At 37.7% G+C, this 61,497-nt stretch overlaps 2 protein-coding genes across 6 annotated transcripts; one reads left to right on the top strand and one right to left on the bottom strand.

Moving 5' to 3' along the window:
* Positions 1-2,728: 2,728 nt before the first annotated feature.
* LOC121324697 (dihydropyrimidinase-related protein 1-like) lies at positions 2,729-21,728 on the top strand. 5 transcript variants are annotated; one of them, XM_041266828.1, is made up of 16 exons: positions 2,729-2,944; positions 6,648-6,736; positions 7,277-7,461; positions 8,855-9,019; positions 9,958-10,019; positions 11,001-11,081; positions 11,750-11,818; positions 12,351-12,471; positions 12,990-13,146; positions 15,842-15,983; positions 16,426-16,596; positions 17,653-17,832; positions 18,863-19,013; positions 19,542-19,568; positions 19,947-20,015; positions 20,798-21,728. In XM_041266828.1, exons 1-16 carry the CDS (start codon positions 2,897-2,899, stop codon positions 20,887-20,889), a joined length of 1,809 nt encoding a protein of 602 aa, XP_041122762.1. In that variant the 5' UTR covers positions 2,729-2,896; the 3' UTR covers positions 20,890-21,728. The 5 variants fall into 5 exon arrangements, with proteins under 5 accessions (XP_041122762.1, XP_041122755.1, XP_041122771.1 ...); XM_041266821.1 differs by having other exon boundaries at positions 18,860-19,013; XM_041266837.1 differs by lacking the exon at positions 19,947-20,015 and having other exon boundaries at positions 18,860-19,013.
* A 1,245-nt stretch (positions 21,729-22,973) lies between these two features.
* On the bottom strand, positions 22,974-41,500 carry LOC121324688 (ellis-van Creveld syndrome protein-like). The gene is made up of 20 exons (XM_041266809.1): positions 40,964-41,500; positions 39,978-40,097; positions 39,652-39,735; positions 38,697-38,923; positions 36,881-36,965; positions 36,690-36,788; positions 36,016-36,153; positions 35,634-35,792; positions 35,297-35,513; positions 34,955-35,103; positions 34,229-34,327; positions 33,662-33,874; positions 28,516-28,625; positions 27,840-28,053; positions 27,528-27,734; positions 26,598-26,742; positions 25,639-25,744; positions 25,101-25,227; positions 24,742-24,832; positions 22,974-23,571 (listed from the first exon to the last, which is right to left on the bottom strand). Exons 1-20 carry the CDS (start codon positions 41,141-41,143, stop codon positions 23,453-23,455), a joined length of 2,889 nt encoding a protein of 962 aa, XP_041122743.1. The 5' UTR covers positions 41,144-41,500; the 3' UTR covers positions 22,974-23,452.
* Positions 41,501-61,497: the final 19,997 nt, after the last annotated feature.

Genomic DNA, 61,497 nt, shown 5'->3' with positions numbered 1-61,497 from the left:
TATATTGTTTGACATTCATGTTTTTTGTTAATGGGACATTTGTATGCGGAATACATTTTTGTTCGACGTTAATGCTTATTTTTTAATTGACATGCAGGAATACATACATTATTCGATGATATACCTGCATTTACCAATACGCTTCGGTAAATCATAAGTTTAATCGGTAAATCATCATAATTACAAACATTTACTAACTTATTTGGTAAATGTTGACATTTACCAGTAAAACGTAAGATTGACCCGATTCTGACTTTAACCGTAACACACACAGAGGCTATGTTTGTAATAGGTTTACAATAAATATATATATACAGTGTGTGTGTGTTATATATATATATATATATTATATTCTATAATGGTTTATTATATATATCATATATATATATTATATATATATTATATCAATCAGTCAGAAAATGGTTAGCAATTATTAATACACAGATAGTAAACAGCTCTTTCTTATGGAAGTGTGACGGGGAACTGCCCCGTCTATATGAATGTGTTTAGAACTGGCAGGGAGGGGGGGGTAAATTTCTCCCTGCCAGGAAAACATGCGAGAATGTGGCTGGAGCTCTAATTGAATGATTATTGATTAATTGGGCTCCAGCCACAGGGGATAAAAGCCAGGGGAGAGGCCGTGGCTGGAGGTGTGTTTTCTGTTTGGGCGTTTGCTTTGTGTTGGAGAATTTTGTGTTTGTGAAGAAAGAAGGCCTTTTTGTTTGTTTTATTGTTTGGTGTTGAAAGACCTGGAACTTGACCATTTATTTTGTAAGTTCACTTTGATTATTTATTTTGGAATCTCTTTTTGTTGGCCCTTGTGCCTGTTTATTTGATTATTTTATTTAATAGAGAACTTTATTTTTGAGTTTACATTGTCTCTGAGCCTCAGCCCTCTGTCATCCTGTCACAGGAAGGTTGTTTTTTTTTATTATTACTTGTGTAAGGCTATGCCTGTTTTTTTTTTTTGTTTTTTTTGGTGGCCAAGAGGCAGGCACTGTCTTTTAAGACAACCTAAAAATTATATTATAATCCAGACCTGTCAATGGAATGTGAAACAAGCAATGTGATTTGTCAAGCAAGGTTCCAGCTGTTCGTATAGTGGATGGTTATGGACAACTGGAGCCTTGTTACAAATTCAAAGTCACAGAATTTAAAGTACTGGTAGCCAGCTTGTTTACAGTTAAAGGTATACAGTAACTATACAACTGAGTGACCAATTATCAGCAATATATATACAGTGCTTTGCAAAAGTATTCAGACCCCTGACCAATTCTCTCATATTACTGAATTACAAATGGTACATTGAAATTTTGTTCTGTTCAATATTTTCTTTTAAAACACTTAAACTCAAAATCAATTATTGTAAGGTGACATTGGTTTTATGTTGGGAAATATTTTTAGGAAAAATAAAAAACTGAAATCTCTTGCTTGCATAAGTATTCAACCCCCACAAATTAATATTTGGTAGAGCCACCTTTCGCTGCAATAACAGCTTTTAGTCTTTTGGGGTAAGTATGTACCAGCTTTGCATACAGTGTCGGAGTGATTTTGGCCCATTCTTCTTGGCAGATTTGCTTCAGGTTGGTTGGACGATGCTTGTGGACCACAATTTTCAAATAGTGCCACAGATACTCAGTGGGATTGAGATCAGGACTTTGACTGGACCACTGTAGGACATTCACCTTTTTGTTCTTGAGCCACTCCAATGTTGCTTTGGCCTTGTTCTTGAGATCATTGTCCTGCTGAAAGGTAAATTTCCTCCCAAGCTTCAGTTTTTTAGCAGACTGAAGCAGATTCTCTTGCAGTATTTTCCTGTATTTTGCTCCATCCATTCTTCCTTCAATTGTAACAAGATGCCCAGTCCCTGCTGATGAGAAGCATCCCCACAGCATGATGCTGCCACCACCATACTGCACTGTAGGGATGGTGTGTCTTGAGGCATGGGCAGTGTTTGGTTTGCACCACACGTAGCGCTTTGAGTTTTGGCCAAAAAGCTCTATCTTGGTCTCATCTGACCACAAAACCTTTTCCCACATCGCAGCTGGGTATTGCAGTGTTATGCAGAGTCTTGATATGGTTGACTGGTGCACCATTACTCCACTCCCAGCCATTGAACTCTGTAGCTCCTTCAAAGTGATTGTTGGCCTTCAGCACCATGGATAGCAACTGTAAACCCGCTGACAATTTACAGAGGTTACTTACGAAGTTTAGATCCTGTTTTGGATCCTGTTCCAGTTTGGGATGCTGTTGGTTAGTTCTTATGTGACATTAATACATAACATGTTTTAGTGAGTTTTTTTTTTTTTTTTTTTTCTAATGCTGCTTTGGTGGTGCATTATTGGGTGCAGCATAGTGTCAAGCGCTGATACTGAAGGCATGCTGCAATAATTGCTGAGAGAAATGGGGCGATATAAAAGTACACCTGGAGCCTGAGATTACATGCTTAACACTGTTTATATTACTGTTAATAAAGGGTACCACACACAACATGCTGCGTCCATGTTGCCTCACAATGAAGCTAATAAATACATACTCAAATAAATACACATATAAGCAAATACATCAATAATGTTAATGACAAATATAGATTCCAGTAGTTTGTTCTCACTCTCACTGGGTGCCGTAGAAATGCTGCAAAAATCGTAGACAGGACTACTATGTAGAAAGCTAGCACAGCTGTTCGTGAATTGATGTGAAATGTTTGTTTGAACTATTCTTAGTGAAGAGGGCGCTGTAGCCTCTAGTATATAATTCTCTGTAGGGGAGTCACGTTCTACTTATTATTTGCAACATAAGGTGGCAGATTTATTGATCGCGTATTTGAGAGGTCGCTGACAAAATAATAAAAATACGTTTTAACTGATTTTGGGACTTTATTTGAACATTGGACATAATGTCAACGTCTGGTTATCAAGGCAAGAAGAGCTTCCCTCACATAACGGTAAGATACATTTTGATGTATACGTTCCTGTGGTTGTGTCTCTTACTTGGGTTAAATGTTTGTGCTGGCCTTAGTGGAAGCTTTCTGGTCAATAAACAATTACAGTAATACTTGTGTAAAATCTGAGATTAGATTCATAGTCAGAAAAGGAAGCAACTATGGGGGTAATGCACGCCAAGAGAGCTTATTGTGACGACGGCTGTTGATTGCATTTAAGAGAAAGCTGACATGTGTCAAAAGGAAATCGATTAATGTGTTCCAGGTTTCGAAAAAGACGCTATTATTTCTAAATGGTGTTAACGAAAACCGCGTTTCTGAAAGGTAACACTGGTTCACAATGCCTGCTTATATCTATATAAGCTGTTAAGGGTTCTTCTATTCTCGCTGTTATATATATAAATCACAGGCAATAACAAAATAACACACCCCAAAACATATTGTTGTTTCTGAGGTTCAAAATGCAATGACATACAAAATAAAATTGCAGTAACTAGAAACGTAAATAACTTAGATTTTCCTATTGAATTCAACATGAGGGTTTGAGTTGATAAAATACAGTGGACAAAAGATGGAGGGGGAAATACCCATAAGCAAATCTTATTCAATACCCTCGTATTTGTTCTTGAATATATATATATATATATATAGCACACAAGAAGGAGAAAGTGTAATTTAAAACAAATGAAAATATGCCAATGTTTTAGGCATCAATAAAAGAGTACTACAATATTTGAGCAATATGCACTACAATGGACAGAAATCGGTATAGCAAAGGCAACACCCAGCTCTTCTATAGAACAATGGTTCGTGCACAACACAATGCTTCGCTACACTGATAAATGAATCATGCACATTTCTTCAACCAGAAATAGATGTTTTCACGAGGACTGTCTTCAAGATAAGATTGTAACCTTGGTTAATGTTGAATCACTCATGCACTGTTGGAATGTGATCATACACGGCAACCCCTTTATTTACGGTTGGTCGCTCGATTTGGGATTATGGTTGTTGGAAGAAATGTTTATCAGTTTGTGAATGGGTATAAAGATAATTCATTAGCGGTTGAACCACGCCGCTCTATCCCACCCTTTGTTTAACGTTGTTCATTTGATTTGCATAGTATACGAATACATAGTATGAATAATTTATCTTGGCCCTGTTGTAACACTGTCAGTATTCTGTAGTGATAATATGGGATTGTTTCAACTAAATAAGGTTGCTATTCGAATATAAAAACCAAGTCACACCCTGTTGACTGTCTGCACAACATACTGTATCAACATGATTTGGATTTGCTTAAAGACATTTCACACCTAAAAGGCATAGAGACCACCAATATTCTATGAGTCGTGTTAGTGAATAGGAAATACCTTCAGACAGTTTCACTTAATGCAGGGTATTTGTGTGTGTGTGTGTGTTTTAAATGTAATTGTCTATTTTTTTTGTTTTCCTCTTACACCTGCATGGATATTGAAGTGATATAAGTTGTGCATATTTAGGTAACCATCAACCTGCACTTAACAGACTTATTGAAGTGTCTGTACATCTATCAACTAATACAAGTATATATTACAATGTTCTACAATGGATCAATGAAGATGTATGTATTTTTCTCCCAGACATTACTGTGTAAAACAACTATACTTACAGTGCACTGTTTTCATTAACCTGTCTTGATAAATTCTCTGAAACACCCTTTAAACAGTGATGGTGGTCCTCTATCACACACTAGGTGCAGAAACAGGAAAGCGCCATCCAAAGGCTTGACCTGTTGGGGCTATATAAGAACTTTTCTAAAACTGAATCACTGACAGATGCTTGCGGGCGTGACTGTAACCTTTTGTCTTAATTCTGTTCTTGTCAAAACCTTGAAATTTGCAGGCAGCATTCCTTCATGCTGAAAGCAAATTGTGAATTAGACTAGCGCAACATCCACATATTACAGTTGAGTAACTGACCTTGTTTGTTTTGTTTGATTATTGGATCTCTTTTCTACCTTTAGTTACAGCTTCATACAATATATCTGATAATACATGTTGAATTTCAATTTAATTTCATATTAACAGTGTTGATGCAACATGGACACAGCGTTTTTAATTTTACAAAATACAGAAAACAGGTGACAAAAGGATGGTTTTCCCTTCAACCAGGGTCAAAGAATGTGAAGGGTTAATATTAAAGGGCTGCTACATTTAGATCACTGGATTTAATCAATAGACCTTCATGAAAGCCAATCCAAATAAGTGGCTAATCTCACAGATTTTGATTAGAACTAATCGCGGACTACCTTGCCTACAATTGAAATTGCAGTAGAATGTATCCCAGATATTAACAAAGCGTACACAGCCTGAATTATAAACATGTGTACAAATATGAAACATGAAAATATTAATGATATTCAGAAGTAAATAAGAACAGAGGTTTTCCTAATACAACGTATCCATGTGAAATTGGATCAGCAAGCAGCCATGTTTATTCATCCAGGTCTCAAAGCCTGTGGAGCAGGTTGAGCCATGCAACCATCAGGAATAAATTGCAGCCTTTTAAGGACTGTGTGAATAAGAGCTGTAATTAAAAAAGCATCAGGAGTGACAGGAAGTAGTAGAACATAATCTGGGTGAAAAGAACTAGGTCACCAGCTGGATAATGATAGCATAATTCCTGAAGTAATTGAGATTCCGGAACATCCCACAAAAGATTCCAGGAACTTAATGCATTCTAGTCATATTGTATCCTGCCATTGCTCGGGTTTATTTTGCTGGTATACGGTACTACTAGTGCCTGTCTCATAACATCATGAACTTCGTTTTCTTTGGAACGCCTTGCCGTGGGCACAGTTTGCGTGATTGTGGTCATGATACCCATAGCATGGTTACACTAGCACCTTCATTCTCAACTGTGGCCCCTGATTATAAAGGGGGAGCACAGTATCTTCTAGATTTAATACTTCTTTATCCAGAACTTAGCTACTGTACCATGGCCTCTGTATTTTTACTTAGTTTTTTGCTACTTTTATAAACACAGCAAATGAATTGGTGTAATCAATACACTGTGTTTACACTATCAAATTGACTGTATGGTCTGGGTTGTACTTGTTGGATCTAATAGGTGAAAAGACAGAAACTGATTTTTTTGTGCAACGTCACTGAGGCGGTCAATGTGGGCTACTGGTAGCCATGGAGACAGCATTACCAGAATAAGGATGAGCAAAGTACTTTCTCTGGTTATAAGAAAAAAAACAAAACATTTCAACAATCATGCAGAACTACAGGCAAAAAACAATAAGGCAAAGTAAAAAGAAAACTGTCAAAAAGTAATTTAAAGGTACTTGCTACTTTTTTTTATTTTTAGAAAATAAATAATTTAGATAAACTTTAATTACAGTAGAAGGCAAATTGGCTGAAACAGTCAAAATCTGAAGTCTGCTTTACTGAACACAATATTTAATTTGCCAGTAGCAGGTCACTTCATTCATCAGGTGCTTTATAAGCTAATATACGTTGATTTCTCCACATATCTTGAAGTAATAGCTACACATAACAGAAGTACAGCATTTTCTATTAGTCAGGTATACAGTAGATCATATATATTTACTGGTGTAATTCCTTCAGAGACAGGACTAACCCAAGCACTAGTAATAGAGTGTTTAATTCATGGGCCTCTGGTTAGATAACTGCCTACCACATTTCTTTTTGCTTTCCAGAGTGACCGATTGCTTATCAAAGGAGGTAAAATAATCAATGATGATCGATCCTTCTATGCAGATATCTATTTGGAAGATGGGTTGATAAAGTAAGTTCTCAGCTATTTGTAGCTCAGTGATTTGATGATGATGATACAGGATATGCATCTTGTAAGCGCCATGTCTGGAAGACATTTACTATTTAATCTGTTTAAAAGTTGAACATGTTGTAAAATGAATTGCTTGCATAATGTAGATACAGTTTAGGGGTGAAGAAAAAAAATGCGTATTTCAACATTTTAATTATAAGTTTATAAATCACTCTTAGGCTGGGACCAAATCAAAACTTTGACAACCCGCTAATCGCACTTAACAAAACTGTATTTAATAGCGTTTCCTTTTTTTGTAAGTATTTTGTTTCTTCTACTCATAAAAAGAAAACACTATTAAATACAGTTTTGTTATGTGCGATTAGTGGATTCTCAAAGTTTTGATTTGGTCCCAGTCTTAATTTTAAACCTTCCGAGAATGCTGAAAAAAAAAATCCAGTGTTGAAATATTCAATATAAAAATCACAGACAGCATCTATTAAATTAGAAGTTGAAACTGGACAAAGTAATGCTAACTGCTATATCATATTTCCCCTCCAGGCAAATAGGGGAGAACCTGATTGTCCCAGGTGGAGTGAAGACCATAGAGGCCAATGGGCGGATGGTGATCCCAGGTGGGATCGATGTGAACACTTACTTGCAGAAGCCATACCATGGAACAACAACTGTGGACGACTTTTATCAAGGGACCATGGCAGCACTGGCAGGAGGAACCACCATGATCAGTAAGATTAGAACAGTGTGCCTGATTCACAAATAATACAATTTAAAAGAAATGGCCCAGGGGGGAATATATATAAATCACATGCTTGCATATTGACATAAACAACATAACTCGACTGAGCAAAACAGAACAGTAAAAAGTTGAAATGCAAACGCAAAGCAGATTTTTACTTACAAAATTGATAAAAGCGAGTTTTGAAAATCAGATCTTCAGACAAATTTCAACACCTCTCAATGTATTGGCTTCCTCTAATCTCTGTTATTATTACATTAGACTCATTTGTTTTATATTAAAATTATCAAGGCAAATATTTATTATATAATTTCCATTAAATGTGTATGAAGTGTCTGAGAGACAGTTGGACACCTGAATTCCTTAGTAACCAGCTGGACCCTAGCAACAGGACACCATGAAGGATTTTACAGTTTCAAACAGCAAAGCTTTTTTCTTTTTTTTTTTTTTTATTGCTTTACAGTGCCTCTGTTATTTGGCTATTTGTTTGATTGTAAATAGCATTGTTATTTCATTATTACAGTGTTTAGGAAAAACTAAGGTTTTACAGTATATTGTGTGACTCAATATCAGAGGCATTTTAGGATTAATATGTTGTTTTGGGTGACTGACTACATCTTTGCAAAAACAGTGTTTTTAATCACTTTTTAAGAAAGGTATTGATGTGTTGTTCCATCCTGTGTAGTCAGACAAAATGAATTGTGACACTTTGAGGCCACTGCCCCCATATACAGAATACCTGCCACTAGTATCTAATGGGTTCTCAATGTAGAGACTCTTTACATTTCTTGAATAACTTCTCATAATGTGTAGTGTTTGAGAGAGACTGGTTTCTGCTGTTAATTCAAAAACAATTTCTGTGTATTATTATTTTAACTATTAATTACACTACTAAATCTGAGTAGTTTATACAGAAGAACAGTATAGCAGTCATTGCACATTGAATTTGTCACTTTCTCTGAATTTAACCTATAATGATATAATAATAATAATATTGTGGCTAAACTTTTTTCTTCTTGTCTCTTGCACATCAAGTACGTAATAGCTGTGCAAGAGTGATGCTCTGATTTACTTTGTGCTTTCATGTACAGTAAATTAGTTGAATGAGCGATTGAGTCCAATGAGCAAAGGCCTAATTAATTTATGTAGCATAATTTAAAACTAATTTTGTACAGTGGTTAATTTTGTACAGATGCTCACTTGGGTTTTAGATTTTAGGTTCTGTCTCCCTCAGCTGATGTCAAATAAGTACACAAATGCTTGGCCCAGGTAATCCCTTATCTTAAAAACGGTGCTGTTTGAAAAGCCTTGTGAAGTTGGGGGGATACAGTGGTTGTTACATCATTACAGGCTAACACAGACTTTGTTGTTGTTATTTTTAGTTGATCATGTTGTCCCAGAGCCTGGAGGGAGTCTGCTGGCTGCCTTTGAGAAGTGGCACGAAGCCGCAGACAAGAAATCGTGCTGTGACTACTCCCTCCACGTGGACATCACCCAGTGGCATGAGGGGGTCAAGGAGGAGCTGGAGATCCTTGTGCAAGATAAAGGTTAGTACACTGGGAAGCTTATGGCATCAAGTCATGTGAAATGAGACATTCAGTGAGTTTAAATGCAAGAAGTGTTCTGGAAACAAGAGTATTTGGAATACAGATATTTAGGATGCATATTATTAACCCCTGGGAATTAAGCATGCCAAAGAGTACGATATACCTCACCTCACCTCTGCTTCTTCAACAGCACAAATCACATAAACCAACTGAGAAATCCATTTGATGTAACACCTTGTGGAAAATGTACCTGTGACATATTGGGGTCAAGTGATATTTCTGCTGATTCTCCTACTGTGACTCTGCTGTTATGAACCTTAGAAAAATTCAATTTCATATACCGTATTGATAATACTTCAAAACCCTAATAATTTGAAAGAAGAGCATAATGCTCTACACTATCTTGAAATATCTACAAATATAAATTCCAGTATAATGTAGTTTTAAATGCTCAAATAAATGTTTTTGAACAGTTAAATACTTGTTGTTAGGTAGGAGCAGTTTGCAGACAATGTAAATAAAAAACAAACCACAAATACCAAATGCAAGGAAGCCCTGTTATCCCGTTACATCCATCAATCTTCATTATGATATAAATGACTGAAATGATATGATGGCCTTGACAAGTCAATAAGACAACTTTATAATACATCGGTTGACAGCTAGCGTACGAGTCTGTGTTGTCTATAATCGTGAAGAGGTTCAGAGAGTTACCTGGCTGAGCCATTGCTTTGTTTCTGTGATGTCATTTACATTGGTTGATTTTTACCATTTCCATTAATAGTAATGAAAAAAAAATAGTTAATTGGCAATCAGCATTGTTCTACAAAGGTCCCAACACCAGATTAAACTGTACATGAATATTTGTACATTTGAGTTGAGAATTAAAAGACAAATGTTGATTAAGTGTTCAGACAGTTTTGTTTTCCTTTGAACAGGTGTCACCTCCTTCCAGGTTTATATGGCATATAAAGATGTGTTTCAGATGACAGACAGTCAGGTAAGGAGTAATGTTTAAGAAACATATCTTTAAACATGTGAGCCTTTTACATTCAATGAAGAGGCTTCTTGAATTTTCGCTTGTGGCAACACTCCAGTTGAACGCATTGTGTTTAAATAAGGTAACCCTCAGGCTGTATACATACAGTATGTATAAGTGGTTTACCGGTGTACTTCTCAATTATTGCAGGACATTGTTTAGTTTAAGTGGTGACCCCAATAGGTCAAATGTGAGCTCTCTCCTCCTGGGTTCTATATCTTTATCTCAGTCTTTCAATCTTTATTACGTATATAGTGCCTTTCGCGATAAATTGCCTCAAAGTGCTTTACAGATAAACGTAACAAAAATGAATAACATACAAAGCAAGTAAAATATGTTCACTGCTTAAATGCAATTGGCTGGAAGGCAGGATTGGGGATCATCCACTAATGCTTAGTTGTCCTGTGCTAGTGGGTTTGACATTTCGAATTGGAGAGATAAAAGGAGCCTGATTGGACATCCATTTGAGACAACAGAGCTTCAAAATCTTCTCCCAAGATCTAACTTAAAAAATAAATAAATAAATAAATAAGTCTCATTGCTTAATAGTCTGAACGAGAATCCAGATGGATTAAACAAGAAAAGCAAAGAGGGAGAATTCTGGGTATGTGGAACAGCAGAGTCCAGGCCTCGGAGGAACCAATGGAATGATGTGCAGTTGCTTGTAGCTCAGGTGGTATGGAAGTTGGTGATTGGTGTTTAGAAGCAGAACGGAGAGCTGCAGAGTAGTGTTAATAGTGGACAGTAGCCGAGTAAGAAGGTCTAGCAGCCAAGATAACTCTAGGAAGCTGCACGCTATATTATTCATTGGCTAAACTACTACAAATTCACACACCTGTGAGGCTCAACTGTTCTATTCAGTAACACTAACAACACATCATAAAGGCTTTGTTACATGATAGAGTACGCTGCAGTTTATAGTGCTTGTTTTTTCTTTGCTAGCTTTATGAAGCTTTCACTTTCCTGAAGGGCCTTGGTGCTGTGGTGCAGGTGCATGCTGAGAATGGAGACTTGATTGCTCAGGTAAGGAAATGAATGAAACTGTGCATCACTCTTAATTGAGTCACCCCGGGAGTACAATGGAGAACAGTTTTATGGTTAAGTACCACTGTGCTTATGCAGTTCATTCAATCCGGTAGTATTTATATATACACCTAATCACAGTTCCTTAAAGCACCTTCCTAAAGTTTGAAATGGCCAATTGGGTGCATCCTGCACGCCACGCAGAGTGGCTTTACCGGGTGCGCCACTCGGGAGCCCCCTTTCTGTTCTATTTTAAAACCAAACCAAAAAAAAACAACTTAAACCTATTTGTGCCTCATACTCTTACTGCTGCTGATGGAACAAACGTATAGAGGAGCAACAATAAAATACAAATGAATAGATACTAAGAAAGAAGGCACTGCTGTATATTGTTCAGCAGAATTTTTGTTGCACCATTGCTTGATATACTGTGAAAAATAGTATTTTCCATGTCCCTGCAACCATTGTCTTTCCCAACATGTCAGTAGTTCTGGACCTTTATTTCCTATTCCTGCTATTTAGCTCCTTTTAGATAATACCTTAAAATAACACAAACATCCAAAACAAGCTAATCACAGTTATTTTGAAAGAGTTTTTTTTTTTTTCGTACCTGTGTTCAGTGATAATCTGCTGTCAATTTTACAAAGGTGAATTCTTACCTCCCGTAGGAACAAAATAAGATACTCAGCATGGGAATAACAGGACCTGAAGGACATGCTCTGAGCAGACCTGAAGAGGTAAGGGATTTGGAAATAGCAAAAGCGGCACATTCGCTACAATCCAAGACTCTGGTAATCTCTCTATATAAGAAGCAACAGGGTTGAAGTAAAATCAGAATAAAGTTGTATGTCTGTCACTGATTTTCCTTAAAAGTAGCAATTAAAAAAACCTAAGATATAATGCATTTATTTTGTAATGTATATGGTAATAAACTTTATACCACCATTTAAAATTGATGAAAAGAGGTAAAGCATTCAGAGCTATGTACCACGAATATTTACTCAATTTTCTCTTAAGAGTAATCTTGCGCTTTGCATGCTGAAGTGGCTATTTCTGTGCGCCTGAAGTAGCTCCATTATTGGTAATTAGCAGTTTAGACTAATTTGTTTGAACAGAGTTGAAGGATCCTTTTAAATTTGAAAAGCCAGTTTAGCAGTAAAAAGGAGCAGACAGAACAGGTCTCCACGTCTCTTTGGTGTACTAACATGGTAATGGCGGCAAGATGAGACACATTCAGGGAAAGTGCAATTGCATGTCTTTGTCTTGCAGTTGGAGTCTGAGGCAGTTTTCCGTGCGATCATGATAGGCAACCGAATCAACTGCCCAGTGTACATCACCAAGGTGATGAGCAAGAGTGCTGCTGACATCATTGCGCAGGCGAGGAAGAAGGGTGAGTTCTGTGAGTCTATCGTTATGGTGAAGCTGTGTCTGTACACACTGGTCTGCACATAATTTGACACCCCCCCATTTGAAAATTGTTAAATAAATGTTAAATTATTGTGTGTCTGGGTTCTGCTATGCATGTGTGACTAGGCAAATAGCATTGGATGCAATAAATAGGGCCTTAGTAAATTGTGAAAGTCCTAAGTCCTCTGGAGCATTTAATCGTGGTTCAGTTAGTGAATTTTGGTGGCAATACGTTCTGTGGGTCATAGATCAGCTCCTAGTTCCCATGAGTCATAGACAAAAATCTCCCTATTTGGGTTTCATTTGTAGAGCTGTCAAGGATTGGAATAGTCATATTACCTCTTCTCATATTGCCTTGCCTTTTGGATACAGGATTTCAGCTTACAGTGCCATCAATCCAGAATTGTATTCACCATAAAAAAAAAAAAAAAAAAACACGTATTGGTACTGTTTTTTTTTTTTTTTTTTTTTTTTTTTTTTTTTTTTAACTCAAAACAATAGGAGCTATTGCTTTTGGAGAGCCACTGACTGCCAGTCTTGGAACAGATGGGACGCACTATTGGAGTAAAAACTGGTCGAAGGCGGCGGCCTTTGTGACATCACCGCCATTGAGCCCTGACCCTACTACACCTGACCACCTCAACATGCTCTTGGCTTGGTATGACATTGCACTGTAAATGCAATAAGAAAAAGGTTTATTAACCTGTGAGGTTCTAGACTTATGATATTGGATACTGAATGGCTTGATTTACTACTTTTGTAAAGTGCTCTGGGATGATAGAACATGAATGATTCCAGATACAGTAAGTGTAACTGGTATGGTATTTACAGAGATATTTCTGTAACAGGGCATAATCTGGGCGCAAATCCATTAATCATTTGTTTCAAGCACTTTGGATCGGAGCCAAGTTGGTACCGAGTACACAATCTGTAAGATTAATGGAGCCCTGATGAACAACCCTGCCATTTTCAAGAAGGGACACATTTACTTTCTCCTCTGGAAAGCTGATATAATTATCCTTTACAAATGCAACAAACAAGATTTTGCCATTGAAACATCCAGTAATACTTGTGATTATGGCAGATGTTGTGAACAATTTACAACTATTAATACTAATAATTACTGACAATCAATAGTTAAAATGGGTTGACCTATAAAAATAAAGTATATACACTACCGGTCAAAAGTTTTAGAACACCTCCAGTTTTTATTGAAATTTACGCAGTTTAATGTCTCAATGTACTCTGAAATTAAAGCATAGAACAAACAATTGGAGATAAAAAAGAAATCATGGAATTGTTTTGTTTAACAAAATTTATTCTAAATTTTTGACTCATCAAAGTAGCCACCTTTTGCAGATATAACAGCCGAACACACTTGTGGCATTCTTTCTACAATGGAAATCAAATATTGTTCAGAAAGTTCTTCCCAACACTGTTGCAGAAGTTCCCACAAATGTGTTGCACTTGTAGGTTGCTTTGCTTTCACCCTTCTGCCCAGTTCATCCCAAACCAGCTTGATGGGGTTTAAGTCTGGAGACTGTGCTGGCCATTCCATGATTTGAAGCCTACCTACCTACCGTCTTGTTCTTTTCTTCTAAGGTAGTTCTGACATAGCCTGGAGGTATGTTTTGGGTCATTATCTTGCTGTAGTATGAACCCCTGACCAACTAGGTGTGTACCAGAGGGTATTGCATGGTGCTGCAAAATGCTGTGGTAGCCGTTTTGGTTCAGGGTGCATGATGAACCAAAGATTTCAAGTTTTGATTCATCGGTCCCTAAGACTTTCTTCCAGTCTTCAGTAGTCCAATGGCAGTGCTTCATGGCCCAGGTAAGCCTCTTTTTCTTATTTTGCCATCTTATCAATGGCTTTCTTACTGCCATTCGACCTGTCAAACCTGCAGCTCAAAGTCTTCTCTTCACAGTTGAAACTGAGACTTGCTTACTTCGACTAGTGTTAAGCTGTGCTTGAAGCTGTTGTCCTGTGAGCCACCTATCACGCAAGCTGTTGTCTCTCAGAAACTTGTCTTCTGATTTTGTTGTGGCTTTGGGTCTGCCAGACCTCATCCTGTCAGAGTTTCCTCTAGTTTCCAAGTACCTTTTGATGTTGTAGGAAACTGTACTCACAGACACCTTGGCTTTCTTTACAATTTCTCTAAAGGAAAGACCTACACTTTTAAGGGTTATAATGGTCCGTCTGTTTTCCTTTGTTAATTGCCTTTTTTTTGCCATTATGATAGCAATATGCTACTTCCTGCAGTACAATACTGTCCAAATAATGCTTAAGAGGGTGTAGTAACACAGTCTGTTCCAACACTGCTTTTATACAGACAGAAGGTTTGTAAGTAATCAACAACAGTTGGGACACCTGTAGGAATTGTTAGCATCAACTTTCAAGGCTTAATTTACTTCCATTGCTGCAGAACAGTTGTAAGTTGTTAACTCATTACTTGTTCCCTGAAAAAGGACTTTTTGTATAACTCTGAAATGTACATTATTTTTCAGCTTTTGGTAACCTAAACTTTTTTTTTAACCTCTGGCAGTTTACTGCTTACATTTGTACCATTTCAGGTTATTCACTGGACTTGAACTGCTTAAATTTCAATAAAAACTGGAAAAATGGGGGTGGTCTAAAACTTTTGACTGGTAGTGTACATCCTGTTTTTATTTTGGCTTAATTTTGAAATGAGTAATATCCATAGATCACATGCCACTGGATTCCACTGGATGCTGAAAGGTGAACTTCCATCCCAGTTTTACCTTTCTTGCAGTGGGCAGCAGGTTTTCCTCAAGGACTTCTCTGTACTTTGCTCCATTCATTGTCCCTTCTATCCTGACAAGTGCCCCCGTCCCTGCTGATGAGAAACATCCCCATAATATGATGCTGCTACCACCATGCTTCACAGTAGGGATGGTGTTCTTTGGGTGATAAACTGTGTTGGGTTTGCACCAAACATAACGCTTTGCATTTAAGCCAAAAAGTTCCATTTTAGTTTCATCAGACCACAAAACTTTTTGTCACATGGCTATAGAATCTCTTGAGTGTTTTTTTTTGCATACTTCAAACGGGATTCAAGGTGGGCTTTCTTCAGTAATGGCTTCCTTCTTGCCACCCTACCATACAGGCCAGATTTGTGGAGTGCTTAGGATGTTGTTGTCTCATGCACACTTAGACCAGTCTTGGCCATAATAGCTTGTAGCTCTTGCAAAGTTGCCATTGGAGTGTAGACTTTCTATGGGCACTATAACTAATTAAAACATTAACATGGCAAGTCAGGGCCGCTTATACTGAGCTGTGCCATTTTAGAACTCAACTCTTTTTACCAAGTTCTTTTTACTGTTCTTTTTCCTAGTGGGGATCTGCAGGTGACAGGCAGTGCACACTGTGCCTACAGCACTGCCCAGAAAGCCATTGGAAAAGACAACTTCACTCTAATTCCAGAGGGGACCAATGGGATTGAGGAGAGGATGTCTATCGTCTGGGACAAAGCAGTAGTGAGAACCGTTTCACATTCTGTCGCTAATTAACTACTGTAACAAACTGCTGTGTGCTTCATGCCATTGTGGCATTAATGATTGCTGTCTGGTTTCACAGTTTGGACTAACCCTCACTGTTTTTGAAGTTCTGAATTACAATGAAGAACACACAATTCCCACATGCACATTTTTAACTTTCAAAACTCCAAAATCAGAGTGCTACTAAAAAAGACACTTGGTTATAAATAAAAAACAGGCAAATGTTTGGGGTTTTTTTGTGTTACCTTATGCTAGTCAACATGTTTTTTTATTAATCATTTATGACTTGTTTAAGGATATATTCAACTCCCAAACCTGGGCTTGGGGAATATAATGGGTGGATGATTTTGTCTTCCACGTTAAAAGTAATAAAAAAGTTTCTTGAAATCCACGGACGAATCCATGATCCCTTTTTTTTCAGACTGCAGGTAAAATGGATGAAAATCAGTTTGTAGCTGTGACCAGCACCAACGCTGCCAAAATCTTTAACATGTACCCCAGGAAAGGACGGATAGCAGTGGGGTCAGATGCTGATATTGTCATCTGGGATCCAGACAAGATAAAGACCATTTCAGCCAAAATGCAAAATTCAGTAAGCAAATTTTACTGTGCTAAGGTTACTATTAGTTTGGAAAGCCAAAGGTAGATTTTGTTCAAAGGAAGAAAAAACTAGGTTTATTGATGTTGTTTTTTTTTAATAAATACAAGACAAGAAAGATAAGTGACAATAACACTGTTTACAGTCAGGCAAAGTGTCCGCAAGTATGACCATGAGTTCTGTACAATCTTGATCTCTACATACTCTTCCATTAAGACCTTGTTCTCGATAGAAGAGACTGCTGATTCCACTAGCTAGGTCTGACTTCACAGTTTACGAAAAATGTTTCTTTTAAGCATTTGCTTGAATTAAAATCAGGCTTGCCTGATTCACTTACATAAAAAAGAAAAATCTAACCTGCTTGTCAGTTGTTTCATATACCTTTTTGTTTGTCAGAAATAATAAAGCCTATATTTTTTAAAAGAACCTTTCACACCCCTGGCAACCTAACTGGTGGCACTGTTTTGACACTGAAGCAATGCAATAAAAATAGGATTTCGTATCCTATTTTTGCGAATATGCCATGCAACAGATAGGGGAGGAACAATCACAGCTCTCAATCCAGGAATGTGTTGTACCAGGAAAAAATGAAGTGTTGTTTTGCCGCACAAGAAATCTAATTGTGTCCGGTGTGTGGCAGCCTTTACTCCAACTGAGGAGGCTGTGTGGTCCAGTGGTCCCCAGCTCAGCCACTGACTCACTGTGTGACCCTGAGCAAGTCACTTAACCTCCTTGTGCTCTGTCTTTCAGGTGAGACATTGTTATAAGTGACTCTGCAGCTGATGCACAGTTCACACACATAGTCTTGTATCTTGTAAAGTGCTTTGTGATGGTGGTCCACTATAAATTATTATTATTATTATTATTATTATTATTATTATTATTATTATTATTATTATCCCTAATAGACAGAACCTCAGGATTAACTAATTTCTTCATTAGCACTTCAAAACTGACGATAAAGGGCCTAAATTAGATTTCCAGCATTAAAAGATTATAATACCTGTGCCTTGTTCAACAAAGACTCTTTCTTCCCTTAATTCTTTCAAGGCTCTCGAATACAACATTTTTGAAGGAATGGAGTGCCGCGGGGTCCCCTTGGTGGTTATCTGTCAGGGGAAGATCGTGTTTGAAGATGGCAAATTGCACGTTCTCCAGGGAATGGGGCGCTTCATTCCCCGGAAGCCTTTCCCTGAATATGTCTACCAACGCATCAAGACCAGGAACAAGGTAATGCAATTCCACACACAGATCTGATAACTCCATTGTTCGCCCTTCATTCATTTATGAAATAGGTTTTTCTACAATGTCTTTTTTTAAATTGCTTTTTTTGTAATCCTCAATTGACTATAAATCTACAGTAGGTTTTGTTCATTTACCTTCAAAATTTGAAATCATATTGTTGTCCAGTGGTTAAAGAAACAGGCTTGTAAGTAGAAGATCCCTGGTTCAAATCCCAGCTCAGTCATTGACTCATTGTGTCACCCTGAGCAAGTCAATTAACCTCCTTGTGCTCCGTCTTTCAGGTGAGACATTGTTGTAAGTGACTCTGTAGCTGATGCATAGTTCACACACCCTAGTCTTGTATCTTGTAAAACGCTTTGTGATGGTGGTCCACTATGAAAGGAGCTATATAATGATTATTATTATATTTATTTGATATATGTACAGCTATGGCCACATGTTTTGCATCACCCTATAGAATAAACACATTTTGCTTGATAAAATCAAATGAAAACTGCTGAATAATGCTAAGTTAACAGAATGAATTGCATACCGCTTTGTAGTTTTCCATATACTTAATGAAAAAATGACATAAATGTAAAAATGTGACATTTCAAAATCTAATATGGACTACTGTACTACTATTATGGGTTCCGGTAGCCTTTTGCGATATCATTTAGCAGTTTATTTGATTACACAATATTAAATAAAATATCTAAATTATGTTCCCATATATTTTTTTGTAATTATGTCTCAATCCTAAAATTCTAGGTGATGCAAAACTTTAAAGATTTTTTGGGGTCCTGAAAGCCAAATCATTCTTCTTAGTCAAACTTTGTTTGTGGTGCCACTTCAGTACAAATGACCAGGCTTAACCACCTCAATCTACTCATTTAAAACACCAGATACATGTGCCCTTCCTCCTAACAGAGCTCGTGTTTTGCACGGGCCTGTATTGATTCTATCACTTTTCTGTAAGCAGCCTACAATATGAGGAATACTGTGTAATAAAGGCTTGATTTTGTATCTCAAGAAGATGGAGATACTTGGAGTCTCCAGAGGCATGTACGATGGGCCTGTGTATGATGTTCCTGCCACTCCCAAATATATCACACCTTCACCATCTCCTGCCAAGAACCAGCCTCCACCTATCAGGAACCTTCACCAGTCCAACTTCAGCCTGTCAGGTACTATCTAGCTCTACTGGATACACAGGCAGCACTCTAGGCCCACAATAACAAGTATAAATTCTACCTGGTTATATTCCATTTGGCTGCACCCTAGCATGGTGTGCGTGTGTGTGTCTTTGTGGTGTTTGAAGTGCTGTGCTGTCCTTCAAATGAGATGTTGTACCATGTCATGTGAGCTTAATGGAGGGTTAATATCCAATGGCATGTGTTTAAGACAAGTATAGGTGCTTACTTATTTTGGCTAAACTTTAAATAGCGTCCCCCCCCCCCCCCCCCGAAAATATGGAAAAAATAATAAAATATGACCACACTGTTAATGCAGTGTATCTCTTTAGAATATAAACAAATTATAAGTACTTTTTTTTTAATTACTTTTTTTTAAATTGAAATGATCAATCTATTTTCATACCAATAAACAGTTTAGTGATACAATGTAATAACGAGCATAACTAATATTATCCATTGCTGCAAAGGCATTAGCTCACAAATTCTTTTGACATAAAATCTCTCTCTCTCTCTCTGTAGGAGAAACACCTTTGTCTGCCATTCCCTGTAAGTTCTCTGCATTCTGCTTTAAATTAAATGACTTAATTTATTTGTTGGTTACTGGGTTTTTAAACCCCAAAACCTTCTCAGAAACACCCCATCAATGTTGCAGAGTGGAGCTGTTTTATTTAGTGTCCAGTAGGTGGTCAGGGAGTATATAAATTTGGTCATGTTTAATACTGCTTTACTTTGACTTTCCTAACCTGAAACCACAGATCACCAGCTGCAGGATAACTCCATGAAGAAATGCTGTGAAAATGACATGTATATATTCAGCAGCATCGCTCACACACATGTGCATAATAAACAAATGATACCATTTATATTCTAATCATGTTTTATGCAGGTTAGCCCTCTCATATGCAACGTCTTATATATTTCCAGGGGCAGCTTCTCGGCAGTTGGAAGGGTGCAATAATACAAACAAACATTACAAGCACACAACAATAATAGGTTTGTGAGGTTAACAATAATTGTAAAAATATCCTTTGTATATTAAAGTTCCTAATAATAGATGCCCATTGTAGCCATGACGTGAGTGGGTATATTTAATTGATCTAAACAGTGGTGGATCTACATGTTGCCACTCTGCATCATTCAAATATAACCCTTTGTGCATTCATGTTATGGAAACCAACATCTCTAACACTGCATGTGTGTCTCTTTTTAATGTTTTTCTTTTCTATGTCAATAATTTTAATGTTTTTTTTTTTTTTTTTTTTGTTAACATCTGCCACTGTTCATATCAATTGAATAGAATGCTTGACTGTTTTATAAAAAGCCCCCTCCTTCCCTGTTAACTCATACCTTAAACATCTTTCTAAATGTGATATACATTGGGCTTATCCACTAAAAGTCTACAAAAAAGCATGCTGTCTGGCATAATGAACCTAAATTAATTTCTTAGTCACCAAAATTTACTGTGCCTGTTGAATAGCAAGTCTCCAGCCATTGTGTCATTTCCCTTCCAAATGCTATACTGTTTCATTCGTTTCTGGAATGAGGAAATAAAAGCACAATGGTTAGAATTTTCATTGTGCTCAATAATCTGAAACCAATATATATATATATGAGCAAAATAGAAAATGTTACAGTACTGTTCTGTATGAAAGCCCAAACTGGGATTTAACTGGTGCACATCCTATTAAAAGGAACTTTACAGTATTGAAATTCTGTTTCTGTCAAATCGCTGTTTAGTTCATGTTTATTGTGCCGACTCCACACTCTGCTTCCAGGTACCCAGGTTGATGACAACATTCCAAGGCGTTCTGGGCATCGCATTGTGAATCCCCCTGGTGGCCGCTCCAACATTACCAGCCTTGGCTGAACCCTTGAACTTGAAGATTGTGACATCACAATGGATCATTGAGGGAGATTGTTCAGTTACTCTGTACTGTATATCAGTGTTCTTGAGTCCTCGGAGTCTTTGTATTACTGCGGAAAATGAAGTTGCTGTTTGTCTAATAGGATCAGGAAATGTCATTTCTTGAATTGATTGCCTCACCCTTGTGCTGTACTTCTTACCATAATCACCTCAACAATGGTGCTTCCATTACCCTTTCAGTAAAATTAGATAGACAGATAGATATAGTTTTGTAACTAGAAATTCGTTCTTTGCCCTTTTTAATGTGGTTGGTTAGTTAGTTGCATGTAGTAAAACATTTTGTGGATAGAATTTTTTTTTGCCAAGAATCCTCCAATTTAAAACACACTTGGTAGAGTAAAATACCACTAAACACATGCATAGGTCTGCAACACAAGGCTTCTTACAGGTGTCCTTTTAAAAAAAGTGCTAGTTTCGATAGGTATAATATTCAGTGTTAGTGACTGCATCCAAGATCAGTAAGGATGCAATTTAAAAGTTATGACAGCCATATGCAAAATATAGTTTAGCATTGTAAGTGAATGGAAAAACAAAATAGCATATCAAATCAGTGTTTATTTCTAGCAAAGTAACACACACTGTATTGTAATTTAACAAGATGGTACAACAGCAAGTAACATTTGTACCTGTGTAATACCTGCATGAAATCAGAACCCAGCCAAATATTCCTTTCAGGTTTTTTTACTGATTATTTCTCATATCACCTACATTTTACATGTTTAATTGCTGTTGTCTGGTGATTTAACAATTAAAACTCAAACTGTGAAATAAACCATGAAAAATAAAAACAGTACGCAGTCTAGCCATTGTTTTAATTATTGAATTGTTTATTTGTGCAAATTGGCAGCAGTACCAAGCTTTGATTTACATACATGATTTGCAGGAATACATCAGTAAAAACAAGTACAGACAAAATCTACTGAAATGCAAATGCAATATATATATATATATATATATATATATATATATATATATATATATATATATATATATATATATATATATATATAATACAATTTGTAAACACTCAACTTTAAATTTCAAATTGAAAAACTTTTGTCGTTAATTGCTCGTTAAACACAGTGGTTGTGTTGTGAGATATATTTTCAAAACACCTGTGGTGTTAACCGGTATGCAACAGCTGTGGTGTATTTGAATAAACATATTCACTAATAATAATAAATCAAAATTAAACAAAAAAAAAAAAACAATTATATATAATAGTCTATTTTTATATAGTGCCTTTTATAGTGGACCACCATCATAAAGCGCTTTACAAGATACAAGACTAGGGTGTGTGAACTATGCTTCAGCTGCAGAGTCACTTACAAGAATGTCTCACTTGAAAAACAGAGCACAAGAAGGTTAAGTGACTTGCTTGGGGTCACACCATGAGTCAGTGGCTGAGGTGAGATTTGAACCGGGAATCTCCTACTTACAAGTCTGTATCTTTAATCACTGGACCACATAGCCTCCTATGTATATAACCTTCTACCGTATGTACCTTCCTTAACAAAAAGTAAATGTTAAAAGTTTTAAAATCTACTTCAAAAGATAACAGCTAAAAAGTTGCAGCTGCTTCCTGAAACTGAATCACCTTGTGCATTAAACCAGGTGACCTACAGCAAGGGTACCAGAATGTAGCAGATGATGATATTCATAGGGCTGTATTTGTAAAAAAGCAAGTGAAAAGTCACAAGATTCTCACAATGACTAAAGGAAGACAAGATAATGTAAATAAAGCTAGGATGCTGTAAGTACAATGATTTTAAAGCATTAATACTCCTCAGAAAACAGTGGACATTAGAGGTAGAACATCACTTTCATTACAAAAACCAACTTTCATAAAAAGTCATTGACAGATGAAATGGTAGCCGTATTAGTCCAGAGATGACAGACAAAGAGAAGGAGGAGATGTGATACCTTTTATTGGACTAAATAATAATTATTCACAAGCTTTCAAGACCTCAAAGGTCTCTTCAGGTGGAAGTACTTTCACCTGAAGAAGAGAACTTTGAGGTCTTGAAAGCTTGTGAAAAATTATTATTTAGTTAGTCCAATAAAAGGGATCATATCTCCTTCTCTTTGTCTATGAAAAGTCATACAATTTATGAATTCCAATGCTACTGTACCATAACCCCTTTAGAGGTCTGTATACATTTTTTTTCCAGTAGATGGAGCTAAAGAAAAATAAATTTAAAAAAGCCAAGCAAAAGATTTAGATCTATTGGTTCTCTGGACCAGGCGACCAAAATCAGACGAAAAGAAAATATGTACAACCTGTACAGTACAAACTGGATTTTTATATTAGAAATATGATAATATCCATCAGCAAAAAAAAAAGTACCAATTGTAATTTTAAAGATTGAATATGTACATTTATTGGACAAAAAATGTATGTCGACTTAACATTTTCACAATACCCATGGTGACCCCAAAAACTTGTTACAGAACCTTATTTGCTTTACAAATATCCCTATCTCTAACTCTGTTTTAAGTACACATTTTAGTCATTTATTTTAGGTAGTTCAATATGCGTTGTCTGAGGGAGTGATGATTGAAGATTTTTCCAACTTTTCTTTGGCTCCTCCGATCTGTGTAAAGTAGCTGACTTTTTTTTCATGTCTGAAAACAGGTAAAAATGCAAACAGTGGAAGATTGCCCCTGAATAAACATTTTAACAATTTCAAAGCTGGTTGATGATTGTAGGAAAATTACAACGTCACACTCTACTTTCAGTGGACTGACAGTGTGTCTGTATTTCTATTGTAATAAAGTGATTTCCTAAGGGGTATTTAGGGATTTTAGACCAAGATCAGCCTTTGTACGCGATGAGCATTCTTTTATGAATGTGCTAAAGCCTAATCTTTGACTTTGAATAGCCATCATCATTGCCATCAAGATTATTGGATCTTTTCTTTCTTGACACTCCTTTCTCTTCTGCCAAAATACACATTTTTTCAGTTTTACTTTGCACACTTGATATAGGGTTTGCAGATGACATCGTACACTGTGGTTTTATTTTTCTTTTAGAAACAATATGGAAACCTTTTAATGTAAAGAAAGAGATATCTTGTATTTTACATAAGTTTACAGAACAAAATTAACTCAACTGTCACTCTAACTTCTTGATTACACTATGTAACACAATTTTTGTTCCTGGGTAGTAAGTGTTATTTCCTAACTGCTTATGCCTCAAAAGTATAGAAAATGGCTATTATTCCTCACAAACTTTGCTTTTGTGACCCAGGACAGTGATATTTCAAAATATCACTATTTCCAATGGGAAAACGGGCAAATGTGTGTCTTTTCATTCACATAAAGTCAGAAAAAAACATATGAATCCAAATTAACATGTATTTATACTAAAGTAATACAAAAATGACAACAAAAGATTTAGAAGTGAGTAGTTTTTCGAGATTTAAGATTATACTGTAAACTGTAAAGTGATATTTTGAAATTTACCTGTCCTGGTCACAAAAGCAAAGTTTGTGGGGAATAATAGCCATTTTCTATACTTTTGAGGAATCAGCAATTAGGAAATAACACTTACTACCCAGGAACAAAAAAAAAAAAAAAATAAATAAAAAGTTACACTGTGTTATAATCTACTACATAGGGAAACAGCTCTTCTGTCATCCAGTGCTAAATATTTCACATGTAGCCAGATTCACATTTAGCACACCACTCTTATATAAGCACCATTTAATGTATAGTATGTTCACATTTCTAAGAGCTCTTTCCTGTCCCTTTGTTGTTTCCTGAATGAATGAAAACCCAGCTACCAGTACCTACCTGAAGAGGTATCCTTAGTACAGGAATTTGACCTCCCCAGTGGAACTCTAGCTAATGCTGCAAGCTGTGTCATGAAGATTTCCTCTGCTTCCTGTTAAACAAGACCATGAGAGACAACCAGGGATTAAATTAACAAATTCGGAAATAGCTTTTGGACAAACATACAAGCTATACTAATGCTTTGAATCTTTAATGGGCAAATACTTTTCAGCAGATGTAAGAACCATTTCTTCTATTTTTCAGATACTGCATTTTTTTAAAAAAATCTTAAATGGTTAGAAATGTTTTCTTTAGAAAAAGGTATACAAAACCGTTCTAGTACCCAAGTTTTAAACAACCCAACTTCAATATATTTGTACCTGCAGTTGTCCATCAAGGTGTTTTTCCATATGATCAAGGACAGACTTCTTTTGCCTTAGAAACTCAAGTGTTGCTTCATGATTCAAATCATACTGGGTCAGGATTTTTTTCTTTTGCAAAACTACTCTATAGGGCCAAAAAAAAGACAAATCCAATACCACTGAAACCTGTTAAATACATTTAAATGAGTACTTTGTCTTTTTTTGCCTTGCTACTGAAAAAAAACCACACCACACACAACACCTCTTATCAGCACGTCAGTTTATTTTCTTGCAGCTGCTTCTTGGGGTAAATGATTATATTGTTTTTTCAATCATTTTGTCAAACTTGCCTGACGTGGTTTAGAATTAGGAAGTCTAAGTATGGTAACACACACAGTACAAGCTCAAGAAGCCAGGTTCTATCTGACCATTTCTAAGTAACAAAAGTATTATTTGAATGTTTTTTATATGAAAGAAAATGTCATGCCACATTAAAATCTAGGCTACTTTCACTCATGCATGCAACTGAAGTTCTGCATGCTCTTGGTGGACGTACCTTTGGTGAAACTCAGTCGATGTTGGTTTTTTACTCCAATTAGCAAGCTCCTTCTGAAGGGATTCATTTAGCTGCTTTTGACTTATCTGTTTATTTTTACAGATGTCTGATAAAACATAATAGGTTTGGGAAAGCTTACTACATGCAATAACAAGCATACACTAGCTGTTGTCATTTGTATTGCTTACATACTGTATTATGGTGGCTCTGTTATACAGCACAAGCTGTTTTTAGATTAACAATTTTAAAAGTTTAATGAACAACATGTTTCCAGGGTCGCAAGTTTACCGATTAACAGAATATTTGAATAACTTATTAGTTCACTTGGCAAAGTCATTTTGAATGAAAAATAAATACTAAATATAGAAGACTGTTATACTTGCAACAATAGGTCTTATACAAAAATGAGGAATAGAAACTCATATTAGCCCAGCAACCAGTCGTGGGCTTCAGAAACATCTTTATTTAAGTACTGTATATTTTAGAAATCATCAGATGCCAGGAGTTAAAAATATGAATAATAATGTTCCTTCGCTATAGCCACATAAACAACTGTTATAAGTAAAGCTACTTACTCTGGAATTGTGGCCATTGATCAGATACGCTTCTTCAACTGAATTTAACGTAGGTTGCAAATGCATCAATCAATGATATTTCCAGTAGGATGGCAACTGATCTTCATGCATAGTGGAGTTGTTAAAAGTAGTCAAATGTGTGCTGAATGTGTAGGTATGAAAGGAGTCTGGTGTGCAATCAGTTTGCAAACCACATTTATGGATTATGGGTGGCAAATGATGGAAAGGATCCAGTGTGTCATAGCCTTCATTCCTGCTGCCATTAGTTCAGAGTAGCTGGAAACTGAATTCTATATGCCTGAACAAGGGGAGTTCTGAAACCCAGGACTTGGTGCAGGGCTAGAACGGGTTTATAACCCTGCCATTGTTGCTCCATTCACCTACCTTCTAGATGTCGTAAACGCTGCTGTTTATCATGTTCCAAGACTTCTGTGATGTTCTCTAACCGAGTAAAATAGTTCTGTGCAAGTTTATTAACAGATTCCCTGGTCACATAGACACTCTCAGTAGCAGCTTCTTTCAACAGGACCTGTAAACATATTCCATTTTCACAGTTGGCTCTTTTTTTAAAACCAAAAAAACATTTTTTTAATTTTTTTTTTTTATTAGAGTAATTAAAGAGTTGTTTTTTAACCTAAAAAGCTAGCAATTTGTTGAATAATTTGGGGATTTTTATGCAAGTGTTTGTTGATAATATATGTTGACGAGGTTGTTTACAAGTTTGACCTCACTATTTTTTTTTTGTTTGTTTTAATTCACAGAGATACACAGTAAGCAAAATGCTGTATAAAGTGTTTTAAAAAGGATAATGTAGTATATTTCAAAAGCAAGGTCACAGGAATTAGGTTAACAATAAAGCTTGCTTGGAGTTAAACCAGTTATATTAAGAAAAATGAAACCCAATGACGTGCCTTGCTTCCCTGTCAGTATATTTCCATGTCAATACAACTGGATTGTCTTCAACATTCTTTTCATTCTCAAGAGTTGACTGTAACCTCACCTTGGTACTGAAGAGAAATACCTACATCTCAAATGTGTTCAAAATGCACACACCCTGTACAAGGTTAATGATCCCTCTGCTCATTCCCTTTTTGTTAGAATACAATAATGATGCTGGTGCATTTTTTGATAAGCATTGGATCCATAAAATGCAAAAAGCATTCAAGCCCATACTTGTCAAACAATGCATGAATGTCAAGATCTCCTGTTGTAAGCAGCATTTGTTGAGCTTGTATACATTCAATTATAAAAATTATTTCAAAGCTGACTAGAAAGAAAATAATGGAACTTACAGAATCTACTTTTTAGAATTACCTTGAAGCCTTCATTCTCCTCAGAGGTGGGTTGTGCTACTTGATGACGTGCGTTCAGAACCAGAGCATGTCCAATCACATGCTCCGTGTGGTCCTGTAAAAGCTCAGCAGCTGTACACAGCTCTGAGATAAGCTCCTGTTGAAATTCCAGTCGTACCAGCTGTGTCTCCTGCTCTAGTCTCCTCTCCACTTCAGAAATGCTGGTTTCCTTTAAAAATACAAACAAATCAGATGTCACAAACACAAACTAAAGAAGTGGTGTATACGTTTTAACCAAATGTATTATTTGTAGATTAACCCTAAACAAAACCACCTTATCCTGTAGCTTCTGCTGATTTCCTGGCGTTTTACTCAGGTCATCACTTTCTATTTCTTTTGTGCGTTCTTGGCGGAGTTCATTCAACAAGCACTTCAGCCTTGACAGTCTAATTTCCTTCAGTGCTCCAAGGCTGAACTGTCTAGCTGAAAACTGGTTATTGACTGACTGAAAAAATAAGGAATGTTTCAGTTGAATCAGTTTTCCATTTCTACAAAAAAAAATAAAAAAATTGTTACTTACTGTCAATTAGACCATGTGATCAAAAGAAAAGGTACCAGGATGAAGCAGTTTATCATTTAAATAAATTATTTTAAATAATAGAATTATGAAAGCTAATAAAGAAAACTGATATGATAGATGTAAAACTAGAAATCGCAGTCGACTTGGACCACTTGATACATATATCCTCTCTGAGGTGTTGGAAAAACAAATCTAACTGCTCAGGATGGAGTTGTGGCTCGACTTGAATGGTACAACAAATTGGATGATTAATTCTCAAAGTACAAAACTAGTGATCATTTTACTGTATACAATATTGCACTTTATATTTTTAATTACTATATTTTACTGTCTCCAAAAGTATGTGTGTGTATATATATATATATATAGCTCAGAATACACCAACATGTTTACAAGGCACCGCAACAGTGCAACAATTTGGTACCCTTACCCATCATGCAGATCTCTTTGTCTGACTAGAATTCCCTGGAGAAGCTTCTCCTGCTGCTCAGCGAGGTGCTTTAGCCTGGCTGTGGACAGCGACTGTTCTTCAAGCCAACCCTTAAAGTAACATAAAAGAAAATACTTTACATATCAGTATTTGAAAAACAAATACAAATAAATAATACATTTAAAATAATAATAAAAAAAACAACAAGTACCTAACAGCATACAGCAGTGATGGCCAATACACCAAACACTGAGATCCATTTTGGTGGATCTCAACGGGCTCCACAATCGACCAATAAGCTGTGACCGACAATTATTAGCAAGATTTAAAATAATGGTGTCAAATATGTAAGAGACAGCAATAATAAAACAAAACAACCACAACAAAAATGTAACAAACGTGAAATCAAAGCATTTTTAATATTAAGCATAGATAGTTATAAAACAGAAACTTACCAACATTTTTCACGTGTGTGCCTTAAAAAAAGTTACTAAAATTTAGGCACACACTGAAAGATTTAGGGGCACACAAAAAAACAAACAAACAAACAAACAAAAAAAAAAACAATTTTGCTCAAATTTATTGTTAAATAACTCGGTATCTTTTTTCTTTCCTTTCTTACACAACACTTGTGCACTTCAATACTTTTGCATCAACAAAATTATAATGGACAACTCTATTTATTTATTTATTTATTTTCACTTAAATGATTTTTAACTGTCTGGTACTATCTTCTTTTCTGGACGTATGCCTCTCCAAACATTGCGTGCCATTTTGAAGCACTGCGTTTTAAAATATTTTAGCGATCTAGGTTAACACAGGCAGGCGCATTACACAGGACGAGGCAATCCACACACAGGCGGAGGGCGGGCACAAACCCAGAACCTCTCGCACTGAAGCATAGCGACGATACCGCTGTACAAAAGAACCAGCTCCTTTGCACGGAGTGTATATCCGGCTTATGTCTTCGTATGTGATTATGTCACCTACCAGCCCTGCTACTGCCCTCCCCCGTGCACGCTACAATATTTTCACGTTTGACCTTCTGGCTCCCGGTTAAAAATGCATTCTTGCCTGCCATCAGTTCCCCGCATCTTGACAAAATGTGTAAGAAACTGATTTTTTTTAACACTGTCACTTAAACCAGGGAAAAATCGAGGTTCCCTGTTCGCTTTAATCTTCCGACATACCTTCATTGCTCATTTCTTGTAAAGACGTCAATATATCTGAATTTTGATTATCGTGGTTTTCTTTTGAAACTTCTCCAATCACATGAAAATATTTTTTTATTTTCCTCATCTTGATTTGACAAGTTTTAAAATGGTCTGGAAGTAGCCAGTGTAATTGGCGGGGTATGGGATTTCTAATTTTTTATGTATGATTAACAGTGGGCAGTGGACACCAAAAAAATACATTCCCAGACTACATTACGATTGAGCTATGAGAGCTTAGATCCAACTGTGAGGTGTTTTTTTTGTTTGTTTTATACTTTCAGCTGAAAAAAAAATACAATGTTTATTTTTTATAGCCAACCTTTATGAATTTCTAGTCACACATGCGCCTAAATTTAAATGTACATTTTCACATGCATTTTTTTAATCTCATGCAGAAACTGAAGGCTCTCTTCATGCTTATAAGTTAGTGCTTGTTTTGATTTGTCCCGAGATCCACCAAAAATCTTTTGCGATCCAGGTATTGGTCACCACTGGCATACAGTATTGATTAGGGGTTTTAATCTTGACATTTTCTATTGATAGATTAATCACACCTGTTTGCTAGTAATAATAAAAATTGTATTGAAAGACAATTACAAGTAATAAAGTATGAACATAATGCATTGTAACAGAGACGGCCGAAGTGGGTGGCGTCAGAACCAGGAAATGAATACACAACACAGGATGGATGAAATGAAATGATGATGGAGCTTGCTTGTGCCAGTTTATTGAAGATAAAAGGGTTGAACAAACAAACAGAAAACAGGACACGGCACTCTACGTCAAAATAAAAGAGACAAACAAAAACGGACTATACTTAACAAAACGGTGCACGGACAGACACACTGACAAACACGGTGAGTTGATAAATTAACAATGAACAAGCACGTGAATTAATAAACTGCAATTCCCCGTGATCATTACTTTTTACTTGCACGTGAAGTGCTGTGCAATCCTCGTGCCTAAATACAAATATACATTTCTAAACACACGTGAAACACAGACCCGTTTATATCCTGTGTACCAATGACTATACACCAACATTTAACACATCACATGCAACATATAACAGAAAATACACACAGGGGCGGGGACTTTGTCACATAGCCCCCCCCCCCCCCCCCTCGTGCAAAGCACACATGGCCTCAATGACCACCTCCCCCCTTAAAAGCCCAAAAGTCCAGCACAAAGTCCTGGGCCAGGACCAGAGGCTTCAAGGAGCCCCCAGGTTGTCAGGCTGACAGCAGCAATGAAGCGAAGAAACTGCAGTGGGAGGATCCCCCAGGATCTCCGGCAGGGAAACTGCTGCTGGGGTTGGTGGTCTCCAGACCTCCTCCCCCTTCTTCGTGGCCGGCAGCTCCCCTTGGTGGGGTTCCGGCCACAGTACTTCCTGCTGCGATGCAGAGAAACAGGCAGCCCCCGGCGATGCTGAGTGGCTGGCAACCACAGGCGAAGCGGAGCGGCTGGCAACCCCAGGCGATGCAGTCACAGCGACCCCAGGAAATGCTGAGCGGCGGGCAACCCCAGGCGATGCTGAGTGGCGGGCAACCCCAGGCGATGCTGAGCGGCGGGCAACCCCGGGCGATGCTGAGCGGCGGGCAACCCCGGGCGATGCTGAGCGGCGGGCAACCCCGGGCGATGCTGAGAGGCGGGCAACCCCGGGCGATGCTGAGCGGCGGGCAACCCCACGGCGAAGCGAGGCAGGTATCCTTGGGCGAAGCGAGACAGGCATCCTTGGGCGAAGCGTGGCAGGCATCCTTGGGCGAAGCGAGGCAGGCATCCTTGGGCGAAGTGAGGCAGGGAGTCAGGACAAGCTGGGGTGCGGGTGTTGGCCCTCGTCTCGGCCACTGCGGACGGGCGGTTCTTCCCAGTGCTTCTCTCAGCAGCCTATAAAAGGGCTGCTGAGGACCGCATGCATCTAGTCCTGGTCCTTCTGGTGCAGGGAGAGGCAGCTCCTGCTCCTCTCCCCCTGATGGAGGTGGAGGCAGAGAAAGCTCCAGCTCCTCTCCTCGTGATGGTGGGGGAAGTGATACCAGCAGGCATTCACCCTCTGCTGGTGGCGGAGGCAGAGGCAGCTCCTGCTGCTTTGCTCCTGCCGATGGAGGTGGCGGAGGAAGAGGCAGCTGCTGCTGCTCTGCGCCTGCTGATGGAGGTGGCGGAGGCAGAGGCAGCTCCTGCTGCTCTGTGCCTGCCGGTGGAGGTGGCGGAGGCAGAGGCAGCTCCTGCTGCTCTGCGCCTGCCGGTGGAGGTGGCATGTAGTCTCCTGGTGGTGGAGATGGGAGTGGCGTGTAGTCTCCTGGCGAAGGAGGTGGGAGTGGCGTGTAGTCTACCCTTGTTACAGGGTACTGGTGCGGCTCTCCCTCACTTGCAGGGACTGGTGCGGCTCTCCCTCACTTGCAGGAGACTGGTGTGGCTCTCCCTCACTTGCAGGAGACTGGTGCGGCTCTCCCTCACTTGCAGGGGACTGGTGCGGCTCTGGAGACAGCGGTGGGATGTCTGCCTTCCTCTTCCCCTTTCCCCTTCTCTGCCACCTCCTCACCTTCTCCTGCGCCAGTTCCTCCTCTCCTTCCTGGTAGGGGCAGCGCACCACCGGGTGCCCGAACTCCCCACAGGCAAGGCACCAGCCCTGGTCCTCCAGACCACCGAGGAACTCCTCCAGGTCCTGGCAGCCTTCCATGTTTTATTTTTGTTTTTATTTTTTTGTTGTTGCTGTTGTGTTTTTTTTTTTTTGACAAAACACCTCTCCTGGTCTGACGCTTGGAGGCGCTGTTATCCCTTGCAGGACACCATGTGTCACAGAGACGGCCGAAGTGGGTGGCGTCAGAACCAGGAAATGAATACGCAAAACAAGACGGATGAAATGAAATGATGACGACGCTTGCTTGCGCTGTTTTATTGAAAATAAAAGGGTTGAACAAACAAACAGAAACAGGACACGGCACTCTACGCCAAAATAAAAGAGACAAACAAAAAACAGACCATACTTAACAAAACGGTGCACGGACAGACACACTGACAAACACGGTGAGTTGATAAATTACCAAGCATCGTGCTGGTCTCACTAGCACGCAATAGCAATTGTAAATAATTTCTCCTCTCTCTCCCGTTCTCCACTCACCGAACACCCAACCCCGAGTGGGTGAAAACATGCTGTTTTTATGCAGCTGTACCAAGACTCGATTGCTAATCAATCATTCAGTTGGAGTCTCGGTACAGCTGCACGTGAATTAATAAACTGCAATTCCCCGTGATCACATATTACTTTTTACTTGCACGTGAAGTGCTGTGCAATCCTCGTGCCTAAATACAAATATACATTTCCTAAACACACGTGAAACACAGACCCGTTTATATCTCTTGTACCAATGACAATACACCAGCATTTAACACATCACACGCAACATATAACAGAAAATACACACAGGGGTGGGCACTTTGTCACATGCATTTACTGCAAATGTTTCATAATGCCACCTAATATTTAACATACATATATTTACATACATGCAATTTGACCAGTTCCCCAAAGTCAGTTATCTTGAACACTTGGCATGACGACTGTTGTATGATCTACACAGGTAGTATGTGTAACACACAGTACAGTACAATTTAATTTAAGACTGTTCTGCCAGGATAATTTACATCTGTATTTTAAAAAACATTTTACAGCACTGGGGAAATCACAGATAGCATCAACCTTCCCTCCTTTCTTTGATTATCATAGGATTACCCCTAAGAAAAAGTACTAGTAATGTAAAATGCTTTTAGCTTTTTTTATTTTTAAATGAACAATAAATTTAAATTATCAATGACACTGACAGTTTAAAAAATATATAAACAGTAAGATGTTATACTGAAAAATATACAGTATAAAGTAACAGTAAGATGTTATACCATACCTACACTCATGGATTTAAACTAATCCTGCTCACCTGTTTCCCCCGTACAAGTTGATCTTTGAAAAGTTTTAAATAGGCTTTTAGATTTGCTTCTTCAGTTTGCAAATGAGCACTTAAATCTTGCCTTGCTTCTTGCCTCAGCAGTTCACATTTTTTCATAGGCAATTCTGTGCGGCTCGGTAGGGTTACTAGGAACATCTCTTTCACCATTTTCTCCATCTTCTCGGAGCAAGACGAATGCTGCCTCTTAAACAACCAAAAATTAATAGTATGAAATGAACCTCAGAGACAAGCTTCATTTGTATTATACAGCATGACACATTTCCAACTTTCCAATTTAAATTTAAGGTTATATACCACCTGTCATTGGAAACAGCCAGCCCCCCAAAAGGCCCTTTCAAGGGAAAGTTCGAGTGTCTGTACTAACCACTTTATTGGATGGGCCGCGGCCTTGGTCTAAAAAGAGGGTTATGTATGCATTTGTGAATGTGTTTGCTGTCCAGACAGTTCGGGAACTTGACAACAGAAAGCGCAGGTTTCAACTAAAACCCCAAAGCTATGTGTTAATTTGCCAAAAATACTATGAAACTAAATTCCCACCTTCCACAAATCAGTTATGCCATCAATGATTCTCATGTCCTCCACGCCCTCCATATCACTAGAGTCCTGCCTCTGCTTCGCCAAGAGACTATGGTAGGCCTAAAAAACAAACAAAATATCAATGTTTATTTTAAACAAAACTGAAGTTTTTATGTCACAAACTTTATTAAAATTACCTACAAATAAAAAAAAAAAAAAGATGTATGTGTATATAAATGATAAATTCTGTTTTTCATTAAGGGCATAAATTTACACAGAGAAAACATGCTTCAGTGATAAGCTTGGATGATATCAACCTAACAAAACCACAATTACCTGGTTTGAAACTGTACAGCTGATTTATACTTGAGGAACGTGTAAATGCATGGACCTTCTGGACTGTACCAAAATTTTTGTTAAATAGTTTACAGTACATTTTAGTATTAAGTATGGTTTGCCAGCACTGCCAAAAGGTAACACCATCAGTATTTGCAAGCTGATTGGCACAAAATCTCAGGGTCTAATTGATATACACAAATATAGATATATACATATACAGATATACACACACACACACACACACCACCCATATATATATATATATAATATAATATATATTATATATATATATATATATATATATATATATATTTGTATGGCATAAGTCAATGAATTCCCATCTGCTTTATCTCTTAATTATTCAGGTGAAACAAGTCTTTTATTATTTAACCCAGAACTTAAACCAACATTCACAAACTCCATGGCATCACAGATCTGCTGCACACTATCTTGGACACGCATTTTCTCCTTTTCTTGTCTCTTTTTTAGTTTCTTCTTTTTGGAATCCATCTTCTTGACCATTTCATTAACAAGGCCTTTGGTGTGCTTCGTACACTCTAAACACAAACAGACATGAACAAAAATAATTTGCTGGCTCGAAAAGTACAGAGACACTTTGAACAAACATACTAGCTTTCAAAAAGCACTTGTTCAAAGTGTGTATGGAGAGACTGAAAAAATTTAATGGGATCTAATATAATCTAATAATTAATCAGGTTGCCATTGACATTATAAAATAGAACTACTTACCACTGGTGTACAACTTGATTTCCTCCTGGAAGTTATACTGTAGATCCGATAGCATGTTCTCCATTTCTTGAAAAGCAAGTTCACCATCACTGGTAAGATGCTCCAGGACCTTTGCTGCAACCTTTAGTCGACAAGTTCCTTCCTGTTGTACAAGCCACAGCTGAGCCTGAAGTGTGCCTGCTATGTACTCCCACCAAATGAGTTTTTCTTCAATATTCTTAAAAACAAGACAAAATGATGAACACAGAAATTCAATGAATATACACTGTACTTAAAATACATATACAGTGACGCACTAAATGGAGTCATTATTACACTGCAGACCACTTTTACATACCATTATATGCATACCCTGGGTCTCATTCATGAGGCTCTCCACGTGCAAGAGATGCTCAGTTAGTTTCACAATGAACTTGTTCACTACCTCACTTGTAAGTGTGGGTTTGTTTTGTAAGTGTTGACAAGCGCCTTCAACCTGTTTGTTGAAACCTGCTATCTGTAGAAATCAAGAAATCGAAACTTAGTAATACATTTTGTGTTTTCATTCATGGAGAAATCCAAGAATTGTATGTGGAAAAAACATGGGTCCAGATCATGAATTACAATGCATACTGTAGGTAAAAAATACATTCTGTCAAAAAGAAAACACACACACACACAATACATGGCTGGACTAAACTTGCTTACAGTTCATCACAAACGTATACTACAATAGATACCATTCGAAGTCCATTTTCCAAACAGTGCTTTTCTATTTTCTCTATGTCCTCAGAAGTACAATAGCTTGCATCAGGATCCCCAGCTCTTTCCATGTCTGGCTGGTTTAAATGTAATTGCTTGTTTAGCTCTCCTAATTCCTGGGAAAACAAAACAAACAAACAAAAAAAAAACAACACATATTATATATTTACTTCTAATTATTTATAATGATTTTTTTTTTAAATTTGTATTTATTTTAGATGAAGTTATGTTATAACATATCTTGATACATCCTCAGCTTGCCTTTTTGTTGTATATATTTCAGATAAAAGCTAGCATTGCTGCTTTTCACTGAAGTCGCTGGGCGAATCAAGGATAATTTACAGTTTTACTCACAGTTAGAGGCTTGCATTTTCCCATTGCCAGAAATTTTATTAGTATGTGAAGGGATTTCATGTTTTGAATTTACTGTGCAGGGGTTTACACTCAACAGATTTGTAAGTGTAGCTGCTATTATACTGTGGACATGGCATGATATAATGAATGTTTTAGACTTGCTATACTGTAGACAGAGCTCTATTTTGGGTTTCAACAATATAGCAAACCCACAAACCAGAAAGGACATTTTATTCTGCGGATCCATCAGCCAGAAACTTATTGTAGGACTCACAAACTCAAAATGAGCAGCGCTCACCTTTTCTTGCAATAAAAGAGTACTGCTGTAAAAGGGTTCATCAATGATCCCCTTATGAAACCAGTCATTCAGGAGAATTTTGAACACCTGAAGAAAAAGCTAAAAAAAAAAAAAAGATTTTATGATAAAACATCTCCTTTTTACTGGAAAGTAAAAAACTTAGCATCATGGGAGTACGGGATTCACCATACCATATGTCTCTCTTCCCTCAGTTCTGTGTCCAATTGCTCCAAACTCTGTAAGCCCAAGTTGTAAAGGCTTATCCGAGAATCAAAACTGCAGAAAAACATGTTGGAAAGGAGAGATGCATATTAGTGATGATTACTTAAGAAGGATATATTTTCTGGTACAGTGGCGCAATTATGTTAATCTGAATGAGCTGTTCAACTCTTAATCCTACTTGTTGTTACTTTATCCAATTTACCAACTTAACCAAATATTAGGTATCGATTTGATCAACCTATACCGTTTTAGATTTACCGGTAACTAAGGTTGGGATTAAGTCGCAGGTGTCACAGACTACGTGATTCTGAAAGAGCACTGAACTTTACCACCTCTACTTGAAATTCAACCCTACAAAAATGTATATATTGATGCACAATGAAAATGCAATGGTGTAAGTTTAACATTAATACCTAATTGGGCACATACATAATGTCATTTACATTTTAAATAGTGAGCAGATAGGTTTGGTGATTGTTTGAGTAGTATTGTTCCATGGGATAACACAATACTGAGCTCAAGTCATGTGATTTCATAAAAATGCCAGGTGCTCAGTGTTTGGTAATTGAGTTGAGTTAAAATTGCCAAAATCAGTCGACTAAGAGTCTGTATCAATAGACATTCGAAAAGACGTGATTTTAATTAACGCGAGAACAGTGAATGATGAATGAATGACATGACCACGCCCCGCCTGAATAATGAAGATTTTCTGCTTGCTATCAGCATGACTGAAGGCGGTCTGTCAGACAGAAGTTGCCCGGAGAATCAGATGTTCTGCTTCAAAAATCCACAGACTAGTCCTGAGAAACCAGGAAACAGGCTCTGTGAGGGACAGGCCACTTTGTTACACCACCGTGAAATTTAAGACTTCTAAAATATTATGACCGTGAAATTTAAGAAAATGTACCGTGAATTTGGTAGGGCCCTATTCATGGGACAAAAAAAAAGGCAAACACGTCATTTGGAAATGCCTCACTTAAACATTACCCAACTTCCTGAAAATGTTGTGTTGTGATTTTTATATACACATACACACACACACACATATATATGTATTTTTTGTTGTGACTTTGTTATGTGGAATGTAATAAACGAGAACCATTTCCACATTTGTTTTATTTGAAGTGCTTAAAGTTAAATTTCAGTCTGTTTACTTGTTCAGCTATAAAAAGGCACAAGTAAACCTTGTGTTATTACTTCATGAAAACGTGTCTATGGCGACTGTGTACTGTGAAGAAACGGCAATGGCAAGGAATGACAAAAAAAAAAATAAAATAAAATGCTGTGTCAACATTATGGACAATTTATTTCAGGAATTAACAAAACAACGTTTAACTTGAAGAGCCATTTGGCATGCTTTGTTTTGTAGTTAATTCACTGGGGTAAAGTCAGTCCTTCACAACGTATTCTTTAATTTTTTATTTTAACGTGTTACATGTTGTAAGGTCTTGCTATAAAATAAAAGCGCACACAGGCGCCATGGCCACACCCCCTGCTGCTATGCAGTCTCTGTCTGTGTTCAGAGCAATATAATGGCTTTTATTACTTTTTGAAAAATGACCGAATGTTCAAATGAATATTTAAATAACGAGCGAATATCCGACCATGAAAATCCTGTGTTCATCCCAGAGCAAGTTTATAGTCGCAGTAAAACTAAGAAAATAAAGCTGTAAAATTCTGCACTTCAAACAGATACAGATACTTACAAAATAATAATAATAATAATAAATAATAATAATAATAATAATAATGTATAAGGTGTATCCCTACAATTCAAGTTAGTACCTGGTGTAAATGAGTGTTTCTGGAAACCTTGTCAGTTTCATAACCTTTTCATTCTGAAATTCTTTAGGGAGTGGTGATGAAGATATAAAATGGCTACTGTCATCTTCATCATCTTGGCTTAGTGACTCAAGGCTGGATGAGGTAGAACCCTCCTGCATCTGATTGGGCAGGATTACCAGCTTAGAGTTCTCATGTAGTGAGGGATTGGAAGCTCCATCTGCCAAAGGCTGCATTGGAAAGAAAAACAAAAAAAGTATTATTATTATTATTATTATTATTATTATTATTATTACCTCTATTCATAAGACAACACAATAAAAAACATATTTCTTGAAGAGTAGCTTGTTCATGAATGCATACTTTTACCCAGTGACATTTGGTCTGGTTAATCAAGGTGATGAAGTTCATGTGGTAAACATAAAAAGGCTATGGTTTTAACTGTAGGGCTAGCTGGGTAAAGCTGTGACTCATTTTGTTAATTGTAATCACCTTGGAGCCAGTGTATATCTCTGTGTAATTAACAGCACCAAAGCTAAAAACAAACACACACATGACATGACCATTACAAATAACAATTTTAAAACTGCAAAGTCCCACAATCATGATCATTTTTTACATTTCACAGTGTCTGGTTTGAACATTTTCACAGTTTGGTTCTGGTATAGTTTACAGGTATTGCATTTTCAGCATGAGCTTATAGGGGAGCTACTTTGTTTAAAAATAAATAAACAAATAAATCCCATAACTAAGTTAAATCTTTAGATATGTGACCCACAGTTAAAGAATGTTAAGACATGCCTTATTTAATGTAATAACTGAATTATGCTAATCCAGTTTCAGTAATTATACTTGTTTCATATTTCAATGACAGATACATTTCTCATTCAAAAGGATGCAAATTGTTAAAATAAAAAAAAAAAAAAAAAAAAAAAAAAAAAAAGATAAAATAACTTACTCTGTATCTTTGGTTGATTGGATAGACAACTTTTGCCCTTAAAGCAAAAGCAGCAACATCACTGTTTAAAGGAAGCTTTCTTTCCTAAAAATGAAACAGTGTATTGTTAGTACAAAGTAGAAAGCAGCAAAAGCCCCAAGCAGAAACAGCAGAACTGTACAACTTTGAAAAATTAACACTTCTTACCTGCCATTGGGTGGGGGTACTCTGTCAGGATACCCGTGTCTCTGGGAGCCCCTGCTTTATTGCATTTTGTTACATTTGCACCATGGCAAACCACAGTAAACACTACTGAGGTTGAATACAGGTAACAATAAAATACACACCTTATCACTGATGAAATTGCTATTAGATTGCTTCTTGGCAAAACTGGCACAATCACTTTGATTGTCTTCTTTGTCCAGGTCTGTGTTCTCAAAAAGTTTTTTTGAATCATATTCCTGAAACTGAATGAAATTTAAAATTAATATTTCAGCAACAAGTAGAAACAGATTAGTTATTTCCTAAAGAGTTTTGTGTTACAATAGGCAGACACATATGATAATGTTAGGTTACAGGATTTAGGGCTGAGTGAGGCACACAGAATAATTGTTAACATTAGGCTCATTAGAAACTGGGGGGGTTTCATGGTTACAAGGCTTTTCAGCTAAATTATATATATATATATATATATCACACACACACACACACTAGCACTTGACAAGCCCAACGATTCACTGTGAAAAGCTTTTAATTTTAACAAGCCTAGTTTTGTTGGGTTCATAGCCATGGAACGTTATTATCTTCACCTTAGCTGATAAGACCATATTAATAATAATAATAATAATAATAATAATAATAATAATAATAATAATAATAATCCAATAATAATCCTTATTAGGTTCCGATCAACAGACATACAGTAAAACCTCAAAACTCCTATATGATATATCCTATACTCCGTGGGCCAGACAGTTCGACATCCAGAGTCAGTAATACAGTGTTAAGTTAATAAACCATATAGGCCTCTTGTCTTCGACTTAGCTGAATGAAAATTTAAATAAAGGTCCAGTGTATAAATGATGTCGCAATCGATAACGTGTGTGTGTATTATATATATATATATATATATATATATATATATATATATATATATATATATATATATATATATATATATATATATATATATATATATAGATAGATAGATAGATAGATAGATAGATAGATAGATAGATAGATAGGTATTTTCAAATTGAACAATAAATAAATAAACAAATATAAATAATAAAAAGGAACACCTGAAAGCGAAAATATCAAGTTAGGCACCTACCTTTTCCCCGAGCACAGCTGGCTTCAGTACAAATCTGTACAACAGAACTGCTACGCCGATTCCAATGATCACCCCTATAACTATGGCTACCGCCAATAGCCCTGGAAAAACTTGGAAGGACTCGGCAAATCCGATAGAAACATGACTAGAACATGTGAAAAGTATATCCGAGTCACTCATAGCTAAAGGTTTACACCTTTAAACTAAAACTAAAAACACACCGCTCAGTATTGTACTTTCGAGGTCTTGTTTTCGAAGCACGCCTGACTGAGGCCAGCTGCATACTGTTCACGCACGAATGTGCTGCAACAATGTCAAAACAAAACAAATACTACTGCGCAATTCAATAACTACTTTAGCCACCCTACATTCCTTCAGCGTTTAGAATGTTTTCCAACAAATTCACTATGTCGTCTGAAGAATAAGTAAATACTACTTTTAAAGTAACAAGAACCGGTACGAGGAAAAAAAAATATATATATAACTACAGCTACTGTACCAACAAAGCTGATCCCACTCCCCAATAAGCTTGGGAAATGTTAAAATGATGTTTTTTTTTTTTCTTTGATTGATAGGTCATCAACCTGTCAAAACACAGATTTTAGTACAACCTCGTAGAATGCTAGTGGCCCAGCACCAATAGGAGCGTGATGGAGGCGGGGCATTTAAAGTTTTCATGAAAGTTGTCAAGGACTGCATTGCAAAACAAAAGAAAATGTAATCATGTGACTGAACAAAACCGTTGTTTTATTTTTTGAACATATTATTGCCATATATATTTCTTTGGACAGTTGTCTTTTAGTATAAACTGGATGGGCACTTTCTGGAGGTTTCAAGCATGATTTTGAGCTGGGAGTGGGAGTGATCACATTTCAGGATGCTGCTAGTACTGCAGTAGAACTGTTTCGAGCGGCACAACAGTTACAAACATTATGAATGGTATCGAGAGGGTTTGTTACATTATTTGATGTGCACATTTACTTACAATGGAACGTTCTTGGCAAATCTCATTTATTCCACAAAATATGAGAGAAAAATACTTGTTTACTACATATACATTTTTACTATCGCTTTACTGGCCTCGTTAATTATAACTGGTGTAATTTATTTGTGTACCCATCTCTGAACTGTTTTTCATTATACAACGGCTACCGAAACAATGTAACAAAAAAGCTTATTTATTTATTTATTTATTTATTTATTTTTTTAGGCAATTAGTGTTTTTATTTTACTTATTGTTTTCAAGAGAAAAAATCCAGCATTGCAGTTGTAGTGTTATTTTAAAGGTACGCGCACTGCACTTTGTCGCTCGTGCTTAAACAACTAAAATTAAAATAGGGTACGTTATACTGTTTTCGCTATTTTACATATGTTTTAATTACATTTTTCGTATTTTTCCACAATTAAGAAAATACTTTATGAATATTTGTCATATACAATACATGTTACTTTTTTACTTCTGCAACTTTGCGGTGGACTTCTCGTTTTGTATTGTTAGTCAGGTTTTTTTTTTTTGTTTTGTTTTGTTTTTAGAGAAATTTATTGTATGTCTCCAGTTTAAGTTTGCAAAAAATACATAATTAATGGTAAATGTACCTCTGTTTGACAATAGCAAAACACCCATCACATCGTAGTTGATTGCACCTGTACCAAAATGTGACAGGGTTACCACTGTCAATGTGGCAGCATTTCCCTTTCTGACATTACATGAGTCAAGTTTTGGTACATGTACCACATTCTGATGAGGAACCACTTTCTTACACTACACCGTAACTAGCTATTAGGGCACCGAGGACATGTCCTTGGTTGTTTTTTTGCATCATCAATGCTGATGCTCGTGTGAAAATTCTGGTAAAGTACAAAATACTTATTAATTTTCTGTTGGTTTGTCATGTAACATAGATTTGGAGGTTGAATAGTAAATACCAAGCAGTCATACAAATACGGCCATCTATAGCTTGAAACCTAAGTGTCAGCTCTGATATGGTCCTGAAACCCAGTAGCCCTTTTGTAAGTGTCGATAGAAAAAAAAGACATGACTTGCGTGGATACATTTGGTGAAGGCCAATTGTGCAGAATTCAATTCGGAAAACTACCTAAATTGTTTGAAAGCCATTCAACTAAAGTAAGAATGTGATATAAGATCTAATTTAAATGTCCCAGATGAAAACCTACTGGACTGTATGTGGTTATAAGCAGAACAACAACAATTATAACTCGTTTTAGTATGTGATAAATGCTCTTATCACACAAGTATAACACAGAAGTTTGCGATATGTGGTCATACACTTATAACTTTATAATCTGTTTTATACCACATCATGGGTCGTTATTGCTGTGTTTCCTGTTTGACAATGTTGGCAATAATCTTTACACTATCAGTGCACAAGCTAATATCCGCAACCTCTTTTATTCACTGTATAGGTTTAAATCTGCTGTAGTTTCACTTTTAAAGCATGACATCTGGTACTACACAAGGCTAAATTAAGGTGTATTGCTGTGCTTTCCATGAAGCCTGTTATTGTTTTACCTCCTAAATACTTTTACTGGTGTCTGATAAAGAAATCTGTTTGCAAGCCTTGGTTCACATAGTCTTGCACTAGGGAAGTGAAACTGTCCTGACCTTCTCAGGATGTTCTGTTCCTATTAGTAACCAATCAGCTGCTTTCCCTTATAACTGAAATGCTTTGCAGCCAGTAAAAGGATTGATCTCAAAGAAACTGCTGAGGTGAAAGTTGAATTGCATGTGTAACAGATTATAAGGAATGCAAGGCAAGAAAACTGAGAAATTTATTTAAATGTTTGCTATATCGTGCAATAAACTTTTTTTTTTTGCTGCTCGTGTTTGTCTTGCACGTTTTAAAATTCACAATTCCTATTAGTCTGACAATTGTGTCAAATTTTGTGGTGGTTTTATAATGTCGCCTCAAGTTTTTTTCTCTTTTCTTTTCAGAACATCAATTTGTTTGGTCCTCTGTTGGCAAACTTTACCCTGTGGGAGTATTCAACTGGAAAGGTAAACATCTATATTGGGTGTATGTGCAATGGTAGTACTGCTAAACTATTCAAGTGGTTTTGAATGTCACCTAAGAGTAGTCACTAGAGGGCAGCATTCTATAACTGTAGGTATCACGCTAGTAACATTTTATGCTTGTTCAACAACTTTCTTTGGAGAACTGTATGGATTACATACAATTGTATACAATTATGATATTTGTGCAAGGTGTTGTAACTAAACTAAGGGATGTACAGAACTTTAGAATTACCCACAACTTCAAAAATGAAATAAAAATATGAGGTAAAACTTTAAGAATTGGATTTAAGAAATTTTGGAAGAATAATGAGAAATCCGTAGGGTGCATAAGAAATTTTAGAAAGAGAAAAGGCCATGTGGACCACCTATGCTTGCTCACTTTGGTGCCAGCGTGGTCCGTTAGCACTCAGAACTGGCAAACAAACAAACAAAAAAAAAACCCTAACCAGTTTAGTAGGGTGAATGAACCCTCTGGGAGGGAATCTGTGGCTAAACGGACCACACTTCCTCCAGACAGCTAGCTAATGGCTTTATTATGGTCACAGAGAGGGTTATACAGTATTATTCATGACAGCATCCAATCTATACTTGAAAGATCCGATGGTCTGTTTCAACAACTTTGTCCGGCAGCCTGTTCCAATGATTCGCCACCTTTTCTGTGAAAAAGCTCCTTCTCCCCTCGGTTCTTCTTCTTCTTCTTCTTCTTCTGTGAAAGCCAACTTGCCACACAGGCTCGCTCGAGTTCTTTTCCCTTCCAAACCACGACCAGACACACAGGATTTGAATGAATAGCGCTGACGCGCACTTTTAATTACAAAAATAAACAAAATAAACAAAAACAAACAAACACCTAACTCCTTCGGAGCACTGACTACACATTTGTTGCAGATCCCTGACGAGCACATGGGGGGAAACACCATTTACCTGCAACATAAACACAAAAATAACCACACAGGTTAAACACAAAACTTACGTTTTATATGCCTGCTCAGGAACAGAGCACACTTTCTGCTCCCTTCTACTCAGTAGCCTCGAGTAGACTGGCTGCTGACTATTTATACCCTGCACCCAGTTCTAATTTACAATAATCCCCAGGTGCAGGTGATAATTAAACAAATTAAATAAACAAAACCTGCATTCACAGATATTTTTGGCAGGGAGGATATTAACCCCCTCCCTGCTGTGTTACTATTATTATTATTATTATTATTATTATTATTATTATTATTATTATTATTATTATTATTATTAAACCACATATAGTTCTATTAGGTAACAACCAGCTCTAATCACAGTTTAATATTCATTAAATCCCTCTAAACTGTTGCTTGAAACAATCTTGAAAAAAAAAAAAAGGTTTTAAATAATTTATGTACTGCAACTTTAAGAATAGGGCCCAATGCTTCAAGTCAACTTGTAAATTGTAATGTAACAACTATGTTTCCATGGCTACCCATAGTTTCCTTGTGTCATGCTGAGAAGTTTCTTGGTGTTCAGACAACCCGAGTCAGAAGCTGCTGAGAAATGGGTGTCATGCTTGTCATATTTGTGTCTGACCTGTGTATTATTGTTATCTGCAGTGTTTCAGGGTTTCTAATCAACTAGTTTATTTATAATAAAAAATAGTGTATATTCAGTTCAGTAAAGGGATGTCTGGGAGAGCCATTTCAATCCAGTTTTAGAAAATACAATGAAATATTCAACTATTTTAGAGCCTGGATGGAAGTGTACTTTGTTCCATTAAAAAAATGTAGAACATAGTTGGAACGAAGACCTGGGCTGCAGTGTAACACAACACACACACAACAATCTGACTCGACTATAAAAGAGCAGAATATGTCAATTAGGAACTGAGGCAATTCTTGAGGATATCACAATCCATTTGACCTACAGAGAATATAGGTATGGTGACCTATATCTTCAAGTTACTGACACTTGTAATGCTATTATCTTCCGTTGGCGTGGCATATTATCTTCTGACCTGTTCACTGTGCAGATGATCTGTTCTTTTTTTAGATTCACCCTCACCACAGCATACATTTTGTAGGATTTCCGGTAGCATTCATCATCTCCTTTGTCCTGGTCTGTCTACTTCTCTTCATAGTTTATCACATCAGAAAATCGAGTGGGGAAAATACCTTGTCAGAATATGGTAAATAACATCAGATACTATGCTAATTTTTAGAAGGCTTGAATTCCTACATTATTCAGTATTATTGAACATCATGAAATTCTGGGTTTGGCCTGTGCAATAAAGAATTTGAGTGCAATTCCCAACAGTTACACTTACACATCTAGACTCCTCTGCACTTAGCCACATGTTAAGTAAAGCGTTCTTTGAAAAGTGCATCGAGACATGTAGAATTGAAACAGACTCTTCTTGCATTAAGTCTACCCAAATTAATTATGCTTGGCATCATAAGGTTTTGAGCAATGAAAACATTGCTGCATTATCCAGTGCATAGCCAATAAACACCGGAGAAACACTGGTAATGGTTACTCAATTTGTTGACTTGACCCCTTTCTCCATGAAAAAGAAAAAAAAAAAAACAACCTACAAAAGGGCTCCAGAGTGGCGCATCCAGTAAAAGCACTCGCCTAGTGCAGGATGTGCCCTATAGTCTGGACGACCTAGTGCAGGATGTGCCCTATAGTCTGGACGACCTAGTGCAAGATGTGCCCTATAGTCTGGACGTCGCCAGTTCGAGTTCAGGCTACTCCTTTGCCGACCGAAGACGGGAGCTCCCAGGGCGTGGTGCACAATTGGCTGGGCTGGGATATCCAAACACTTGGATATTATTTTGTACCCTTTCCCTAATCTATGCATTTGTATTACTTTATCTCTAACTTCTGTAGAATGCTCTTTGGACTTCATTTTCCTTCAGTTTCACATCCTTACCAATGATCCTTCAACAGTGGGGTTTTTATCCAGAAAATGTGACAGCAACTTTAATGGTTGTAACAAAGTGCCAGCCCCTGTGTGTATTTTTCTGTTATATGTTGCGTGTGGTGCGTTAAATGTTGGTGTATAGGCATTGGTACACGGGATGTAAACGGGTCTGTGTTTCACGTGTGTTTAGAAATGTATAATTGTATTTAGGCACAAGGATTGCACAGCACTTCACGTGCAAGTAAAAAGTAATAATATGTGAGCACAGGGAATTGCACTTTATTAATTCACGTGCAGTTGTACCGAGACTCCAATTGAATGATTGATTAGCAATCGAGTCTTGGTACAGCTGCATAAAAGCAGCATGTTTTCACCCACTCGGGGTTGGGTGTTCAGTGAGTGGAGAACGTGAGAGAGGAGGAGAAATCGTTTACAACGATTGCAATATCCAAACACTTGGATATTATTTTGTACCCTTTCCCTAATCTATGCATTTGTATTACTTTAACTTCTGTAGAATGTTGTTTGGTCTTCATTTTCCTTCAGATTCACAGCCTTACCAATGAACCTTCAACAGTGGGGTTTTTATCCAGAAAATGTGACAGCACCTTTAATGGTTCACAGGTGGAGGCCAATGGTAAGGTAATTGTGTCCTCGTTAGGGCAATTTCTTTCATCGGTGCAAACTGGGAGTTTCCACAGCACAGGGGTTGAATACTTATGCAAGCAAGATATTTCAGTTTTTTATTTTTCGTAAAAATATTTCCCAACATAAAACCAATGTCACCTTACAATAATTGATTCTGAGTTTCAGTGTTTTAAAAAAAAAAAAAATCAAACAGAACGAAATTTCAATGTACCATTTGTAATTCAGTAATATGAGAGAATTGGTCAGGGGTCTGAATACCTTTGCAAGGCACTGTGTGTGTGTGTGTGTGTGTGTGTGTGTGTGTGTGTGTGTGTGTATGTATATATATATATATATATATATATATATATATATATATATATATATATATATATATATATATATATATATATAAATGGAAATCTATGGGTTTGAATCTCTTCAATACTCAATAATAAATCTTTAAGACATTATTTATGCTCTAAGCATTTTGTTTTTAATTAAAAAAAACAAACATATGCAGTATGTCTGTTAAATAATTTACTGGGCTTCTCATAAAAGGAGGCAAAAACATGAATGGTGGAAAACACATTAACTACTGAACCACATGACTGTTTTCTTTTGCAGTGAAAACAGAATTCTTTTATTTTTTAGTTGAAGTCCTTTCAGGCATTTTCTATTTATTCATACATGGGTGTTTTTTTAATTCTTAATTTATTCTTGGAAACATACAGAAAAGCTAAGGAATGACAAATACCCATGTAGGTAAATAGGTCGGTTGTGTTTCTAGTATGTGATGAAAAGGAACAGGATTATTATTTGGAATTATGGATTTTTTCCCCTCGCTTGATTACCATTGGAGATACTGCTTTTCACTAAGTTCAATTATTTTAAAAACTTTAACAGTGACTGTATTTAAATACCATTTACATAATTTGAATTGGCGACTGTTATCTTTTAACCTACTATTTTCCAGGAAAAAAAGCAAAGCAGACCATTGCAGTGTGCACTGTTTTCACCTGCACCATCAGATATAGTTTATCATAAGCATTGTGCCTTCTTTGATCTGCACAACTGTTCTGGAGTACTGTTATGTAACCCAAACAAGTGAGCACTAAACCTTTCAAAGTACTCTTTTCCTGGGATATTCCAACATAAGCGAAAACTTGAGTAGCAGCAACGTTTTACTTTGATATAAAACTAACAGATTTCAGGGGAATCCATTTGACATGTCAATGTAAAGTGGTTACGTTCACAGGAGCTGTGTTCTTGAGAAAGCTACCATTAGTGGCTGTTTTCTCAAGATAATCATAAAAAATGCATTGCCTTCCAAATGATAAATGAGTTACTCCCAGCACAAGGCAGTGTATAAATTGCTCTCATAGAAGAGTGTATTACATTTGGCTCCTGACTACCTTTTTTATGATAAAACAGCAATCCTCTAGTGCTCATTTCCTTTATCATTATTAACCTTTAAAAATGATCTGTAATCCCTTTCCATTAGCTAAGAGCATATTTGCTGTGCTGTTGTAAATGTATGTCTTCTAGGATGCATATGTTGTGCCTGTGTTCTGGCTTCGCTGACTAGTTTGGTTAAGGAAGACTATCAAATGGTCTAAACTGCAACACATCTACAGTGCCGAGAACAAGTTTGTGAACCCCAATGATAATTATGGAAATTCCATAGTTTTACCATGATAGCCTTTTTCAAAAACCACAGCACATTTTGACATAATTTCCCATACTAAACCACAGATAATGCACTGAGACACTGCTAATCAGTATTAACAATAAATTCAGGTCTGCGCAAAGTTTACCTCTGCACACCTGACAAAGTGCCTGCCACCATATACTACTAGATTAGGTCTTTCTGCCCAAATTAGATTGAAATCATATTTGAATGAAGTTTTTCACATAGGGGGAGAGTTGTAACTCTATTTTGCTCATCTATACCTATTCTACAATCGTATTATGTTTTATTTCAGATCACATATCAGGTGTAGTGTATTACCTTCTTAAAATGAAATATCATATAGTACTGATATGTTCATTTTCACAGTGGAAAACCACTAGTGTTGCCAAAACAGCTGATCAGTGCTTTTATAGGTGTGGTAGACACAGAGGGCCAGGTTCTAAACTATGATTACCAGTTCAAAGATCAAGTAATAAGGCCATTGTGGCAGGAAATGGCGTTGCGGTGACGTCAGGCCAGAAGGCGGAACAAAAACAGACAGGTAGGTACTGCAGTTCACAGGTGTGGCGTCTGCCGTTTATTAAATAACAAAAAAATAAATAAAATATTCAAACAAAAATAACACTGCTCACAGAGCAAAATAAAAAAGATTAACAAAAATAAATCACGAACACCATGACACCCATTAGCGAACGGGAAGAGCCTCTCTGACCGTCAGTCACTGAGCATATATAAAAAAGCTGCCCTATCAGGGCCCTGCTGTGAGGGGGAAGTCCCTCCCACCTCCTGTTGTAGAGGGACGTCCTCGCAGTAGTACATCACCATTTTCTTTCGAAAACAGAGGTCAGCTGGGGACACGACCTCAAAGGGTAATGGTTGTCATTCTCTTTCAGGGAACCAGGGTTATGGTAATAACCTAACGTTCCCTTTCAATTCGAATGACAACCATTACCAAATGGGAAAGCTGTACGAAAGCTGTCGTGGCTTCAGATTACCAACAGTACAGACCCACGGCGATAGCATCAGAGCCCACATGATGCCTAAGGGCATGCCACCTGCAAAACTCTAGAGCCCAGAGAGGGTCTCATTTGGTTTGTAATATCAAGGCGGTAAAAATGCACAAATATCTGACTTCCTGTCCATGTAGCAGCATAATTCATCTAAGGAGGCGCCATGAAGGAAAGCCAACGAAGTTGCCTGGCCCCTGGTAGAATGGGCCATAATATCCCCCAGTAACGGGGAGTCTGTTCATACGCCAAGTGTATTGCATCTGTCACCCAGTGTGCTAGACATTGTTTCGATAGGGCCTGACCTCTAGAGCAGGACCCACAGCAGACAAACAGCTGGTTGGACTGTCTCCAGGATGCCATCCTATCCAAATAACAGCGCAGAGCCCAAACTGGGCATAGCATGTGTTGTCTACGGCTCTCTTCTGACTCGTGCGTGGGAGGTCTGAAAGTTTCCAAAACCATTGCTTGGTTAATGTGGAATGAGGATACCACCTTTGGCAAAAAGGATGGATTTGTTCTTAATGTTACCCACGAGTCACTTCCAGTGAAAGCCATACATGTGTCAGTGATGGACAGCGCATGAAGCTCACTTACTCGTCTGGCAGACATAATGGCTATTAAAAATGCCACTTTTAATGAAACGGCGCAGATTTGCTGATGCCATCGGCTCAAATGGGGGACTGTGACGGAAACATGAGTTCTGGTGATGAATCTTCCTCCTGACCTGTGAGGGTGCTAAAGAACGAGAGGAGAAGCATCTGGAAGGGCTGGCCTGACAGTTCGTTTCCGGGTCAGGGAAGTGGGTCAGCCTGGAAAGAAGCGAGACTCTGTTGTAAGACAGTATTGATTTGAAAGGTAAACGAGAGACAGCTGCAAGTAATAAGGCAGCTGCAACCGTTTACCTAGATATCATGCAGGATTACATATAGGGGCCAGGGTAACGCTGATCTTTTCCTTCGTTTGGGTAACGTGAGGAGAGAAGGACTGAGAGAGGAGCTCTCAGAGTGTATTACGTGTTGTGTGTTGTCTTTGTTTATAATTGTCTGTCTTTTTTGCACCACTAGACAGTTAACACACACCTCCGGAGCGGTTGCCACATAAAGCACTAGCCTGAGCACCACTGCACAGAGCACCTGCACGTTTGAATATCACCCAGGACTGGTGACCGTGCCTTTGTTTGTGTTTGAGACTGTACTGTGTTCTTCACCATCCCCGCGCTTTACACATTGTTGTGTACTGCCGGGGATTTATTATTTGACAGTCGCCAGACCTGGAAATAGCACAAATAAACACTTGTTCACTGAATCACTGTTGACTGTTCATCACACCTGCACCGCATCACCGCTACACCTGTTCCCCTTACCAACCACTTTGCCACACGGACCCATAAGGGTCCCCATTACCAGTTCTAGATCCCACTTGGGGACCATACTTTTCATGGGAGGACGAAGCCTCCGAGCCTCTTTAAGAAATTGCACTGCCAGGAAATGTGCCCCAGGGGACACCGAGTCAATTTTGTCATGGCACACTGATATTGCTGCCAGGTGTACCTTCAAAGTGGACGCTGATTTTCAAACAGGTGTTGTAAGAAGGTTAATATCGTCTCATTCAGGCAAGTCACAGGATTGTGACCTTTGGCAACGCACCAATCTTGGAAAACTTTACATTTATATGAGTACTGGGCTCTAGTGCTCGGCACCCTAGCAGACTGTAGTGTCTCTACTATTGCATCTGGCAAACCTTGTCTAAATAGATGGCTCTGTTCAACGACCAGACCCAGAGTTGGAGCTGGGCTGGGTTTGGGTGCCATAATAGCCCCTCCGCTTGGCTCAGGTCCTGAGGTCCTTGCGCAGTGGGAGCTGCCACAGCTGATCCGACAAAATGTCGAAGAGGAGAACAAACCAGGGGCGTCTCAGCCATCTGGGTGCAACCAGGAAAACCTGTGCTCTCTCTACCCTGATCCTCTCTAGTGTCAGGGTTAATAATGGTATAGGAGGGAATGCATACAATAGCCTCTGTGGCCAGGGGTGAGCAAGCGCGTCTACTCCCAGAGGGCCCCCGTCTCTCTCTATGCATAACCATAGGGGACAGTGAATTACAGATATCTTTAAATGTTTTGTTTTAAGATATCTGTAAATCAACTGGAGATATCTAAAAATGAAATGGAGATATTTCAAGTTGATTTCTCTTTCAATCGTAAACTATGTGGTTTTTGATAGCACTGTATTCCAAACTGTCATTTAGAGATATCTTTAAATTATTTCAAGATATCTCTAAATTGCTTCATTAAATGATAATACCTCTAAGTAATTTCAAGACATCTCTAAATTACTTCCTTTTCATTTAAAGACATCTCTAAATTATAATGTGGCTTGCCTTACACCAAAATATAAATTAGAAATACCTGGAAATAATTTAGAGACATTATGACAGGCTGGTGGGGTAAGGAGACTCAGAGTCAGGAAGTGCAGGGAAAATAAAATACTTTAATTAAAGAAAATACACAAAACAAAATGCACGATGGCCAAATAAAAAAACAAAACAAACATCAAACACTATTAACAACAAGTTCTATATAGAAAATATACACCAATAAACCACTCACTTTCTCACACAGGTCATTTCACACAAACACTCACCAACTAACACTCCCAACCACTCCCTTTTATACAGGTGCTGCAGCTAATTGGGCAATCCACACCTCATCAGTTGCAGCACCTTTCAGACATTCCTCACACAAACTCATTAACTCAGATCCACACAGCAGACTCACATTCACTCTAAACACCACAAAAACACACAAAGACAGGCTGAACCCTGTCACACACCTCCCCCCATATGCGCAGCAGGCAGACATCACCACTGGGCAGCGCGGGAGTGGCATCCCTGGGCGACAACAGGCAGGCGTCATCCCCAGGCGGTGTGGGCATGTCATCCCCGGGCGACGGCAGCAGTGGACCCTCGGGAGGCGAACTCCGGAGGGGAGCCCCTGGCCATGAAGGCAGCAGCAGGAGCTCCACTTCTCCCTCGTACGCTGTAACCGGTGGCTCCCCAGGCACTGCGGAGCAGCAGGCAGCCCCAGACGATGCGGAGCAGCAGGCAACCCCAGGCGATGCGGAGCAGCAGGCAACCCCAGACGATGCGGAGCAGCAGGCAACCTCATGATCCTACACTCCTACTCCACGTCTCCAGAGGTGCGATCTCACTTCTGACATGAACTATGACAGGCTGGCAAGTGGCGTCAGGCCAGAAGCAGAAAAAACACAAACAAGGTACTGCTGTTCAAAGGCGCAGTGCGCGCCGTTTATTTAAGACAAAAAATAAATCAAATATTTAAACACAAAACACTGCTCACAGAGCGAAAATAAATATTCAAACAAAAATAAATCACAAACACAAAATAATAAGATCTTAGGTCAGGCTGGGTAGTTGCTGTCACTGTTCCTAGAATCTGTGCTTTTCATTTTTTAAATTAATCTCTCCTCGCTGACTTTTGTTCCGCCTCTCGAACACCCCACCCTGAGGTCAGAGCGCTGCAGGCTTTTATGCAGGTGACCATCTCCTGATTAGCAACAAATTAATCAATTAATTAATTTGGGAGATGGTCACCTTCTGCACAAGATTTTTAATCATTCCTGGCAGAGTTTACTAACCTCGCCTCTGCCAGAACACGTTGTAACAAACAAAACAACAACAAAAACACACGGCACTTCGCCATCAGATACATACAAAATAAACAATAACACGCCGTCAATGTCAATAAATAAATAAACAAACAAATACTAAATAACGGGCGGAGGGGGAGACCCCGTTCTAAAAATAAATACTGTACAGGGCTGCTTGCCCTGTTACAAACATCTTTAAATATTTATATATCTATAAATTAATTTCAGATACATATCTCTAAATGATAAGCTGGCTTGCCATAATTGATCAGGTTATCTTCCTGGTAGACAGCCTCAGATGCTACACCAGCGTTCTTGATGATCTGGAGGTATGGGAAATTCTTTTGTCTGTGTATGCCTCTATGCCTGATATTTATACTCTAGTAAACTCAGAGCCTATATGACTGTATTTTGTTTCTGTTATCTTACTAGGTAAAGTTTTCAGCAGTAGAATCAGTTATTCAGCTTTTACTCACTCAGGTGCAACCAACAGCAACATACTCTTGTTTAAGAACATAAGAAGAACATAAGAAAGGTTACACATGAGAGGAGGCCATTTGGCCCATCTTGCTTGTTTGGTTGTTAGTAGCTTATTGATCCCAGAATCTCATCAAGCAGCTTCTTGAAGGATCCCAGAGTGTCAGCTTCAACAACATTACTGGAGAGTTGGTTCCAGACTCCCACAATATTCTGTGTAAAAAAGTGCCACCTATTTTCTGTTCTGAATGCCCCTTGATCTAATCTCCATTTGTGACCCCTGGTCCTTGTTTCTTTTTTTAGGTCGAAAAAGTCCCTTGGGTCAACATTGTCAATACCTTTTAGAATTTTGAATGCTTGAATCAGATCGCCGCATAATCCTCTTTGTTCAAGACTGAATAGATTCAATTATTTTAGCCTGTCTAATAATTCTGGTATCTCTTCTTTGCACTCTTATTAGAGCAGAAATATCATTTTTGTAGGGAGGTGATCAGAACTGAACACAATATTCTAGATGAGGTCTTACTAATGCATTGTAAAGTTTTAATATTACTTCCGTTGATTTCAATTCAACACTTTTTACTATATATCAGAGCATTTTGTTGACCAATTTTTTTTTTTTTTATAGCTTAGCTCTTTTACATAGATTCCTTCTTCAATTTCAGTATCTCCCATATGGTATTTATAATGCACATTTTTATCGTCTGCGTACAGTTCCTTACACTTTTCTATATTAAATGTAATTTGCCACGTGTTTGCCCTGTTCTGAATGCTGTATAGATCATTTTGAATGACCTTTGCTGCTTCTACAGTGTTTACCACTCCTCCTATTTTTGTGTCGTTTTACAAGGTTACTGTGGTTAATTCTTTACTATAGGTCTCCTTTCTCATACCTTCTTGCACCTAACATATCACTCAATATTCTAAGCCTAAGGCCAAGTGGGTTGTTGCCTTAGCAACTCCACTTATGCCAAAGTCACTTTCAGCAAACTGGTTTTCTGTCATTCACTCTAATCATTCACATTATCATTAACAAGAGGAGGAAGCAGGTCATTACTGGTTTCACAGATCTCGATATGCAGTCATCGTGGACTAATTACCTTAATTGAGGTAGTCTGAGATGGGTGCTTATTGGGATCTGTGAAAAAAAGGGACTTTTTTCATTCTGTGATCAAATTTCATGTTGTAGTTTAATGTTAAGCATCACTTTTGTAGTCAAGCTGGAAGGCAGAACATTGACTTAAGAATTAACTTAAGAATCTTTACTGATTTGTTATGAAAATGCTTATATGACGCCTGACCGCTCTAATGTTGCTGCCTGGGCACCAACAAAGCAATGTCTTTTCCTTAGAGAAATCAAGTTAATCTTTCTATGCCTTGATATTGAATAGGCACTAGGAACAAAAAGTCAGTGTCCAATTCCCTACGTGCCACTTTTGATGGTACACTGAATTGGCATCTCTGATAACAGTCATCCTTGTGTTGCACCAAAGAGAACATTAAGAACTTTAATTTACAAACTACATTAATACTTTAAGAAGGCTAACAATTTTTTTTAGTAAAAATGCTGACAAAGAAGATGGCAAAAAAGTTCATCCTATGACTGTGTACCTATAAAGCTGCTTTGTATATCGCTCAGTGCAGAGACCCAGGGATTGGACTGAATGACTGCCCTTATAACTGGCTTAGTGCTTGTGAAGGGGGAGAATGAGGTGCTGGTGGGCTGGAATGTGTGTCCATGTTTTTTCTCTGTCTCTGACCTAGCTTGGGGAGGTTAATCAAGGGCAACACCCCACAACATTTTGGAAGTAACCAGCCAAACTGTGTTTTTTAAACCAGCCAAAAAATGTAAAAAACTCAAACAAAAAATGTAACAATGTTATATATATATATATATATATATATTATATATATATATATATATATATATATATATATATATATATATATATATATATATATATATAAATCATAAATAAGTTTATAATTAAGAAAATCAATATTTGAATTGTCATATACAAAAACATGATCAACTTAGCAGCCTTTAACAAAAATGCTGTTACTCAAAGCCTAGTTACAGGCTTCTGTATCATATAGGCAGCTAGACCAATGTTTATTATACCTTACCCAGTATCCCCAAGATGGCTTTCTTGCTATTTTTTTTTCTAAAACTAAACAAATAGAATCTTGGAGAGAGAACTTGAAGCAGTAATAAGTAGCAGGAACTCAATCCTCCCTGTAGGTTCTATCAAAGCCTTCAAATACTGGTACATAAAAACTTAAGCGTACTATTTTTGTTTTCCCTCTTACCTGTCTAAAAAAACCAAAAAGAATCACAAAGATTGTTCTTCCCTCCTGCAGTTTATAGTCATAAATGCATTTTTCGTTGTTGAATTAGTAATCTTGGGTCCATATAAACGGTTCAACAGTATGACCCTCATTACCTGCTTCTATACATATTTTTACAACAGAAATAGTATGCAATGATAGCAGCCCTGTTATTTGTGAAAAAAATCCACTTGACCCTGCCTTTTCTTATTATGACAACAAACCTAACCACAACATGTTAACCAGTGGCACTTTGATGTAAAGTTTAATAGTGTAGTTGTTTAATTGTTTAGTAAATTATGTGCATACGATTATTAAAATATACAGAAATGCCCATCCCTACAGTGCACTGAAAGGTCCTTTTACCTTTAACAGGCGATGCATATCTCCAGCAACAGGGGGATAGTGGATCTGTCTGTACATCTTTTTCATTTGTATCTGTACTTGAGGACTGCTCTTCCACTTGTGATTCAATTTGGTAACATTTTATGGGAATGATTTAATTAATGAAGAACATTTTATGAACTCTGAATATCAATATTTTAGAACCAATTATTCCTCATACTGTTTCACATCCACATTAAGGTCTGGAAAATAAATATCTTTCGTCGATATCGGCCGCATTCAGATCTGGAAAGTAGCAATAGTTTTCAAACGGAAGGGGTGAGAAACAGAGGTTAAAAAAGAGCCAAAGAAATGTATTGTACTTGTTGTGTGAGCAAAAGAAAAACACATATATTACTGTGCTGTTGCCAAATAATAAACAGCATAAGAATCATCTGAGTTCCAATTTCTGTATTTTTTCTGTGCAGATAATTCAATTGTACATTGTGTTCTGTTAATGTACTCTTAGCTGATGTCTGATCTTGAACATGTAGAATGAAAAATGCATTATTCAGGTTTCAATATTTATTGAAATAAATATCAGGCTGTTTTTCATTATGAACACATTCAATGCTCCAGTTTAATTTGACCAATTTAAAAGGGATTTAGCATTGATTTCCCAAAAGGTATCGTGCTGTAAAAATGCGTGCTTGGGCACCGGGAAAGTAGAGGCTGTTCGTAAATAAGAAGGGTAGAATTTCTTGTAATAACATGTACTGAGCAATGTAAAGGTGGTAGGAGGCAAGGTTACATTAACTGTTATTACTTAGTTCCCCAGTAAGCAGCTGCTTTTTAATGACGAAAAATAACCTTGCCCTTTAACAACAAGATACAGAATTATCAACTAACTGCTTACTAAGATGGAATGGAGTATCACTGTGCAGGATGCTCAGTTGTTGTTTTGTAATTGTGTGTAAAGGACAATGCTACATACGTGGGTCGTCACTGAATAATACTGAATCTGACATAGAGCAGTGGGTGCTAACACACCGCACAGGTGCACAGATTGAATATCAACACAGCCTCCGATCCTAGGGTATCAACAATGATAATCATAGCGCTGGATTTAATAAAGAAAACAAAGCTAAAAATAAATGTTTGCCACACATGGCGAGCGTTAGTCCCACTAAAAGAGACGCCCCGCTCCAGGAACCTACCCTATGAAATCCTTGCTATACTGCTGTTGGGATCAAATCCCCTAACTAAACTAGCCAAGTCCCAACGTTCCCCCGCTGACTCTGGCCTCTTCCGACGGCCTTGCCTAGGCAAGGCCTTCAAGAGCACCGTCATGGAGTGGAAGGGTTTCCTACAGTAGTTCTCTCCTCTGGATTGGTTGCTCTTCTCCTCGGTGTGCACGAACACGGGGTTTCTCTCAGGGCACATCTCTGTAGCCATTGTAACAGTCGTAAGCTCCACGGACACGCCCCCCCCCCCCCACACCCCCAGCCAGGACCTCCCAATCAGCTCAGCCTTCCTGTTTACAGTGGGTTTAGGGTTTCAGCATGAGGAGTATGAATGTTATCAGTATTATTTGCATTATATTAATGAGTGTGGTCTGAGGTTTTAAAACCCTTCATATTTTTTGGCACAAGTAGTATTGTCTCGTGAGCACCCCCCTTGAATTCTGTTGATGATGTTTTGGTTCTGAGCTTGTATTTTATAACTCATTTTGAAATATAAAGATATTCCAGAGACAGTGCTATGGATGTAAAGTAGCTGCCTAATCACTTCGTGTCTTCAAACTCATTCCAGTGGCCGGGTGCCACAAAGCAACCAGGATGCAGCAGCTTATCTAAAGCATTGTATTTGAAATATTTGCCTATCCTGAAGTATATCAATGTTTTTGTCACTGTGAACAACACAAGCAGATGGATAAAATGTGGTAGTTGCCATAGAATAAGATCTTCTGTCATTTTTACCTGCTTGAAAAAACTAAAATCTGAATGCCGGAAAGTTTAGAAGACAGAAAAGATGTTATGGCATTGCTTCCTAACAACCTGTGGAAAGATTGCAGGTTTGTGTATAGTGAAAAAATTAAGCTGACAACTGTTTTTTGACTCAAAAACACTATATACAAGAAACGTATAGTTCCGATACAATAATATAAGCACAATATTCAAACTGACTTCAGACAAGGCCTCAGTACAGCTCAATGAATATGTTTGTAACAGAAAGCACAGATATTCATGGAGTCAATTCAAAAGAGATGAAAAGATTCTGTGACTTAAAATAAGCATCTCCTGTAACTGTTGGTCAGTCTCTTACATCGGTTTTGAGGGATTTTGGCTCATTCCCACTTACAGAACTGCTTCAACTCTGTGACATTTGAGGGCTTCCTTGCATGGACAGCTCGCTTCAGGTTCTGTCACAATATTTTGATGGGGTTTAGGTCTGGACTTTGACTACGCCATTCTAAAATGCAGAATTTCTTCTTCTACAGCAATTCTTTTGTAGCTCTGCTTGTATTGTAGATTGATTGTATTGCTGCATGACCTACTTTCGGTTCAGCTTCAGCTCATGGACGGATGGCCTGACATTCTCCTTTAGAACCTTCTGATACAATTCAGAATTCATGGTTGTGTCAATGATGGCAAACCTTCCAGGTCCTGAGGCAGCAAAGCAGCCCCAAACCACCACACTCCCACCACCATGTTTGATGGTTGGGATGAGGTTCTTGTGTTCGAACGCAGTGTTTGGTTTTTGCCAAACATAACGTTTCTCATTGAGGCCAAAAAATTCTACCTTTGACTCATCTGTCCAGAGAACATTGTTCCCGAAGTCTTGAGGATCATCTATGTGCTCTTTGGCAAACTTTTCTGATTTTTTCTTGGATAGCTAAATAGGATGGGGCCTCCCAAACTCACCCCTGAAGATCTACCTAATTATTTAAACAACTGATTCTAATTATCCCCTTAATTGAGCTGATAAAACCAGGGGTTCACTTACATTTTCACATACCGTGAATCTTAATTACTCACTGTTTGTCTAATTTATACACCATTTTAAAAAGACATGGAATTGGAATTGGTTAATATAAACCCTATTGGATTTTTAAGAAAAGACACCAATGTGGTAAAGTGGCTGCTGATTATTAACAGGTGCAGAGATAATGCAGTGCAGGAATAAATAAGACAGAGATTTGTAATCCAGTATGGAAACGGGTATTCTTATTATTGTAATCCTGGTCTGGCGACCAAATAATAAGCTCTGGTAAAAGACGTAAGAGTCGTAGGACAGTAACAGTGATTTCATCCCTAAACAATAAACACGGGTATCTCTCCCATAATATACAATCACTGTCACCAGTCCTGGATGCACACTATAGTGCTCATGGTGGGTGATACAGTTTATAGAGTGACAATAGTGTAGTGCTGTTCCAGGTTCAATGCTGGCCCTTAGCGACAGCTTTGGAACGTGTTAGCCATGTATGAAAACACAAGTAACAATTATAGACAAGACAAACAAACAAACACTCTCAATGTTATCACAGGTACTCTCACCAGTCCTTACAGGTTTTAAACACAAACCAAAGCCAAGGAACAGATTACGATTCTTCGCCCCCCCTTATATGTTAGTACACATGACCCCTTGGTAAACGATTGCAGCTGTCTTTATAATCTGCGGCTGCTACATTGTTTGACTGACCGAATTCCCTACTTGGGGAAACAACTGTCAGGCCAGCTCGTTAAAAAAACTCTGTCCTATCTGCTTAACACCCTCACAGGTCGGGAGGGGCAACTACAACCAAGATTCATTGTATTTCTGTCACAACCACCCACTCAATATATATCATGGGTGTCGGGGTCCAATATAAATCCGCTATATATATCGAGGGCTGCGATATAGCGAGAGACCCATAGAAAAACAAATAGGCTAACAAATAAATACTGTATAACCACTCCCTCATTTTATTGGGTGCATCAGGGTCCAGTATAAATCCTCTATGCAACCTGCTTTTTCTAATTTTTTCTTATAAAAAGCAGCACACCGTTTTAATTTGTACAGTCTCCAATTCATTTCACGAGTCTTCTTCTTCTTTCTAAAATGCACAAATCCATTGCATTGAAAGAATCCATTCCCAACAACAACATAAGAGGCTTGTTGCTAGGGAGCTGATGTCACTGCCTTCTGGCTTTGCTAATGCATTGCTGCCACATGTAAACACTTATTTGACTAAAATAAAAACCAGTAATATTTAATTTGCATTGTGTTATTGTGCAATACGTGTGTACATTACAACAGTACAATATTAATGCTTTGTTTTTAATTCTAAGTGCATATGTATATTGCAGCCAAGACATACACAACTTTTCACAGTAAAAATTGGGAGCCAACTCCAGGACCGCGATATATACGAATCTGCAGTATAGCGAGGGGCATATATTTGTGTGTGTGTGTGTGTGTGTGTGTGTGTGTGTGTGTGTGT

This window comes from Polyodon spathula, chromosome 1 (assembly GCF_017654505.1).
Source record: "Polyodon spathula isolate WHYD16114869_AA chromosome 1, ASM1765450v1, whole genome shotgun sequence".
NCBI classification, from domain to species: Eukaryota; Metazoa; Chordata; class Actinopteri; order Acipenseriformes; family Polyodontidae; genus Polyodon; species Polyodon spathula.
Note: the sequence above shows the minus strand (reverse complement) of the source record. Positions and strands in the feature narration are given on the sequence as shown.

Excerpts from the sequence above, each read along its gene's own strand:
- LOC121324697 (XM_041266821.1), top strand. The coding sequence starts at position 2,897 with ATGTCAACGTCTGGTTATCAAGGCAAGAAGAGCTTCCCTCACATAACG. Across the intron at positions 11,082-11,749 it reads ATGGAGACTTGATTGCTCAG|GAACAAAATAAGATACTCAG; the intron begins GTAAGGAAATGA and ends TACCTCCCGTAG. Across the intron at positions 12,472-12,989 it reads TGCGCAGGCGAGGAAGAAGG|GAGCTATTGCTTTTGGAGAG; the intron begins GTGAGTTCTGTG and ends TCAAAACAATAG.
- LOC121324688 (XM_041266809.1), bottom strand. The coding sequence starts at position 41,143 with ATGAGTGACTCGGATATACTTTTCACATGTTCTAGTCATGTTTCTATC. Across the intron at positions 35,793-36,015 it reads TGGAAAATGGACTTCGAATG|ATAGCAGGTTTCAACAAACA; the intron begins GTATCTATTGTA and ends TGATTTCTACAG. Across the intron at positions 34,328-34,954 it reads ATGCCATGGAGTTTGTGAAT|GCCTACCATAGTCTCTTGGC; the intron begins GTTGGTTTAAGT and ends TTTGTTTTTTAG.